This window comes from Solanum lycopersicum, chromosome 9 (genome assembly GCF_036512215.1).
Source record: "Solanum lycopersicum chromosome 9, SLM_r2.1".
In the NCBI taxonomy this organism is placed as follows: Eukaryota; Viridiplantae; Streptophyta; class Magnoliopsida; order Solanales; family Solanaceae; genus Solanum; species Solanum lycopersicum.
The window spans coordinates 626489-677534 of NC_090808.1; the positions used below are offsets into that span (position 1 = coordinate 626489).

Genomic DNA, 51046 nt, shown 5'->3' on the forward strand with positions numbered 1-51046 from the left:
TATAACAAAAATAAGATAGATATAAGATTTAAATTTCTATCATCACTTTGAGCCGTGTGTAATCATTGTTGTATTATTATATGCTACTTTTAACGTGAGTTCAAACCTCTATATTTAAATATTTTTTAAAAATACAACACTACTATTTATAATCTAGAGAGGAGAGTATGCATTCACTTGAACTCACGTAACCCCTCTAGATACGTCTCTATCCATTTGTTTATATTCAAAATATCTCAAGTATCGGTGTTTTCTTAGTTTTCTATCTGAATCGTCATGTTTAGTGTTTTGGCAAAATATATAAATATATCATTTAACATGGTTTTATCTAGGACATATGTCTTCTAATTTTGGAAATCTAGAGTCGAAACTATTTGGTAATAAATTTTTTAATTTTTAAGTAGGTTTTATAGTAAAAGTCAATTTTTAATAATGGTGAGATATTTTGAAGAATATTTTTGATTCCCAAAATGACAACTTTTTTTCTTTTACATATAAAGCACAATATAACTTTAGACATCTAAAGTATTCCTTGAGTGAATTATTTGTTCATCTTTGATTCCCTTATTGATATACTTTTCTTTTATTACTAACAAAAGTGTATGGCAATAGAATCATGAGTTCTTTATATTAGTTGCTTTTTGTCAAACTTAATTTATATTACTTGCTACAATTTTATACAAATAATTTTTTGCTCAATTTGGGATTAAATATTTCTATTAAAATATATTTAATTTAGATTCATACTATATGATATAATTTAGATTACGTAAATTGAGACCAAAAAAGTCGAAGTTAGACTCAAATAAATGTAAGTCACCTAACAAATGGAGAAAGAAGGAAAAAAAGGTTAGAGTGGACTTAGCAACATGTACGCTACGCGTTAATGAGAAAAGGGGAAAAAAGAAGAATCATTATATCTTTAGTGATTCACCATATATTAGTTATAATAAAGATAATTTTATATTTGAAAAAATATTAATTTAAATGTCATGATTAAGAATGAAAAAAATATTTACTGTAACCTGGTTGATTATCACATATTCCTTGTTTCTCTTTTTTTAGTGGACTAACTTTTTTTAACTCCAAAAACAAAAAGAATTTTCAAAATATAAAATTTATTACTTCTTTAATCTTTCATTAATAATTTGATCTAAAATTGTTCGTTTATCAAACGTTTAATACAAATATATCCATATGATTACTTAATTGGACAAAAACATCTTATTTCCTAATAAATAATACTATACTCATTTGCCCAAAAAAAAAAAGGAACTTTGATCTATTAAGTAATATGAAAGGGCATTGATAATGTGATATTTAAAGACTAAATTATATTTTTGTTCAATATAAATCTATTAAATTTGAATTCGCCTTGAAAAACTTCAAATTAAAAGAGTTTCTAACAAAAATGATTTCTACGACTCAAACTCAAAATCTTTAGATAAAAAATATTTACCACTCCACGAAACTTGGTTATTTATAGACTAGATCAGTTCTATTCATTGACTTGATGGTATAATAGACTAGATTAAATACTTTGTATGGTATAATAGACTAGATCAATTCTATTCATTGACTTGAAAGACAAGATTATTTATGCTATTAGTTTATATATTTCCACATACTTGGTTATTTCAACAAAATCTTATTCAATTTCTGTTTTTGTTTCATAAACAAACCAATCAAGAAACAGTCATGGCTGAAGTACTTGTCTCCATTGTGGTTGAACAATTGGGCAATTTCGTTGTGGAACAAGTTAAGGAACAAGTAGAGGAGCTAAAAATGGCTATTGGGATCAAGGAAGAGATTCAAAGTCTATCATTGAAGTTGAAAATGATAAGGGAAACATTGGATGATGCAGAGAGAAAAAGGGTCAAAGATGAAAATGTTAAACATTGGTTAGAAGTTCTTGAAATTTTTTCTTATGATGCAGACAATGTGTTAGATGAATGGCGCACAAGAATACTCCAGAAAGAAATTGAAAGACATGACTCTCTTCTTGTTGCTGGTGCTGGTGCTGGTGCTGCTGTTTCCATTCCTAAGAAGAAAGTTAGCTGCTTTTCACTGTCTTGTTGTTTTACTTTCAAGAAACTTGAGATTAATCGCGATATTGTTCGTAAAATAAAGGAATTAGATGTTAAGTTAGAAGAGATTGTGAGGGGAAAAGATCAGTTCAATTTTGTAGTTAATGCAACTGGTGGTGGTGTTTCTGATCAAGATGTGTTTAGGAGAGTTATGACTACGGGTATTGTTGATGAATCAGAAGTACATGGTAGGGATTCTGATAAAGAAGTTGTAATGAGGAAGTTGGTTGAGAGTAGTGATCTAGAAAATGTACCTGTTGTTGTTTCTGTTGTGGGTACAGGTGGGATTGGAAAAACAACACTTGCCCAACTAGCTTATGGTGATGAGGAATTGAAGGGTCATTTCGATAAAAGAATTTGGATTTGTGTTTCTAATCCTTTCGATGAAGTCAAAGTTGCAAAAGCTATTCTTGAAGGGCTAACTAAAAGCTCTCCGAATCTGTCTCAGTTTCATATGTTGTTAGAAAGAATTCAAGAATGTGTCTCTAAGATAAGGTTCTTTCTTGTGCTAGATGATGTGTGGTCAGAAGATTATTCTAGATGGGAACCATTAAAGAACTCCCTCAAGAATGGAGCTCCTGGAAGTAGAATCTTGGTTACATCCCGGAGTGAGAGGGTTGTGGGGATGATGGGAAGTTCTTACATGCATAGGTTGGGACAGATATCAGATTCAGATTGCTGGGCATTGTTTAGTCGGATAGCATTTTCAGGAAGGAGTAACGAGGATCGTGAGAATTTAGAAGATATTGGAAGGAGAGTTGTTCGAAAATGCAAAGGATTGCCACTTGCTGCAAAGACTATGGGAAGTCTCCTGCGTTTTAAAGTTACAGAACAAGAGTGGCAAACTGTTTTGGACAATCCAATATGGGAACAGAAAGAAGTGACAGTAGACCTTTTTCCTCATTTGTACTTGAGTTACGACGACTTGCCCCCAATCTTGAAGCGTTGTTTCTCATACTGTGCCATTTTTCCTAAAGATACTGTCATAAATGTAGACAAGTTGGTCAGAATTTGGATGGCACAAGGTTTTCTCAGCACAGTTGAAAATAACCAGCAGGAAGTTAGAGGACGCGAGTACTTCGTGAACTTAGCTATGCGCTCTTTCTTTCACGAGTTGGAGACAGATGATAAAAACACAAGTGTGATAATATCTTGCAAAATGCATGATGTAGTGCATGATTTTGCTCAGTTTCTTTCAAGAAATGACTGCTATAGCATCTCAGGGACCGAAAGCACAGAAAAAGTTCTTAATGTTCATCATTTATGCTGGGAGAGAACTGACACTGCAGTAACTCCTGTTTCTATCTGTGATGTTGGAAAGATCCGCAGTCTTTTTGCTGAACACTTGCTCGCGAAAGAGCTTACTCTCGATCTGGTCAAAGGTCTTAAATGTCTGAGAGTTCTAAATTTACATGGCTGTGGAATACAAGAACTCCCTCAAGAAATCGGCAATCTGTTCCATCTGAGGTACATTGATTTAAGCAGTAGCCGAGTACAGAACTTACCTGAAGCCATTTGCCGGTTGTGTAATCTGCAAACGTTAGATCTTCAAGGATGTAAGCGTCTTTCAGGACTTCCTCAACATATAGGAAAACTGATCAACTTGAGACACCTCATTACAACTGACACACCCAAGTTGGAATCTTTTCCTCAAGATATCGGAAATCTAACTCATCTCAGGACTTTGAGTGACTTTGCAGTTGGGAAAGGATCAAGCAAGCTAGGATATATCGGAAAATTGAACCAGCTTCAAGGGTATGTGTCTATCCATGTGATCGACAGTTTGAACTCTGCAGAAGACGTAGTTGAAGCACAAAATGCAGCATTAAGAATGAAGCCACACATTAAAGAACTACGTTTGAATTTCTACTGGGCAAGTGAGGTAAGTATGGATGTGATGGAAGCTCTAGTACCACCTCCAAACCTTAGATTCTTGACGATCAACGGATACAGAGGCACTCAATTCCCAACATGGATTACACTGTCCCTTAATAATCTTAGAGTTCTTACACTAAGTGAGTGCTTTAATTGCACCTTTTTGCCACCTTTAGGTAAGTTGCCATTTCTTGAAATTCTTTGGATAAGGCTTATGGATGAATTGAAACATGTAGGAAATGAATTCTTGGGCTTGCCAGGAACCATTAACACATTTCCAAAGTTAAAGAAATTGAGATTTTCATATTGTTCAGAGTGGGAAGAATGGACAGACATAAAACCAGAAGTTGGTTTTTCAGTAATGCCTAGTCTGAAGGAGTTGGAATTAAATTGTTGTGAAAAGCTAAATAGCCTTCCGTATTGTCTCCTGCAAAGAGTGTCATCACTAGAGTCTTTGAAGATCAAGATGTGCCCTTGTCTTGAGCTTGATTGGACTGAGATAACTCATATTCAGAGTATAGAAACTGATGATGGGATGTGAGGAATGTTGAGTTCTTTTGTGAGAAGCCTGAAGCCGGAATCACTGATAATCACCGGCCTTGTACAAACGGCTCATCACACTATGTGAGTTGGCCATGCACAAAGTCGTTACCTTAACTGCAAGGGACTTATTTATCTCCTACATGAGAATGAGAAAGATATGTATGATAATAAACTTTATTTAGTTTTCTTCATTTTTCTCTTTTGTTACCTGAATTATCCTTAACATAGAGTATGCATTTGTATCCACGTTTTGATGACATGTACATCAAGATTTTTGAATTTTAGATGTTGAACATATATAGCTTGAATATTCTTTGAACTAAAAGAGTTGTCTACTACCATACTGCTCAATCCTACTTTGTCTTTATATATAAATCTTGTATGGTTCAAAGTAACTTGGTGAGTCCCAAAAAATCAATCAATAAGTTGGTTCAATTGGAATTGTTGATGCAAGAACTTCGAAATGGAATACTAGATAAGTTTGCGAGAGGAAACTGCTCGGATGGTAAATATCCATCACTTCCAACTCAAAGGTTACGAGTTCGAGTAACCAAGGGACCAAAAAGGGTGGAAGCTCCTGGGTAAAAAAAAAAAGAACATAAGAATACCTGATAAGGTACACTCAACTGTGCTTTAACAGCATAAGTAAACAAACAACATATATTTGATCTTGACATCAGTCACTCAGTGTTCAATTGTCTTAGATCTCTAAAACATTTTTATCTTAATATCCCAGATTGATATTTTTGGCTATTTTCTCATTCTCACTATAAATATGTAATGGTACAGAGAGTTACATGGTAAGTTGCAAGTGGACAAACGACCATAGCACTGGTGACTAGTATCATTAGAACCAGCCACCTTTGCCCACATCAACTTTTTTATGTTGTAGTACAACAGTGAGTTGATGATGTAACAAATGATAAAGGCGAAAATTAGTCTTTGTTCTGCAAAATTGATTAGAAGCTGGATTTATCGACTTGAAGAGGGAACTGTGTTTATTGTTCCTCTTCATTTCAGATACTTCCTCATGTCCCATAACAGTCGTTTCGGCACTAAACTGCACCGTTAACATTCTCAATATCGTCTTTTGTCAATTGCATCTTGCCTTTGTCTCGTCTAGGGTTTCTTCGTGTTTGATCCGGTTGCCCTCGCTGCAAAATAAACAAGATTTCACCAAGATCACAATCACAAGAATCAATGCCATCATCCATGCAAAGGCCTGCTTTGCATAAGTAATTTTTGGACAAGGTTAAGGGAAGCATTCTATCAACAAAAAATATGCTGTCGGATGCTAGTCATGCCCCCCCCCCCCCCCCCCAAAGTTTGGGTCGTGGATTACTGTTTAACAATAACTGGTAATATTAAAACATGAATTAGGTACGTTCATACCTTCCTTAGAACAAATGCCAAATAAAGGTAGGCTACCTCCCATTCGTCTGGTGATAAAGTACCTGTAATTAGCAAAATATGTCATAACACAAGTTTTGGGTAGGCATATGTAACAAGCATCAAATTCAAAAATATTTGGATGAAAGAGCACAGCACTAATATTCAGCATCTAAGATGACCAAAACTTACTTTGGTCTTGGTTCCCATCACCTAATGCACCAAGCCTCCTCATTAGCTCAATAAACTCGGGTTTCTTCATGTATTCATCCACAAACTCATGGTTGTTCTTCACAAAAACTAGCTCGAAGTCATACTGCAATTAAAAAAAGAAAATAGCAACGCTGTCAGAACAAACGAGAAGGCAAGAAACAACTGCATTATATTCTTGAATGTTAATTATTATGCCTTCTGCAGTGTAATCCTTGAAATATCAGTAATTATGCCTCGTATACCATACAGAAATTATCTCTGACTACCTATAAGGATTTTGAATGATGTCTAAGACACTCCCTTATTTTGTCTCATAACTATTATTGGGGAGCACTCTCAATCAGTGTTATCAAGGCGCACTTAACACGTGCTTGAGCCCTGAAAAGAGGCTCAAATGTGTTGAGCGTTTCGCGTAGCTTAATGTGTGCTTTGGTGTCGTCATCGAGGTTCTAGGACATACTTTTCCTTGTCAATGAGCCACTTCTGAAGAGATGACACCAAACAATTGATATTTCACTTTATCGTGATTATTTTTCGATTTCTTTATTCATATATTTGTCATTCATGATTACAAATTATTGGTCTTGGACTAAACATGTATATTTTGTATTTTTTTTTCTCCCTTTTCGCCCTTTTCCATTAAAGTCCACACTTTATTTGCGCTTCACGCTAAAAGCCCCAGCAGACCTTAGAGCTTTTTTCCTTTTGATAACACTGCTCTCAATCAAGAAAACTGCCCTCTCTATATAAAAGAGAACCCACCACGGTCTTGATTTAAAATAAAAAATATTATAAGATCAAACAAGAGCACATATATACACCTACAATTTCTCGTATTCACAGAAAAGGGATATATAAAGTAAAAAAACAAATGACCAGCAGTACAGAACATGTCAACAACTAAAAATGGGAGGCACACATGATAATACCTCTTCAGCCATTGCCTTGAAAACAGGGAAAGGAACAATCCACTCAGGACAGTCAACAGCATCCTACAATCCCAATATTGACAGTCAATTTGTTTTGAAAAAAAAAGCAGATAAATCATATATATCCACACAGATGCAATCAAAGGATTTTCAATATCAGAACCGTAGATTGGTTTTCAAGATTTGATTGGAGGATAACCCTACGTTGATTTTCAAGATTTAATAAGAGGATAACCCTATGTTGATTTTCAGGATTTAATAAGAGGATAACCTATGTTGATTTTCAGGATTTAATAAGAGGATAACCCTATGTTGATTTTCAGGATTTAATAGGAGGAGGATAACATTCCAAGCATATAATACACAGATAATCTTTTGTAAGTCATGTTAAGATGGGAATTCTTCACCTGTTGATATATGTACATAAACTATGTCTGATCAAAAATTAATAAATGAGTTTTGAGCCCCAAAGTAGTGTTTGGTTTCATTCACAGCACATGCAAAATCCATAAATAATAGAGTAAGAACAGTTGTTCAGTCTGCTAGAACTTGCAAATCATGGAGGATAAAAGACAAATAAAAATCCTTCAATGTGCATTATTCTAAACAAGTAAAGCAAAAACTGAAAACCATACATGCCTACTAGCTATAAAACAAATAAATTATTCAAATGGAAGCTGAGATTTGTACTTTGAAACTAAAATCGACAAAGGAGCGCATACACACTTTAATCAATAACAATAATATTGAAGGACACAGATAAGATATATAGGAAGGCATAAATGTGTACAGACCTCCAGATGGAACTTGTATTTGATGCCAAAAGGATTTGAAGATTTGAATTTCTGCAACAATGGAAAATCTTAATATACATCTACTTATAGTAGTAAAAACAGAAATCAGAAAATTGCTAGAAAATGATAACACGAGTTACCTTCTCTGAAAATTCTTCATCAAAACGTATCCAATAGACACTATTACCAAAGGCTAGCCCCTCAGCTGCACTTCCAAAGACAAACAGGAACCATATATCAACAAATCTTTAATCTGGACTTGTACAGAAAGAGACTAGATAACACATTTCAAAAAATTGCAATGACACCATCACTCCACTAGTCTTGAGTGATGGCCACACGATCATAAAAATGAAGACAATATTAGAAATAATCAGAGGCCTTAAATAAAACACATAGAAGATAAAATGAGAAAAGGTAAACTAAGATAGTTTGGCTATATCCTACATAGACCTCTAAATGCACCATGCTTGTGGGTGTGATACTTTTATGATGATTAAAAAAACGGAACGAAGTAGACCTAAAACCACATGAAGGAAAATTGTCTCAAATGACTTAAAATCTCAAAATCGGAGCATGCTAAACAAAGTAATGAGTACAATAGAAGCAAAAGACCTATATGTACCACAAGGTTAGGGTTGAAGTTTTCTTGCAGATGTAACTTGCATAAGATCTCATGTTTGGTTAGAAGTCATTTTGTGTAGTTAGATACCTTTAGAAGTCATTTTGTGTAGTTAGATACCATCTAAGTTTAGAAGGAACTCTTACGTGCCTTACAAGCTATTATTAGTCATCACTGGAAGGAAAGAGATCCAAACAGAGGATATAAAGGATTCACATAGCCAACCTAACTAATTTAAATTTGATGCATAGTTTAATGGTTGATGAATCAGGCAAAAATCTAAGCATATGAGCACGAACCCCCCAAAATAAAAAAGGAGAAAAGATAAAACAAATGAAGAGCAATTTTCTAGTTGCAGTTCAGCTCCTTGACCTTTTAACTGAAAAGCTAGTGATGAGAGTAAGGACATAACAAAAAACATCAGTCTCATAACATTTATAGATTCAACAGGGACAAACAGGGCAGAATTGAGTAAAGTTGAACCTTCTCTATACTTCTTGACTATGACATTGGCATCTGGCATTGTTCCAATAAATATTCCTCCGGGTCGGAGTAAAACTGAGATGTTGGCCAGCGCACGTCGTGCACGTGCCTCAGTAGACCACGAATAATGCATAGCAAACTGCAAATTTCAAGTTTTCATAGCTCAGAATCTGTAAGAGGCCACCCAGGACAAACATAAATTCTGGATAAAGGGCTGTCGCATCTCCAGATACTAGGCAGAGGCATCCAATTAGGAGGACACTGTACAAACATCTTTCATCAACTTCTACTTCAGTTTTTACAGTTTTTTCAAAATTTAAGAAAGATGTGGATTATACTCCTTTTTCAGTGAGCTAGTTTGGAGAAGCTTCTGAACACACTAATGAATTTTCAAGTTTTCATCGGCAAAATAGAAAGTAAAAGCTGGACAAAAACTAAAATAGGACAAATGACACATTTAACATAGCCAGGAACCAAAAACACGAAAGCTTGAGATGAAATATTTTACGAGGGCATCAACATATCCAAAACACCTCATGATGCTCATAGAAAGAGATGCAGTTATATAAAAGTAATCCAATTCATATAAGCATGTACCTCTATAGGCTAAGAAATAGCAGAAAATAGTTCAATTAAGCCATAAATAACTACTCCTTTTGATAATGGAGTAGTTACTTTATGGCTTAATTGAACTACTTTTCTGATAGACACGAAATATTTTTGAAGGAGAATGATATATGGCTCATTGAGAACAAAGTCTTGGACTATTTTTTCACCTAACTCCCAAAAGAACAATGCTAGCTACACCATAGGAAATGTAGGAGACTGACATACCTGACAGCTACAAACATCAAAAGGTGCATCATCTGCTAATACCCTATCCAAGCGAACCTGAAATTCCCCACACAAGATATCAGTAGAATCATCCGCCTTGATGTTTCAATAAAAGCATGCAGCTGTTTGGATTATCAGTGGATTTAAGCATATATTGATCATCACTACACATCCAGCTAATGACATGATATCTAAGGTCATTGTATGTCTAGTAAATGATTCATCATACATCCATAATAATCTTTACAACACGGAAAAAAAAAGCAACAAAAAGATAAAAAATTTCAGTTCCATCTGAAAGAATGAGAAAACTTGATCAATCATGTGACTGATTTACCTCATAACAATCTCCACACAGGAGTCTGGCAGGAAATGAGAACTTTTTGCGCCGCTGATGGTGATCTGCCTCACCATTGTAACGAGTCCGGCAGTCTTCTATCTTTACATAATTTAAGAATAATATCAGAAGTCAGGGTAGCACTCAAATACAATAGAAAATAAAAATAGACCTCAAAAACTAGAATTTAACATAAATATAGAGAGGAATATAATTACTTTACTTGGTCAAAAGAAATATAGAGTAATATAACATTCTATGAGATGAATATTCATTCCCGCAAATAAAGGAAGAAACCTAGCATGTACATCTACAAAATAGAGGACTCAATTAAGAAATGCCAGCATCTCCTGTGCCTGAATCATTTAGTATTGATGTCAACAAGTTAGAATTCAAGAAAGCTTTTGCGGCCTTCTCTTTGAGTTAATATCCAGATTAACCTCCAATGAAAAGACAGACAAAAATTTGATCAACATTCCCCTGAAGTTAAATATCAACTCAATAACTTTGTTATAGTGTATTATACTTTTGTTATAAACTTCAACTTATCCAGTAAGATACTATAAAAAAAATTGGGGTAGTTCTGAAAGTTTTTTATGTTTATAACCACAACCAAGTTGCATGTCCAAACAAAACTTCAACTTCATCACATGATTTCATCTCACATGGCCAAACGGCCCCCTAGAATACTTGTTATAGTATACTTCACTGCAAGCACCACTCTAACAGCTGAATCGCATAGTAAACCTTCAGATGTTCGATTAATAACATTTAATAATGTTTAACTGCAAAATATCTGAAGTACTGATAAAAAGCATCTTCTAGAAAGCCATACAAATTGCTAAGCATGTAAATAGCTTGCTGAAAGGGAGATCTGACTTGCAGTGGCAAGCACAAAAACACCAAAAAATGTATTCATCCATCAGGAACTTACTGAACCATCGGCGATATCAATACCAACGTAATATCCAATCTTTGCTTTATCCCATTTGATGAGATCGCCACCCTGGTTTAAACAGAAAGTGAGAATAAGATGCATGGCTACTTGGTTAATTACCACCTAGAAATTCTAACACCTTGTTGCTGCCAGATAATTGGGGTGTAAAATAAGGAAAAAGTACCTTCCCACAAGCAAGATCAAGAACTGCATTCCCTCTTTTCGTATAAAGCTGAATCAAGACACTCTTGATCTAACAAGCCAGAAAGCCTCATTAGCAATGGACTATGCAGAATAACCCCGCCTATGAATAAAAAAGACATACCCAATTATTAAGTTTCTTTAAATGGATGATAGGACTTGCTTCGCGCTCTTCAAGAGTTTGATTGGTCCTCGCACTGTAATGATCAGCCACTTTCCTGGCAAAGATTTTTGTACTCTCATCTTCCAGAAAATGAGTGTCGCCTGACACCAGTTCAAACTTTTAATCAAACCGCAATAGAAAACCAACTTCTGGCTTCTTTATCCAAAAAGGTTACAACTTCCTAAAGTTTAGCATCAGAAGTTCAATTATTTATGGGATAATACATCGCCCCTAGCAGTTAAAAAACTACCCTGCATCGTAAATAAAATTCAGACATTACAATAATTGTAGCAGAACACTTAAGCAGCGAAAATAACAGTATCCTTCTTATTACTAACTAATGCAACAATGATCAAATATGTTATATCTATTTCTATACCGGTGACAGATAATGAAAATCAAAAGCAGTTACTATTAAATAAAAACATGAGAAAAATCTCTTCTAGGTTATGCTTTAAAAAAAGCAGTAGTTCTCTAACTTCACGGGCATCCGACAGTGTGGCCTAGTTGTCAATGAAGTGAAACTGAAAGGTCTCAATCTCATTACAGATAAAAAAAAAACACTAGGTGATTTCTTTCCATCTGTCCTAGCAACGGAGTCACCTGATACCTGTTACACGTTACTGGTAGCCGGTGGCTAGTATCACATGGAATTTCCCGATACCTATTACACGTGCTGGTAGCCAGTGACTAGTATCACGTCAATTTACGCCCAAGCTAACCCCGACACCACAGTTAATAAAACAAGAACAAACACAGCAATGAACAAATATGTTGTATTCATATCTATCTATACAAAGAAATGCGTGAATTTGTCTTACAAGTAAATATTACAAAATTCCCTTCTGGGTTGTGCTTATGCACAAGTAAAGTTTCTAATTTTACATGTACTCATTCAATAAACAAAACGAATATGCATATATCCATCTACACCAAATTAGGTAAATCCCAAATGGGGTCTTTTGAAAACAAAAAATTACCATCTGGATTTAGCTAAAATACAAGTAAAGTCTCTAACTTCATCATGCTCTATCCATATAATTCCAAGAAAAGATAATAAAAACAAAGAAGATGACAATATACCTTCTGGGTTATGCTTAAATTTGGATTGTGGAGGTCCATAAGAACTCGAAGATGGAGATCCTGAGTAACTTCTCTTCATAATTTGAAGCACAATCAGTATAGATTATGAACAAATCTGCAACACTAAGCTATAAAACAGTGAGAGAAGAAGAAGGAATTAGTGAAGGGAAAGTATTTGATTTGTCAAAGACACCTTTCTTCTCGACCTTAACCCTTATGGATTCGTTGTACGGAAAATATTTTTGGAAAAAAATTAAATATACTACTAATAATTTTTAACTTTTTATTATTATTTTATAGTAGTTAAGAATTTTTATGGAAGGAAAAGGTGTAAATATGGTAAACAAAAATTTAATAATTTATATAAAAATTGGAAAATTCATTAATTTAAACTATGAAAAATGTTTCAATTAATTGCAACCTATTTTAATTCTTTCAATGATTTACATCTTGTTATGAAATATATTATGTAAATGTCTATTAAATGTATTATCTTTATTACTATTTATGGTGATTATTGATTAGAAGTAAACTTCTTAATACAATGGGCATCCACATGATACTATTTTATAACACATAACTTTTTTTACATAAAATTTAAAAAATGAAATGTGAATGGTAATACTCTAATCCGAAATGATAAATATTTTAAAATAATATTTTGTGCTTATGAAATCATTGAAAAATATACCAAAACACACCCTTAAGCAAGTAGACAGTTGTAATCTAATCTTTTTGTGGATAGAGAGAATCATTTTTTATTTTTTTTTGAGTCTCATGCAGAAGTCATAATAGTGCTGTTTTGAAAGTTATGATTAGATTACTAATGAAAAGAAATGTTGTATTGAAAGTTATAATAATGGAAGAATTGTTATTGTGTAAATAAATTTTACCCTTCATGCTTTAATCTGCGTGCATAGATTCCTGGATAAGTTATTATTCATAAGAGTGCGCAAAATTGCTTATGATGAACTCATGAATTCAAGTAGCCGGTGCTCATGTGCGAGGAAGATTGCAATTCCTCTGAAGGTAACAATTCTATAATTGAGTTGCACTTGGTGAATACAAATTCCAATGTGGTTTCGCTCACAACAGCCTGCATAGGCAACCGTAATCTGTTGCTGCACTACCAGAGCCTCTCTCAGAAGTATTTGGGTAATCAACGCATGGTTTGTTGAATTTCTTATTGCTATACTAGTCTCATTACTGCACAGTAATGATCAAATGAATCCTGTTCAGATGCTTGTGCAAAGAGTTATAGAAAGCACGGATGATTGGTTGACTGCTTGCTTTACGTAAGTTTTTTTCTTTATACGAAATCACTTTTTGTGTGAAATTTGTGATACATCTTTTTTCCTTTTGGCTAGTAATCAACTAAAATGCTACCATATCTTCTCGGAAAGGACTGTATCGCTGTCAAAAAACTTGAGGGTTAGATACTACAGGTCCTAAGTATTGGGCTAGCAATCATCATGTCCTTTTGCTAATCACCATCTTCATGTATAACTTTCTTGATTTGTTTCCTGAAGAGATGGAATACATTTATCATGCGAAATTGTGATGAAGGAAATCTTCAAAGTTACAAAGAGGCAGACTGGGAACCCCCCAAAAGGGTTCCACAGCTATAAAAGTTTCACATATGGATTTTGAATGGCACTCTCATTCAAAACATTGGGTATATATTAATCAAGTATTTATGTTTTCTATATGTCACTATTTATCTATCACATTACAATCTTAGAACAATAAGTGGAAACAATACTATTTTTAAGAGGCAAAAACATTCTATTATTAAGAAAAAGGAAGGAAAGGGATCCTCAAAAGCGTTAAATGATTCTTAAAATATGTTTGTGAATGATTGGTAGAGACATGTGCAACAAAACATTATTATAAAACACATCTAAGAATGAAATAGTTGTTGTAAACACATAATTGACCTTACTAATTAGGAAGATGCAATTCACCGGAAAATGCTGAAAAAGATCGTCCACTGCATTCATATGTAACTCCAACCAGCTACATCAAATAATCTGAACGAAATCCAAGGAAAAGCCAACAAGAATCTCCTAGGCTCGAAACGTATATAAAAGAGTTCACAGTAAATATACAAGCATCCAAGAAATTTTGGTATATAATGACTATATGATACATCAAGGACAAATCTCAAACCAAGCATTTAGATGACGACATGCCCAAACAAATGATTAAACATTACCAAACAAATGATACATACAGAAGGTGGAATTAAGGAAAAAACTAAATTAACAGCAGCAGGAACAGTGGCAAGCAGCAGCAGCAGTAGTACAGAGTCGCCAACATCCAACTTCCACTGTAGAAATCAAATTTAGTGGTGTTGCCTCCTCCAATAATATGAAACAAAACTAGGCAACATACACCACAGTTCAAAGCCTCAACATTAGTGATAGACCAGAGTAAGTCTCAAATACGGTCAGATACGTGCACTGCTATCCAATCAAAACCTTTAACTGGAGAGCTGGAACCTCCCACTAGGCTTTTTCCTTCTCCACCCCTGCAAAGTTGAAAATTGTTTAATTTCTCCTCCATCTTAAAGGCAAGGATTTAAGATGTCAAGACAGTAACAGAGACTTACAAAGGCAGCATAGTAAACAAATGTCAGACCAGCTAAAACAATGAATCCAATTTGAAACACGTTGTACCTGCAAAGACATCTTTCCCCGTTCATAACATGATTCTTGCAGCCAGAAAATCAGTTCTTGGTGAATATCTAGAAACAACAGGAACTTACTTGTATAGATACTTAATTCCACGAAGAGATTGCAGATTGTGACCAAATATTTCTTGAGCTGCAGTGGCTTGAGCATAGTATGCAAAGGCCGTGGCGCAGAACTGAATGACACTGCAAGCGCAGAAAACAAAAGCTCATACTACCGAACTTTTACACCAGGTGGAAGCAGAAGAAAGGTGGTTATCAACCCAAATACTGCAGATTGGTCATCCTCGAATTTCATGTTCTATATACCACCTATCACCTCAGCAAAGTATTTAATACATGGAACCATTATCCAACAAAGTAGATGAAGCTATCTGTTTTTTATTTAGAAATAATAAGGGGGCAAGCACGTCCTTATAACAAATGCCTCATAAATTCAGCAAGGAAGTTCAGGATATCCTGTCGGCTGTCAGTGGAATCCTTGCTTTCCTTTCCGTAGTTGCCTACATATGGTTTAACTAGTAAATGGTCTAGAACCACAATACCCCCAAGTAAGATCAAAGCTACAACAATAATTGCCCAGTGAGATCAAGACCGTATAAGAAGCAGGCTGCTTCTTTTGTAGTATCAGGCCATAACCTGGAGGAACTGATTTAGCATGTTGCTTCATGCCTCACTTCAGCCAAACATCACCACTCAACTACCCAATAAATTGAATCCTAGCTGGTACATTAAATACTTCACTATTTGCATGGACAACCCAAAGTGTCCCAATATCAGTGGTCTAAGCATTTGTCCTTCAGATATTCATCATTAAGAAAAATAGAACAGTGTAGAGTTAATCCTACCTGATGGAGCAAAGAAGAATAAGGCCCACATTGAAAAGAAAGGAGTTCATGAGCGTAGCTCCCCACCTGTAAATAGTGGTGTAGCACAGCAGTGAGTCAGGGGAGACAGAGGAGCAAAGCAGGTGGCAAACAAATTCAATAAAGTATAATTTCAAACAGCAGAAGAAATTTACTTCATTGGGTGAATCGTAACAAAAACTAATCTCAAGCCAATCATCATAGCTCCGGCAATCACCGCAAGCAGAAGGTAGAAGCAAAAAAATGCAAAAGCTGCAGTGCCCAAGAGACCTGGAGAAAAAAAGGGAAAAAATACCATCACATTTCATGTATCAGTCACCATACATCGCAAATAAGGCAGGAGAGAGAGAGGTTGAAGGTACCCCAAATATCATCTAGTTTGATGAAAACCTCATTAAGGAAAGAAGAAAGTGGAGGATCAATCAGAAGATATATCACGATATGGGCAACCCAAGCTACAGAGACAATCAGCCTGTTTACATGAACCAAAAAAATACAGATTCACTATTTGCCATCTATTTATGTCAAATTATTCCAAAAAACTAGTGGAAATTAAAATATCTTCACATTCCCACATACCCTAAAACACCTAGGATGAGTTTTGCCAAATAACCTAGAACTGTCATTGCCCAAGCAGTCTCAGCCTGCCAAAAAGAGGCCATCAAACAAGTTTGCTCAACAAAATTACTTTGGCAAGGTGTGAAAAATAAGATTTTAGGCGGCCAAGTATAAAAGCACATCTCATTACCTTTTCACCTTGAGGATACATTTCCTCTAGCGCCTTGACATCGTCTTCAAGAAGAAGCACCTCCTGCAAGGTAAAACAAAAAATTATTTTATCACACTAACATAAAAACAAACCAGTACTTTTCAGTTTATTCATTTCTTGATATATTAATCTGACAAGAAAACAGAATCTTCATCCAACATCCTAAGATAAGAGAGATAAAATTGACATGAGGTCTGAGATAAAATCATCAATAACTTCAATGTAGAATTTCGAGGACAATGGATCATGCATATCAAGAGGAGTTTCACTTGCATACACAGGTTATGAACATCAATTGATCATATTAAAATAGCATAGCATGGTTTATTCATGCCTTTGCAGGAGAAGCATCAAGCTGAACTTATAAAAAGTTCTATTTATTTGTTTTTATTTTCAAATTTCATAAAATGTATAATGGCCACTTGAACAATGATTATCACCTTACATCCCACCTCTTTTTCCTACTTAACATAACAGATGATATTTATAGCATGTTTCATTTACTAAAAAAGACACAAGTATCTTTTTTGGACGACCATGGTGGTCTGGGCAACATGTGCACACCTCGACTAATTCTACGGGGTAGCAGGTACCTCTATTCATCAAGAGGACTTGGACAAATAGAAAAAATTGCCTAGTGATTTTGCCTCCGTTGGGATTTGAACATTGAACTCAGACCTCATGATTCTAACCAACTTCATTGACCACTAGGCCACATTGTTGGGTGCAAAGACAAATGTACCTTTACTTCTAGATATTCTACAATAATAATTATGCAATGAAATGCAATGATCAACATGACAGTGCGATTTGCTTATATATTTTTGTTTATTGTCTAAAACATTCCTTCTGTTGGGATGAAGATATCCCAGCCAACTTGCTTGCATGTTGACTATTCCACCAGGTACCTTTTACCTTCCACCAGCCTTGGTAATTCTATCCACCAAGGCTTACGCATAAGAGACAATTGCCTATTCTTTTGCCAAGAATTTAGACCTAAGACCTTAGGTTCTCCTCCACTTCATTGACCACTAACCACACCCTCGAGTGGCTCTAAAACATTCCATTTTTAAGTTCACCTTATATGTAACATAGTGCTAAAATGAAAAAAACATTCAAAGAAACCATGATGAGAAACAAGATATACCTTTTCGACTGCCTTCACATTCTTCCGCCATTTTCTTCCCTTACTCCCGCTCCTTTCTTCTTGATGAAGTGCATCAGTTGCTTTCTTCAATTCTTTCGCTCTTTTACCAAGCTCGGTAGCTTCCTATACAAAATCAAAGTTAAGCATCATGAGCCATGACACCAGCGTATATACCTTTATTTTATTTTAAACATCTGATCAGGATCATATGCAAAGAGCTTCTAACAGAAGAAAATACCTTGATATACTGTGACCGTGTAATAACAGCCTTTGGACGCCTGATGAACGAAAATATAAGTCCCAACGGGAGACAAGCAATGCCAACACCACCAAAAATCTGGAGATAATATGTGAAGCAGATAAGTCAGTACCAAACATGCATATTAGGGTGACGGGTTCTCTCTTTTGGCCTCCAATGCTGCTCCCCAACCTTAAAAGAACCGATCACCCTAACCCCCTCAACTATAATCAGAAGACACAACAAAACATTCATAGTCAAGTGGCCACCCTTACACAAATTTATTTTATTTTCAACTGCAAACCACAGAAAAATTACTCACATTGATTTCTAAAGTTCTACACTCAAAAACCAGAAAAGTGATATCTAAGAAGTTCTCCATATTAAGAGGCATTTTGCCAAGACAGAAATGACTGAAGAATTGAACATTAAGTCTCTTCATCACAACAATAACAATATTCAAGTGTCTAGAATTAGGAATTGTCATACCGTGAAAAGTACAGATCCAACAATAGTAGCCAGAGCAACGACATATTCAGGAAAAGTAGCACGCATAGTCCAGGTTGTCTCAGAGGAAGCACTAGCAGAGTATGCAGAACACTGGTAACAATTGAAGGCAAGGATTAGAATGGCGACTTTGGAATAAGACATTAAACTACTTATTGATGCTTATATAAGCTCAACTAACTAAGAAACAAGAAAGTTTAAATTTGCACCAACCTGACGGGCACCGTTTCCAATACATTGTTGACCATTGTTAAAATCAAATGAATTTGGAAATGAAGTGGTGGCTGATGACAGGTGTCTTACAGTGAAGTCTGCCTTTCCGGCGAGCCCTGAAATACCCAAAAGAGGGGTAGATAAAGATCAAAAAAGAAGTGTGATGAACAACAAAACCAAAACAACTTACCCGAACTTAAGCAATTCAATATAACTAGACACTTCAGTATACTTATCAGGGAAAAAAAGTGGTAAAATGTGCAAAGGAGATCCACAAAGTTAAAAGCAATGAAGGTAACAAATTGCAATTGAAAACTACATAAACCCTGAGGAAAGGGATGAATGTAACTATGTACATAAGTATGTTCCCCATTGCATAATTAATCGAAGAGCAAGGTGCCAGTTAGCAACAGTTTTGGGGTCCCAAAAGTTCATAACTACTTGCCATTGCAGTAAAATTCTTGATAACATGCGGCGGACAAGATCACCTCCCCTTCTCTTTTGGTTCTTCAGTATCCACACGTAAAAAATGCATAATGTTTTGAAATATGTCCCAATAATCACACATTCGTATCTGGTCAAAACTAGACCCAGGTAGCACTACAACAACTAGAGTAGCAAAGATGGGAAAATCTGTGGGAAGCTTGTAATTGAGCCACAAACCAGATGAGACATTCTTGACACCATCTTGGGTATAATCAAGAGTATTCAACTTATAATAAGAAATCTAGAAGGGCAAAATACAACTCCTAACACTAGGCATAATTTTCCCATAAACAGCATCCAGATATTCTTTTTTCTTATGACAAGGGTAACCCCCAGCCGCTACCCTTTGGGTGCCAATATCCAGATATTCTTCTTTTCGTAATTGTCCCATCATCTATGGGGGGGGGGGGGGGGAAATTCATGAGAAAAAACTACCAACCGAAGAAACTGTAATAACTTCCAAAGCTAGACACATAATAGTGAAGTCCAAATAAGAAACACAGCAACTACACATGATAGTGAAGTCCAAATAAGAAACACAACAACCACACATGATAGAGAATCTCAAATAAGAGAGACACGACAACTCCCTCAATAAGCTCGTAATTTGAACCATTAAGTATGTGATCTTTATACCAATTCACTCCATATCCAAGACTCAGGCTTTTAACTCTGCCTATGAAAACATCTCAATGCAATCCTCAGTTCAGACCACAATAAAGGTAGAGAATGTAGGTAAACTGCTTACAGTAGCCAAAAGATACTCTTAACTCTTGCATTTAATGGATACAGATAATTCATTGAATCAACCCAACTAATTTTGGTTGTGGCATAGTTGGCTGTCATCTAAATTACCCAACTCCGTACCCAGATTCTGACATTTCCTGATCGAAACTAACTAGTCCCGAAGCTCACCCTACATCACATTAGCATCCAAAGCTAGAAATGCACAGCATATTATACATGTCAACAAGTCTCATCAACACACAAAGTTACTCGAAGCTTACCATATAAAATTCCAAGCAACAAAGCACACACGATTGCTGTGACCAACACCCAACACATTGCACTTTTAAGCCTTTTGGCAATAGTCCTACAGAAAACAGAAAATAAAAACATCAGAACAGCAATACCATACCATACACATCACATCCAAAATTGTTCAAATTCACGTACTTATCCTGGTCGCCTTCGTAATAAAACATAGCAAAAGGAATGACGAAGAAAACGAGAATAGCATCAACAATGTAGATAGCAAGCCATAGTTGCTTCATTGGGAGCGTGAGATTACACGCTCCATTATAAATCGCGTGTTGACATGCCTGCCGATTAGCAACATCGGCCGGTAACATGAGAATAGAAATGGCAGCGACTGATAAGCCAAAAACGACAACAAATTTGGGGAAATAGGCTTGATTAGCATCATCAGGATGCTGATAATTGATGAGAAGATAGACATTGACTACGAAAACGAGAATACATACTACAATGGCTACAATAACCAAGGCGAGATTGAAATCCCCCATTGTTGTGTGAAGATTTCTCGATTCGGATCAATTTTGAAGGTTGATTCGAATCGGAATAACGTGTGAATGAGAAGAATTTAGGGTTTGGGTTTGAAATTTGATGAACAGAGACCCTTTTTCAGATCTGGGTTTTCGAAAAGAAAGGGGAAAAACAGGACGGGCGGATTTGCTCCGGTCGCGGTTTGATGTGCTGTTTCAGCTGGGGAGACATGAAATTACTAATTTACCCTATACCATTAAACAACATTGACTAAATTGTCCTTTTTCTTTAAATAGTATAGAAAACACTTTTAAACTTTGACGTAAATATTTGTTTCATCATCGAATTATTGACAATCTTAAAAGTACTCATTTACTTTACCAATTGAACCAAAATACGTCCTGATCTTGCAACATCAGTTAAATATATACCCCTAAATTTCTTTAAATCACTTTTAAACTTGACGCAAATATTCGTTTCACCATCGAACTATTGACAGTCTTAAATTTATTATGCAAATATTCGTTTCACCATCGAACTAATGACAGTCTTAAATTTATTACGCAAATATTCGTTTCACCATCGAACTATTGACAGTCTTAAATTTATTACCAACTGAACCAAAATACGCTCCGATCTTGCGACATTAGTTAAATATATACCCTCAAATTTCGTCAGGTTTAGGTGTGTTTTCAGCACTTTTCTCGATTTTTATTAAAAATTTCATGCTCATATAAGCGTTTGAGACCACTTGATTGGTATATCGGGAGTGTGGGTGTATTAAGTAGAGGGGTGTTTATAAATAGCTCGGAGATGAAACTAAAAAGTTTTATCAAATTCATGATTGTTTTTAATATCTTCTCTTAATATATAAAGCTAAATAAGTAGACATACTGATAATTATATACATCGAATTTGTATTTCATGAATATTGTAACACTCCTCCTATGTTTTGGTAAAAATTATGTAAATAGAAAATGATGATATAGACCATTTATAACATCTAAAATCATACTATAAAATTTAGTTTTTTGAATTTGGAACTTTTTATGATAAACAAATAGAGGGCTTAAACGTAATTTGAAATATTAGTAGAGGGAACAGGCTGGCAAAAGCAAGGAATTATTTGTTGTTTCCAACGGTTTTCGCTGGATTTTAAAATTTTAAAACATGCACTCTATGCCCTCCACTTAGACCAATCACCCACAATTTTCTATTTTTTTATTTTACGTCGAAATTATGTTTAAAAGGAAAAAGAATAATTTATTTTGTGTTTCGTTCAAATCTTTTTGGATTTAGTTACTTTTTGATTTATTTTAAAGTTATTTAACAATTATCATAATTGATAAAATTAAATTTTCATATGTTAATATTCTACGAACAATCAACAAAAGCAATATACTCATAGTGTTTATCATAATCATACAATGTATCACTCTTTTTATGAAGAGACGTGTGAAAAATAGGAGTTAATTTCGTAATATGAAATATAATCTATTAATGATTTTGTCAAATAATCAAGTTTGTATACTTTTAACACTTTATGTATTAGAGATAATGTGTTTTGATTGTACAAAGAGTCTATTAAAAAGGATTTAACACTTTTTGAAATATAAATAATGTGTTTTAGTTGTACATGATTCTATTAAAAAGGATTTTGTTCTATGTAGTTGACCATAAAAGATTAAAAAATATTTATATTTTCTAAAGATCTATGAATATACAAAATAAACATTATGAACACCTCGAAGTCCAGTACCTAGAACTAACAAATATATTTTTATCTAATGCTGGGTATTAATATATTTTTTTGAAAAATTAAGGACTAGAATATTATTTTTTAAAATATGGATTATAATATTGCTTGGATTATAATTTATTTTTAAAAATAAAGATGTGTTTTGAATTCTAAAACGTGAATTTAATCATTTTTTAAGATATAATTTTTTTGTCACTTTTAAAATTTCTACCCGTCCGACTTAAATAAATAGTTACTTTAGCTCAGAAATAATTATCATCTTAAAAAATTAAGACTCAAATTTACAATTATTTTCAACTATAATTTTAATATTAAAGAGTGATCATCATAAATTATTAATGTGTGCATTCCATGATGAATAATATTTATAAGGAACTAATCAAATCTGCTTTCATTAAATAGAGATAATTTAGTATATTGTATCTTGTATATTTATTTTAATTGGAGTAAAAAAATTAACACTACAATTAAAATAGAATGGAGGGAGTGTAGACATTGATTTATTTATTTTTTGAATAAGTTCATATTGAATTTTAGATAAATGATAAGTTAATAACATGTCAATCAAGTTAATTGTTTGATTAAAAAATTGGATCAATGTTTAACTTACAATTATATGAATTAATGAAGTCTAATTAATCGACAAGACAAGTCCAAATCATACTTTTTAAAATCAAAATCCACGAGAATTACTTGAAGATGAAACACTTCAAACCTTAACTCATGCTTATATCTAGAGATTTTTAATAGGGCAGACTAAAAAAGAAATACAAAGAGAAACTATGCTCCTGAGTGGTGTTATGCGATTCTCGTGTATACAAAGAAGTTTTATTTTCAAGTGACGAGCTCCGAATTTTCATATTTTATCAAAGTTTGATTTTGTATTCGTACTGAAATTTCAACAAGTATTCCATCGATTTAAGAACAAAACAAAGTTTTGAATTGATAACCATAAAATAAATTAAGAGGATTACATTTTTTTTTATAAAGATTGTAACCCTCATAAGTTATTGAAAATAATAAAATAGTATTATTTTACTTGTTTGAAATGAGCCTATGAATTGTCTTGCATCGAAGGATATGTGGATTATCGTGATATTTGAATATGAAAATTTAAGTTCACTCACCTTCATATATTTAAAGTTGAATTATGATGGCATTTTGTGATACTAATTATTTGAACTGACACAAAATTTTTGTGCAATTGAAACATTGAAATGAGTTGATTAACTTATCTACATTATGTACAACATGGATATGTATATGTATATGTTTCTGAAATCGATGTTACAAGATTACGCAGCATACATTCACATACATAAAAAAAAACAAATATATATACAAATAAGTCAATATAATCTATTAAATTAAGAGTCCTAATTATTCAATAAAGAAAGGAGGTGTATATACAACATATAGATAATATTCATATCATTATTTTTATATATTAATTGTTGAAATATGTGAAAGTGAATGATATGTAAATCCTCTATGAAAATGAGCTTGGAAGTAATTAAATAAAGAAGAAGTAGAAGGATAGAACATAGATTTTTGTCTCTATATTTTTTTATAATCATAATATTTAAATTAACTTACACGTATCTCAATTAATTCTATAAAATATTTATCATCTCTAACCAACATAGTTACAAGGTACCACATATAACTATGTTTAAACATTAATACACTTCCATTTTCCAATGGAAAGACTATGTGGGACTTAATTATCTCTTCCCACGTACAATAAACTTTAATAACAAATTAAAAGAAGACTAAAAGAAAAATCTAACAATAATGAAGGAAGAAATATTTATACCCTTATGAAAGACTCCATCAAATTTTAGCCAATAATAATTATAATATGTCCCACTTTAGAAGTTAAACATTTTTTCTTCATTAAATTCATACGAATTAAGCTTGCTTTCTATCTTATTTTTTTCGATCGAAAGTCCAGCGTATCAAATTATCTAAAAAAATCTAAACTTAAAAAAAATATTCCTTTTTTGTTACTAATTTAGATATTAAAACGACGACGAAAATTATACCAATTTTTCTTGCAAATCCCAACTATTTTCCAAGTGTTTTTCTCAAAGCTAATTGTCTCTTGTGGTCTCCCCTTCATCATCTTCTTCTCTTTATTTACTTTCTCTCAAGACTCTCAATGTCTTTTGTAATAAGAAAATAATTATATATTTTTTTTTCTCCAATTTTTGGATCCATTTTAAAATGTAGAATTTCAATTTGTTAATATAATTTAGTTTTGTTGTTAAATATAGTAAGTTGAGTTTTTTCCGGTTATATAGTTTATTCCTCACCATTAGTATATTTAGCATGGAATTATATTTGATTGGACAAAACTTTTTATAAATTCTAATGGATTTCATTAGCTTGTATTAAAAAGAAAATTAAAAAACAAAGGGTTGGTAATTATTTATTTGCTTATCCATTTCTTTTTTAAAATGTGTGATTGTGCATTATTTTAGCATTTTTTTTCCTTTGTCACACACAAAAACCTTCTTTTGTTTATTTTTGGCTATATATTATTCTTAAAGCCTATTCATTTCATAATTCATTTGCAAACTGAACCAATAATTAACACAAGAGAGGGTTGGGGGTGGGGTGGGGGTGAATGCTTGATCACTTGTGAATTTATTTAAGGTATTAAATATTGAATAGTATTTTATTATTCCGTTCATAATAATTGATTTTTAAGATTTTGATACGATTATTAAAAAAATTTTTAACAATATTTAAAGTACTATTTGACTAAGTTACCGTAATATACTAAGAGGAAAATGTAAAGAAAGATCGAGAATTTTTTTTTTTGACATTTTGACTCTTGAATTTACAAGGATTAGACAACAAAAATGCATGTCACTCTAGAACAACGAAAGGAAGGTATTTTCATTTCTATATATGCAAAAAATTAGATAAAAATTGACAAGATGTAGACATTTATCGTTCTAATAATTTGTGATAATAGTGTCACGATTAAAGATAAGTCAGTTTCAATTTAGCGAAATAAAAAGAAATGTGAAATTAAAACAAAAAATGAGATAAGAGCGGAAAACTTATTCATTTTAGTATAATTCCAAATTTTAATTGTCACATGTACAAACAACTAATATAAAAGTATGGAATTTAAAGATAATTTCAAGTCTTAGTGTCTTTGTTTCTTAAAAAGAACAAAGCATAAAATAAGGAACAAGAAGGACTGTCGAGATAACAAACATATACCTCTCAAAAGTCTTTTGACAAGCCCTGTAGGAGAACGAAAAGAGCAATCACACGCTACCGAGCTCGCAATTTATACAAGTGTAGATGTAAGAAGCGAGTGTCAACCAACACGGTACCCAACAAGTAACCAATTAAACAAGACAAAACTAACTAAAAAATGAGTACTCCTTTTATCCTATCTGAATCTCCTTAAATTACAACCTGCATAGGAATCAGCGTAACCTAACAATTTCACAAAACACCATTCAGAAGGCTTAAACAATCACAGTTCAATAGTCGGCAGTTCAACAACCAACAAGCACCAAGTATGTCAATCACAAGTTTCAAATATGTCTAGATCTCTCTCTCAAGTGTCATATGCACCAAATCACAAAAGCTGGAGCCGCTTTCATTCGAATTTACATCACATCACTAGTCGAAATCATATATATAAAAATGCACAATTCATATTATTTTAATCACCTAACTGTCACACTTTTTTAAATTTAACTCTAATCGAAATCTGAATACGTATATCCCAAAAAATAATGAAAAAAAAAACAAAAAAATTAAAATGATGACTGATTGGTGAAGCCACGTTCAGTTCAATCACGGACTCTTCGCATCACTTTAAAATTTTAAATTTATTTCTTTCCACAATTTTCTCCAAAATCACAATTTTTACATCTTCTTCAGAATGGAGGAATCAGATTGGAATCAGTCATTTCCGTCGGAGATTAGGGATGAGCAATTTACCGGTGATGTATCGATATCGCGACACGAGGAGGAGGTACCAGTGATTGACGATGATGATCGGCGGCCTCCGTTGCCGTTTCCTGAGAGGAATAATGTTTTTCACAATGCACCTTATTTTCCGGCGACTGACAATGAGGAAGTTGTGCGGTTAGATAGAGATGATACATGTTCTTACATTGTAGTTATTCTCACTTTCTGGCTCTTCGGTAATTTTTTTTCTCCCAAAATCTGTGGATGTTGTTTGCCTTTCTTTTTCATTTTTATTTGATTATCGTTGCAGCTCTGAAAACTGAAAATAAGATAAAATGATGATATTTGGATATGTTCACTTGTGCTTTTTTTTTTCTTTCCATCATACAGTTGCGTCTCAACCATTCATTGTTCCGCTTTAGCTCCCTAAGTTATGACTACCTTTTTATTAAAATATATCTCAGTGATTAGTCAGCGAAATGTTTAATTCCAATGGACAATAGATGTGTGGAGGCCAACTTAGCATCGGAGTATGTTTTAATACAAATATACGAAACGATGTATAGTTGAGGTATGATACTTTTATTCCTATACTCAGGCATTGAAGTGTGTTTTTAATACTAATGGAATGATGGTTAGGTAGTTAAATGAAACAATGGACTGTTGAGGTATGAAACTCACAAAGAAAGTGATAGTATAAGTGTATTTAACAACAACTATTATGGCTCAATCTCAACTGAAACATGGTAGCTGTATGAAGTTTGCACTATCCGTTTCGCTTCATTATTTTATTCCGTGAAGTCTGACCTGTTTCATTCCGACATTTGATTATTTGGGGTTCTCTAAGACTAATTTACATAAATTTTCTACTATTATATAAATCTATATACAGTCTAAAAAAGTTCTTGCAAAAACAGCTTCTCCTGTAAGTGTAGCTATATGACTAAGCTTTAATACCTACCAGTCAGTGTTTTCTTTTTGCATTCTGTTTTTTGTTAAGTCTCATGGATTCGAGAATATTTTATTTGATTTTAGGTCTATCTCTTTCCTGTTAGAACTTTCAATTATTATGGTTTCACACCTATAAACTTGCACATTTAGAGATCTTAGTAGGACACAACCAAACCATCTCAGATGATCTTTCTCGTCATGGATACACAACTTGATGAGTACACATCAAGTATTTATTCTCGTATGAGATCATTTTTTGTTTTGTTTATTCTCGTATGACTACATATCCATCTTGCTATTTGCATTTATGTGATGCTCATCTTGCGCAAGTGTTGAGGCTTATATGTAACAAATTTACGGATGTCTTTTGAAAGAAGGGGAATCAAGATAACAACTACAATTGTCATACTAATTTGCTGGAGAGTGTAAATTTTATGCACATGTGAAGTTGACTGGGATTAGGTCAGTGTGTAGGTTGATGTGGAGTTTGGGGGGAAGAATGTTGGCTGCTAATGGTAGTGTGTTTCTCCAAATGATAATGCATATCGTAGCTTTTGATGACTTCACTCGTTGGGTTTACATTGTGGGATACTAAAATTTTATGAATCACTCAACTACCGTAATTGATCACTTAGCATGCTCATATTATTAGTATTTACTTAAAAGGTTTAATTCCTACGCAAATAGATCGTAAGAATCATTCGTATTTAAAATTTTTTTCTCTCTTACATTTTTCCTGGTGAACACAATATTTAACACTTCAGAGCTTCCTTTGTGGAAATAATTTCTCTTTACTCCAGTATCTATGACTTTTATAGAAAATATTCACGTTAATATGCTTGTGCATTTCTGTTTTCTTGCTTATTTTCTTTCACTAAAGGCGTTTGATACTTGAGAGCTTGCCTTGATTAATGCTTTCTCTTTTCTTCAGTCTATATGACTTTGATACTCGGAGTTTATGGGCCAGGTAATTTGCAGCTTGGACCAAATTCCTCAATCCTGATAAAACCTAATTCCTTATTTGTGAAAAATATAAAGGTAAAATGTGTAATGTCTTAGCTTGTTTTTTTTTTTGTATATTCTCTAAGCTCGTAGTTTGACAAAACAATGTGTCCCTTCTACAAGGTGGAAGAGATGGATGATGCTAACAATAGACCAACGGTGTATGGGTTCTATGAAAATCCATCTCTTGATGTTCTTGCAACTTCTTCTGAAGCTTACATAACCTCTCTTCCTGCAAACACTAATAAGGCACGACGTGACTTTAAATTTCTTTCGAGTCTCTAATGCCTATAGAGGATTGTTTAATGAATTATCTTGTGTTTGATTTTACAGCAATGGATATATTACTTGAATCAAGGGTCTCAAATAAACATATCATATAGTGTCAAGTCCTCTAGTTCGTTTGGTTTAGTCCTTATTATTGCTCAAGGTAAGTTTATTTTCATCAAGCCTATTCCAATTTTTGTTTCCCAGTATTGCATTTCTTGTTTAAGGGTCAATTCGAATATATACTAGATTGTTACTTTGTAAGGTAGCATCAAAACTTTGCAAATCAATCTAAATTAATGGGCCTTTCAACCTCATGTTAACAATATGTATTATATGATAGTCCATGTAGAGGACTGTAGAGTACTCAACATGGTAGAAGTCTGGTCCACCTCGCTATTACAGTATATCTTCTATGGTTTTTGGGTTCATTGTTATCTTTGGTTTTTATATGCCGATCCAGATAAACAAATAATATTTTTGTACTATCATTTAACTTATAGTTGACATATTATTTTGGGAAAATTGTATTTAATGACAAACTAATAAGTCAAATTAATTGCTATAACCACCCTTTGATTTAATTTTGTCCCGTAGCAAACTGTTTGTCAGTCACCTCTCCCCCTCAAACTCTCTCGCTCCATCTCTCGCTCGCTTCCTCTCACTTTTATACAAACACAAGTGTATAAAATCTGTTTCTATTTGTATAAAGCAGAGGAAATTGTATAAATACATATATTTTTGTTCCCCTCTCTCCCCTTTCCTAGATATCGCTCACCACTATCCCTAATCTCGTCACCACCGTCGCCTCTCTCGCTTATACAAACAGAAGCAAAGTGTATAAATTGCGTTTCTGTTTGTATAAAGCGAGAGAAAATTGAATATACACATGCAAATACATATATATTCGTCATATACACTTATAATTATACAACAAAAATATTCCCCTGCCCAGTTTCTTTTGCCTTTCTCTCTTTCTCGTTTTATACAAATTCAAATTGTATATAATTTCTCTCTTTCTCGTTTTATACAATCCGATTTAATTGTATATTCCCTGCCCAAGTCTCTTTTGCCTTTCTCTCTTTCTGATTTTATACAAATTCAAATTGTATATAATCGTTCTATACACTTATAATTGTACAATTCGTTTTATACACTTCGTTTTTATGCAATTCTCTGCCCAAGTCTCTTTCTCTTTCTTGTTTTATACACTTCGTTTTATACAATTCGCTTCAAATTGTTTATGTATAACGAATTATACATATATAAATTTGCTGTGGAGTGCAATTATGCAAACTTTGCTACAATATACAAATATGAATTTTATGTTTGTTGTATGTAAAATTTGCCCTATTATTTTTGACTAAGCTAGTCTCTTGACTCTCTTCTGAGTCCCATTTTCCGCCTTTCAGGCAAACGGTAAAAAAGAAGTGTTCCCTGAAACTATCCCTCTCCTCATTTTCCTCTTTAAGTGGTCCATCAGAGCGTGTATTCTGGGCTCAACCCTTCAGTGGGGAATTGTCTTTGTGGCTCACTCCCTTGGAAAGAGGTTACATGTCTTGTTGATCAGGTCTTCTTGGATATAGCCAGCCAAGTTCTGACATACTAGCTCTATTTCAATTTTCTAACACAGATATTTTTCTCTAAAAGTCAATGAACTGCAGGAAGCGAAGGTCTAGCTCAGTGGCTTGAAGACCCATCTTATCCAAATACAACACTATCATGGAATGTCATTCATGGTAAGAAAGAAGTCTAGCTTAATTATTTATGATCCCTGTATAAAGGTCTTGCACAAAACAATATATAAAAGTAAGCTTATCACACCAGCTTCCTTTCTGCAGGGAATGGCACAATCAGCCAAGACATAGGGAAGTCGTCTAGTTATTACGTGGCAGTAGGAAACTTGAACTCTGGAGTTGTACAGGTCAAATAAGTATTACCATGTCAAATTTTCACTTAAGATAGTACTATTAAGAGAAAATATGGGTATAACCTTTCTTCCCCAGGTGAACAATTATCTAATCACATTAGAAGAAAGAAATAGTAATTTCCCTTATTTTTCATTTTTTGGGGATAGGGGGATATTTTCCTGCTTTGCACTAGAATTGCATCTTCTTTTTATTATGTATCATGTTTAGTTGTTTTGAAAAACAGGTTCAGTTGAATATTAGAAGTAAGGTGTTACTCTATAATACAACTGATGCTTATTACGAGTGCAACCTCAGACAAAAACCGTGTGGAATTAGCTTCTTTCTGGACGGAGGAAATGTTGCTCTTTTGACTTCTCCTCCTCAAAGGCCAGTAAGTCTCTAGATTTTTCTAGATCCCCTTGTTTAATTCTCCCAACAGAGAATATGCCCAATATAATTGCTTTAATTTCGCTCTATGCGTTTGCAATTTTTAACAGTCTTTTTATCATTTCTATTAACAAATGTTTCTTTAATCGGTGAATCTTTGACCACACATGGACACAAGATCTTGATAATCTTTCTTCTAAATATCTCTGTTGGAATATTATGTTCTAGTTTCCCATTATATAACTTGTCGAATGGAGACAACTTGAATGTGTTAACACCAAGCAGTAGCTTTTCAGCTTCTGTCTTCACAAACAAACAGTCATTTGAAGGCTGGAACTAGATTTTTGAGATGCACTAAACTAGTTAGTATAGTCATTGACACTACTATGTTCTAGGATTTTACATGCATTTGGTCATGCATCTCCGTCCTTACTAGTTTTTGTTATAAATTGGCTTGTTAATGGAGATCCTTTTTTGTATATGTTCATTCTCCAAGTCATTTGGCATCATGACTACTGTTAATCTTAATGGAACCTATACAGGTGTGGACTGGAATATGGAATATCTTTTTTGTCTCACAAATTAAAAAGGACTTGTGTAAATATTCTTAGACACGCATATCAAATTTGAACAACAACATACCCGGTGTAATTCCATAGGTGGGGTCTGTGGAGGATAAAGTGTTCCCAGACCTTATACCACGAGGTGGAGAGGCAAACATTCAAGTTTGATAGAGTAGATTTGATATGAATGAAGTCAGATTTTCTTCCAATTCATGTAGGGTATAGCTGCTGGTGTGTGGAGCGTCAAACTTTCCTATGGACCTCGGTGGATCACATATCTTCTTGGAGTAGGTATATTTCTCTTTTCTACTTAACCCCTGATGTTCCAATTGAAAAATCTTTAGTTTTTCATCTTCATCATTCTTTCTAAATACAGGTGGGATGAGTTTTCTCATTTGGTTGGTATTCAGGTACTTGAATAATATGCAATCCATTCATCAGGAAGGTAGTAGAGATCCGGTGGGGCTGATGGAATCTGACCAGACCCCTCTTCTTTCACGCAAAGATAATGATATTGGAAGTTGGGGTTCTTCTTACGATGGTCTTTCACAAAATGATGAGTATAATGAAGATGTACTGGACCTCACTGCAGCTCAAGGGAGACAACTTAAAGATGGTGAATGCAACGACAATATTTGTCGACTCTGCGCAATTTGTTTTGATACGCCAAGGGACTGCTTCTTTCTTCCATGTGGACACCATGCATCCTGTTTTGAATGTGGAACTAGGTATGTCACTTCTCTCTTTAAAAAATAAAAATATTTCCTTTATGAGTTTATACTCCAGAGGAATGACTAAGTACTTGCAAAAGAATATGCTTATATTTATTTATGCATATGAGAGAAACCAGCAAGCCATGATATTGAGAGTTGGTGTTGTTGTTCTTTTTCATTAAGAAAATGTGGTTGGGAGACTATTCTAGTCACATGGATGGGCAGTATGATCATATATATGAGACACAACTTAGGACTAGTCACAGTTTTTCCCTCATAGTAAATTTTCACCTATCTGCCTGTTTCCCCACAACCAAGAGATCTTGTTATGGTGTTCTTCCTCCTTACCCTTTCTTCTATTTAATCTACTATGCTCCAACCTCTTTAGCCGGGGGCTCGTTCTTTCAAGATTCATTATTTCCCCTTCCCGAGTTCCTCTTATAGTTAATAGTAGGAGGTTTTTACTATGTCCCACCTATACTTTCTTTTATGGTGATCCTGTTTCACCCATCCCCCTCTTTTTGTTCTCTATGTTACCAACACAACCATATTTATAGATCATTTATTGAACCGTCTTTCATGCAAGTCTTTAAAGGGCAAAATTATGATCAATCAAATTCGATTGAAGAACTATAGACTAAAGAAAAGGAATCACATTTCAATGATTTTATTGTGTGATCTAAGTTCACTGTTTTTGCAAAGGCATTTCCAACCCTTTCAGTATCAGTCGTAGCTAGTATCTAAAATGGACACTGGTAAAGAAAAAATGAACAAAACAAGAGGAAAAAATCCATGTATAACAATTAACACCATGAAATTGACATTTACAGGATAGCAGAAGTTGCTGGTACTTGCCCAATTTGTCGCAGGCCTATAAAGAAAGTGAAAAAGATATATACAGTTTGAGTAGTCGAGAGTAGATAAAATGTAAATCATGGATACACCGAGTTCTTCTTCCAATTTATTATCCTTTGAGAATTGATGTTGTAAATGAAATAGTTCGCGGTATTGTCAGGCCAATGCATATATTTCTGTTTCCATCTCTTCTGGTATAGAGGACATCACATGTATTCTATGGAAGTTTGGTTCTTTACATTGGTTTACTCTACCAAACAGCAACCATAATGCCATGTACTTGAAACATATAGCTAGTGAAGTTCACACATTTGAGGTGATTGTTTTGATAAATAAACAAAATAATGATCTCCGTATTATTTTTATTTCATGACTGAAAAATTATTCATCTACTATTATTTTATTTACCTGAATACAACCGTTCAGAGAAAGAAGACAACTTTCACATTTATCATCCAAAAAAAAATGCTATAAATTTTTAACATCGTTAAATTATCGAAATACTAGAATATGATGTAATTTTCAAATATTTTACGATATAATAGAAATTCAATTTATGCCCCTAATTTTAATGTTTATTCTTTAAAATTTGAAAAATAATAAACTTATCAAAAACTTGATCAGTTTAAATATTTATACATTTTCATAAATCAATTTTTAGAACTAGAAATTTATCTTTATCATTATGTTTGAAAAAAAGAGAGAGGAAAAAGAAGTAACAAAGAAATTTAAATGTCAGACTTATTTAATTTTATATAAATTTAAATATCTATTTTATTTAAAATTTAAAAACCATTTAAAAATAAGTTTAATAACACATTTATATTTATGCTTTTAAGATTTGCTTATAACTTATTATTTCTTTGGACTACTATACCATGTTATTTTTTAAATTAATTGAGTCGGACGAGTTAAACTAAAGTTAAACATTTTAAATTGGCAATGAATTTTTTTCCAAAGCATAATAAAAGATAATATTAAATTCAAAAATATAATAATGAACATATTTAAACTATTTCTTTTGATAATAATTTATATATTTGGCCCTTTTTTTCTTTCATAAAAAATCTAGAGGTTAAAAATGAATTTTTCTAATTTATGTATTTCTGTAAATTATTAAAATCCTGCGCGGCTTTGAATACACTTCGTATCAGTTGCCGGCACAAATCTCCCGGTAGAGGAAAATCCCGGTGAGTGCCATACAAATTACAGAAGCATCCGTTTCTCCGGCAACACTCGCTTTTTCAATTTCATTGCTTTTCACAAGCATATGATAAAGCACAGCAAGTTGAAGCTCAGAGAAAACTAGGGTTCCACTTTTGCCTACAGCAATGGTGGGAATGATGTCTCCGATTTCCAGAGAAAGGATAGCGAGTCTACTCAATGCTGCGAAGTTCGCTTCCGATGTTCCATCGAAGCTTCATAGCTTGCGACGGCTCAAAGATGAGCTATCCGGCGCTGGCGGTCCTTTGCTCAAAGAATTCCTCCCTACTCTCATCGACCTCGTTTCTGATCGGTTCAGTCCAGTTCGTAAATTAACCATTCAGTACGTTTCCATTACTCGCTGTCTTTCTCTGCAATTCAATACATGTGACTCTGATTTGATGTCCATTTTACAGTCCTGCAACTATTAGATAATGCGAATAATTAGAAAACTGCAAGTTATTGAATAAATAAATGAGCACAAATAGAGTGAGGATTTATATGCAGACCACAGCTAGTTTCGTTAGTTCATGGAGATTGGAGCAATTGTTGAGTATGTGAAAAATATATGACCTTGTTGATTCTTTTTTTTTTTTTTTTAAAATCAAACCCTTTGGATTATAAAATGTGAAAAACCTAGGAATATGCCACAGTGGAATGCTCAAATAAAAGCTTTATTACTTGATGAATAAGAAGAAGCTCCAACAAAAGCAATCAAAGTAGAAATGTTTTACTTTGCTGCTAGGGGATTCAAATGAAGGTGTCATTCTTTAGCTGTTAGTTATTGAGGCAAAGCAACACTCAGTGGAATCTCTATTGTCTTTTACTTGCTGCATCGGGATTTTGCTAAATTCCGAGTCGAGTAACTTGTCGCATTGGTGGCTTACCTACTGTAGAATTTTAAATTAAATTTTGGTTATTGGTCATGTCTGTTAAGCCTTTTAAGACATCAAGAGATGTCTTTTATACTGCCAGCATAATTGTTTCATGAGCTTACCTTTAAATCATATAAACACTCTTCCATAGCATGAAATCCTGCCAATTTGGTTCTTATATTTCAACTGCACTCCTTTTCATTCTATGTGTGGCATGCTCTCTTGGATGCTGTCCTACCCATTACAGTTTCAGAACTGAATACTGAAATCATCTGCCCTACAAGCATAAGCAGGCTTCTATCTTTAAAGCATGTTTTGCGATCCACTAGATTTCTCAACTCCATATTATGAGGAGGAAAATTAAAAAGACGCGTTATTTGTTCAGGATGGTTGGTTGTATTGGATTCGAACATGGAGAATTGTTACCTGATATCATACCCGTGTTGATCTCTGCCTTGAAGGATGATACCCCAGCTGTTGCTCGACAAGCAATCACTTGTGGAATTGGTATATTTCGGTGTACACTAGTCAAAGTTGCAATTCAGGTAGTTGACTATTTCAGATATGAAATTTGAACATCAAATATGAGTCATTTTCTTTTGACCAGGTTTCAGATAGTTATAGATCAATTATCTGCAACTTTAGCTTATTGTATCCGCCATTATCATGCTCACATAAGCAATTTATCGTGTACTTCCACAGTTACATCTCTAACCAAAGAACTTGATTGTTAATTGTCTGTCTTTCTGTTGGAATAACAATGGGACCTTATCTTCCGTCCTGGAATTCAAATATGCCATGATTGCTATTACCCACTGTCTCAAAAGAATGACATGGTTGATGTACAAACGTCGAGCTAATCAAATTTACACATTTATCAATGCACTGACTTTTTCAGGAATTAAGTTTGTATATTCAAGGAGTACTGCATATTATTCTTTAGAATCTATCAAAACGAACCTTGACAATCTGCTATAGATCTCACTTTATACAAATTAGAAATATTAAGTTGTAATACTTACCCTTTCAAAAAAAAAAAAAGTTATATAAAAGAAATTTAGTCCACCAAAAGCTGTTCATTTTATGAATAGGAATAATGTTCATTTAGAATAAAATTTGGGGAGTACATCATGTGTTAGAATTTGTAATGAAGCAGCAGGCTACATTATGATCATTATGGCATTATCTTGACTAAAAATGCAGTTTTGACATTGTGATTGCATATGCTTTTATTTTTCTATAGATCAAACTTAGTTCTGTCCACTATTTTTCTTCTTTTTTCATTTATAAAATATCTTATCCATATAAATATTTATAACATTCATCTTTATAAAAATGATCTATGAATAGTTCTTTCAATTGCAAACTGCATCATGAGAATGAAACCATTTCCCAATGTTCTTCCAAGGAGTATTGCTGTTATATTATTACTGCATACTTCATTACATTTTTGATGATTTTGATATTTTTTGGTTAACTGGAGTAGTAAAAATGCATATTTTCTCTAGTCTCATATCTTGTGCTTCACTGATATATTCTTGAACACTTGAATTGCTATCTCAATAATAGGGCTTGTTTTCAAGTCAATTGGATGGTTCTCTTGAATCAGCATGGGCCTTGATGCTGAAATTTAGGGAGGAGATATACACAATGGCCTTTCTGGTATGTAGTTTTGTTGAAACCATTTCATACATTCATCTACCTTCTCTTTGGAATCTAACTCTCCAAACACGGCGATAAGCCTGCAAGTGATGGAAGAAAATTACTTGCGCTGAAGTTTGTGGAATCTGTCGTGCTACTTTACACACCTGATCCTAATGTCGGTTCGGAGCCACCACCTGCTTTGGACATTAAAGGTATCAATTGCTTTTTGAAAGTGAAGCGAGTAAATAACCTGTGATGTATTCTAAAGTAAATTGTTTGTGCTTTATGATTGTTGTTTCTCCAAATTGGTATCTTATTGTTTTTTAGGGAAGTTTGAACAATTCAATGTATCGTGGCTTCGTGGAGGTCATCCAGTTCTAGATATTGGGGATTTGTCTGTTAAAGCAAGTCAAAGTTTGGGTTTATTGCTTGATCAGCTTAGATCTCCTGCAGTGAAGTCAATTACTAACTTGATGATCATTGTGGTGATTAAGTGGTGATGATCTATCTTTCTTTCTAATGGGCTTGCATTGTGGAGACCCATTATTAATTATACTACAACTTCTATATAATTTGTTGCTTTTACCTATTCTGATGAAGAATCTTGTTCCATTTATCCACAGTCTTTCAGAAATTGCGACTAAAAGGCCGGCTTTTTACGGTCGTATTCTGCCAGTTCTACTTAGCCTGAGTCCTGCAAGATCCGACGGCAATAAGCTGCATGTTTCTGGGGTATACCGTGCTCTGAAGACAGCCTTCATTTCTTGCTTGCATTGTAAACACCCAGGAGCTGCACCGGTAATTAGTTTCATTTTTCCTAATTAGAATCCAATATTCTTTCTGTACTTATTTTGATTGGCCAAATAGTGTGGCCCTTGCTGGGTTTGATCACAGTGACTCTGTATCACAGAAATGTTCCTTTGGCTCAAACTTTGAATACGAACTTTTCTCTCTCTCTTTTTTTTTGGGGTTTTGAAGTGGCGGGATCGACTAGAAGTTGCACTCCGAGAAAAGAGAGCAGGAGTTCAGGCAGGACCAGTTGTAAGCCAAGATTCCCAGAATAATGGGGATACAGAGTTGAAGGATGTTTCCTCGATCTTAGAGGTTCCTATTTTTTCAGTTTACCTCTTGTTTTATCATCAATGGAAAGCAATGCATCATACCAATGCTTTTGAGCTCGTAGTCCTCAAATATAAGTTTTTTTTTTCTGGTGGAAGCTTTGAAGTTCATAATCCTCAAAACTGCTTAATTTTTTTTAGGATTCAAAGCCTTCAATTAAATCATCTTCTGGGACAAAGAGATCAGGGGTGGAGCACAATGCTGAACTGATAGATGATAATCTCTCTAAGAAGCGCATGCGATCGACACCTATTGTCTCCAAGGCACCAAAGCAAGAGCCGAGTGGGATCCAGGAGAGAGTTTCGGCTGGGGGTTCCACAACAACCAGATCTGATGGAGATAATGTTAATTTGCAACCACTTGTTGCAATGTTTGGTACTTTAGTTGCCCAGGGTGAAAAGGCTGCAGCGTCTTTAGATATTTTAATCTCTAGTATATCAGCTGACTTGCTAGCAGATGTTGTGATGGCTAATATGAGAAATCTACCTTCAAATCAGCCAAAAGCTGTTGATGATGAAGAGCCACCTCTGAAGCCAGAGAATGTCTCTGATTTTAGACGATTATTATTACTGTTGATAGATGCTATTTCCCAGTCCACTATGTTAGCAGAACAAGATGAGAGAGCTGATCAAAATTTGGTCTCGATCGAGCCGGAGGTCTATAATGCATTTTCTAATTCCTCAATATATTTTCCTTATCTTTTCCACTTTCAAGGGAGCACATAAGTAAAAGCCCTTGTCGGACTTCTAATTGGTTTATGTAGCTCTCTGCTTAAGCTCTTAATTTTGTTACTTATGGGCTTCTTTTTTAAACATTTTTCAGCTGCAAAAAACTAAAGTGGCAGAAGAGCACCTTGATCCTGCCACTACTAATGGTACATTTGATGCCCTAAATTGTGCAAGTGAAGAAGCACCAGAGTATGTAACTGAGCCTCTTTCTTCTACAAAGGGTACCCCTCAACTAATCGAAAATGATGTCTCATCCTTGCAATGTGATGTCGCTGACATTGAGAAAACTGAGGATTCCATACCTGGTCTAGATTCTGTAGCTCTCAAAGATGAAGAATCAGATCTTGTAGCTGTTTCAGCATTTGGTACAACTGAAGTTGAAGATGGTACTCAAGATCAAGGGTCTAGTGTAGTTAGGTCATCTTTGGAAGTAGTTCCATCAAATTCAACTGATAGGTCGGAGGAGCTTAGTCCAAAAGCAGCTGTAGCAGATGTAACCAGCATGAACTCATCAACAGCTACTTCTATTGGGCTTTCTCCGCAGTTGCTTCTACCCAAGATATCTGCTCCAGTTATCAACCTCTCTGAAGAAGAGAAGGACAATTTACAGAAGTCAGCTTTCACTCGTGTCATTGATGCTTACAAGCAAATCGCGATTGCTGGAGGTTCTCAAGTCCGGTTTTCTCTTCTTGCCTATTTAGGTGTTGAGGTATTTGCTCAGGGATTATTACCAACGCCTATATATATATATATATTATGAATGCAAAAGACATATTTTAACTGTACTATAATTTTCTGTTCTTTTCTGAACTGCAGTTTCCTTCGGAGCTAAACCCTTGGAAATTTCTACAAACACATATATTGTCCGATTATATGAGTCATGAGGTAATTGACTATCATGTTATTTACTTTTTGATAAGGAATATCCTGATATTTGCTTTGCATAGTATAGTGTTAATTTGTAAAATTAATGTGGGAGTCAATAGAAAGTTGAAAAGCATGGTGAAATTCTCCAGAGATTAATGACTTATTGTAAGTTCGAATTTCTAGGTACAATGATGCAGGAGAATGAGATATAATATATGCAGATGTAACATAGATCTAAACTATGACGATTGAAATGAAGGAATATGAGTGTTATACGGCAGAAAGACACCTAATATAAATAGCATGTTGATTGTTGTCTCAGTACATGTGTGTCTCTAGGCATAGCATGTTGATTGTTGTATCCTGCGTAACCTTCTAATTGTCTCTCTTTTGTGGATCCTCTTCTGATATTTCATGGCAAAAATATTCCAGCAGCATAAGTTGAAAGTAATTGTAGTATTTTTCTTAGTTCAGTTCTGTACCTTTTGATTAAGTCATATTTATACCTTTTAATTGTGTTATTGTTGACTAATCATTGGATGTCTTTAGGGGCACGAGTTGACATTGCGTGTCCTCTACAGGTTGTATGGGCATGCAGAAGAAGACCAGGATTTCTTTTCTTCAACAGCTGCAGCATCCGTATATGAAACATTTTTACTTGCAGTGGTATGTATATGTTCCTCCTTCCTGGTGCACTTTTTTTGGATTAGGGAAATGCTTTGCATTCTTTTGATTTCCTCTATATTTTGTAGGCAGAAACACTTAGAGATTCTTTTCCAGCTTCTGACAAATCTCTAAGTAGATTGCTGTGTGAAGCTCCTCACTTACCAAATTCTACTCTCAAGTTGTTAGAGAGCTTCTGTTGTCCTGGTAGTTGTGAAAAGGATGAGAAGGAGTTGCATAGTGGAGATCGAGTCACTCAAGGCCTCAGTACTGTGTGGAACCTGATTATGCTGAGACCTCTAATGAGAGAAGCTTGTCTCAAAATTGCTTTACAGGTTTGCCGTCAGTGTACTGTGTTTGATCTGTATCTTTTATTTGACAAAAGTCATACTCATTTCTTTTCAATACTGTGACGTAGATTGTCTTGACACAAAGAGGTCTTTGGTAGGGTGTATAAGAATAGTACTGAATAAGGTGTATTAGTAGGGTTAGGATTAGTAATGCGGACATTATTTTTCATAGACTATTTGATTTGTTATATAAAATGAATAGGGTGCATTGGAATAGGTTGTTTGGTAGGGTGTATAAGCATAGTACTGAATAATGTGTATTAGGAGGGGTGGGATTAGTAATTGCTGGCATTATTTTTCATAGACTATTTGATTTGTTGTATTAAATGAATAGTGTGTATTTGAATAGGAATAGTACTCCGTATTGTTAATGCCATCTTTTACTATGTTTGTATAAGAATAATACGGAATAGGGTGTAAATCTAACACATAAGTTGAAAACACTACCAAACAAGGGATTAAATAATACCAAGCTAATACATGTACCATTTTCTCTAATACTTCCTACCAAACGACCCCAAGTTTTAAGAAAGAAGGAAGACTTTTGAAACTTATAGTCTTAAACATGTCATAACATTTTTGTGATTATATAAACTTCGTTAAGGGTAAAAATGGGAAATTCAAAGTTAATTGTTTTCAAATATAGAAACGTTCATTGTTTTTGGGACTAATCTAGAATGGTGGGAGTGCCTGTCCTATTCCGAAATGCTGCATATCTGTACCTTCTCGTATATTTCTTGGTCAACCATCAGAACAGAGAATCAATTAGTTGTTGATAGGTTAAAAGAATATAACTCTTGAGATTTACAGAGCCCCGCAATACAATTTTGCAGTTTGGCACTTTGTGTGATCTGCTATTTGTCAAGGAAGACACTCCTCCTCTGATTAGCGGGTCTTTCGTAGGCATAGACAAACATAAACTGTGTAATTTAAATTGCTTTCTTGCCTGTGCAACTTCTTCCTTCAATGTGGTGAGGAACATGAATTTCCTTTACAAGATGGGTGAGCAGGTTAAGTTATCTTGATAGCATAACTCCTTCATGATCAGCATTTGATAGTCCTTGAAGGAAGTGCTAGTTTAAACTAGGATCTTCGTTCACTGGGAAGAATTTGAAATTAGTTCTTTCTTTTCTGCATTGTTGACATGATCATCAATCAATTTTTTTCTCTTTCCATTGTTATAGTCTCTCAAAAGATTCTCTGCCGTCAAACTCACTCCTTTTGATGGAAGTAACGCGCGCGCACACATACACAAGCGCACAAACACAAGCAACTGAATTCAGTTGACGCCTTACAATGATGAAGAGGGTGCATCCAAATTGTCTAAACGAGTGTGAATATTGGTTTTACTGGGAATTAGTAAAGCTTTAATCATTTATACCTTAAGTTCGGGAGGTGGAAATAGGAGGAAATAACGTAAGCTGGCACAACAGTGAAATAGGGTAAAGTCTCGAACGTAGTTAATTTATCAAAAACAATTCTATCAAGTTTTGACAAGAGATAGCACGATGAATGAGAAATGGAGATACTACATTGATTAACTAATTAACATCAGTCACAAGGATAGGTACCTTAGCTACTCTAGAATAAGGTGCACTAAGGACTGACCGATTAAGGACCCAAGGTGTGGCCTTGTGGTCAATGAAATGAAAGAAAATCATTGAGACATGAGTTCAAATCGCAGCAAAGACAAAAACCACTAGGCTATTTCTTCGATCTGTTTAAGCCTTGGTGTGTACTGTATACTGACGTTGGAGGGAGGTAGCAGGTATCTGGTGAAATATTCGAGGAACACGCAAGTTGGTCGGTCAGACAGCTGCTGTTTGTGTGAAAAAAAGAATAAGGCCTGCTGAAGTAACAGATTCTCTGAAGATTATGAAAATTAAAAGCTTGTGGTCCAGATGATACTTCCTAAGATTTGGAAGTTCTCTAAAGAGGTTGAATTAGTATGACTTACCATGCTATTCAATGTTTAAGGAATGAAAAGAATGCCAAACAAGTAGAGATAATGTATCTTGGTTCTGATATATATGATCAAACAAGGTAATCAAAGCTGTGCGTAACTTGTGTTCATAGAACGAAATGAGTAGTTAACTCTGTAATCCCCATATGAGCTGTCCCACCTTTAGAATTTTTTTTAAAGTTGGTGTTGCTTAGTATGGAGCGAGAGACGATGCCCGCTAGCTGATCTCTGGAAGATTGGCTCCGATGTTGTGGAACCTTGTGTATACGTCCATCACATGCTAATAAGGACATTAGGACAATAGGGTCATCAATCACAAGACACAGATTATAGATTGCAGAAGATAGACCACAACATGAAGGCAAGGGAACATTACTGTTGTGTCTTTACCGGATACTATGGAATGAAAGAATATGAGATCACTTTATTTTGCTTCAGTTTCCAAAAAAGGAAAGAATAGGAGATGGCTTCAGAAGAAAATAGGAGATTGCTTCAGAAGAAAATAGGAGTCAGGAGATTGCTTCAGAAGAAAATAGGGGATTGCTTCAATCTCGGCAGAGACAAAACGCTAGGTGATTTCTTCACTGCAACAGCAGGGGCGAGGTGCACACAAGCTGGCCCAGACACCACATTTATCCAAAAAAAAGAAAGAAAGTAAATAGGTGATCATTTCAGATGGAGAAAGAAGGAAATATCTTGTTTATTTAGAGGGAGGATTCCTTTTTTGTGTGTAGGTAATTGCACGAATTTGATTGATGATCATGGAGGAGGTCATTTCTCTTTTTCATTTTTGGTGTAAAGAACTGTTAGTAGATGATGCAGAATCAATACTAGACTTTGTTGCCCCTTTGTAAATTTTTCGGGGGTCGTATTTGTCGATATGATATACCAGGCCTCTTTTGGGTGCTGATGAATATAACCAAGTTACCAATTTCAAAAAGAGTAAAAGAAAAAGAAAAGTTAGTGTGCTTTTAGCAATGAGTGATGACTGCTGTGAGTGCAACAATTCTTTGCAGCATCATGGTTACTGCCTTTGTGGTCAGTTCATATAAATTTCAATGGAGGATTCTATGTGTCATCATTTTCTCGATTGAGAAATCCATTTCATTAAGGTGATGGGGTCAGATGAAATCCTTTCTTTGTTCTGTTGGTAAATGGAAAATCTTCTGCAGATAGAATTCGAATTCACATCACCATATTCTGACATCTTTATCTTCTTTTGATTGCAAAGAGTGCTGTTCATCACTTGGAAGAGGTGCGCATGAAGGCAATACGGCTGGTATCTCATACATAACTTGGCTGTCTAATGAATCAGATTAGTTTTATGATTCTTGCAGTTCTTTCAACAGCTATTTGATGTTACTTTTGCAGGTTGCCAACAAGCTTTATCCTCTGACATCCATCTCTCAACAAATAGAACTCTTTGCCAATGAAATGTTGATGTCAGTTTCAACTGTTGATCATAAAGCAGACTCAAATGGTGATGAATCTGATCCCATATTGCAGAAGGTGCTAATTCTCATTATGAAAACTGAGTCTTGTCAATTTTAATTTCAATTTCTATTTCTTTTGGTGTCTGTTGCTTTTGTGCACCTTGGTCACTTTGTGGTGGGTTTTGGTGGGGGCACAACAATCACTTCTTGTATGTTAATAATCATCACCTGAGCTTATAGTGTTAGATTGTTAGTGCACCTTTCTGACTTTCAGAATATTCTCAGAAAATATGTCAAAATATTATTACCTGAAAGCAATTCTCTCATTATATTTGTATTGCTACACCCTGCACATGCTTTAGTCTCTGCTTTAAAGATGCTATTCAAGGATTCTGATAAACTGATTTATTTTGCAAAATATTAACTGCCTTCTGCTTAATAGACTGACTACTCTATAGTCTATCCAAAAGAAAAAGAAAAAGAAAAGAGGGGATGAAATATCCGCAGATGTGTGCACAAACAAGGAGGCAGAAGCTTAATTTTTTAGATTCTACTTATTGGAGAATCGGCAAGTTCCCTTACAATTCCTGAAGGTGATTTGGTGCAGTAACCTTTTTTCCCGTCAAAAATTTAATATAGCAAGCCGTACCAAGTGACTATGATAATTGCACATTAGACTTGCTGTCTAACTGTGTGCTTTACTTTGTTTTTTTGGGTGGGAATTCGGTTGGTTGCTTCTGTACTCATTGTTAATTGATTGCTGCTATATTTTTTTGTTTGTATAAGAAAAGAAATGAGCAAGGAAACTCATCTGAATATGTGAACCCCAACCCTGGGAAATTGAGGGAGATAACCAGGAAGAAAGCAAAAAAGTGAGAGAATAAAAATGAAGAGATAGAAAAGATACTCATGTATGCCCGTCGAGCATGTCTTCTCGAGTTCATAACTTGCACACTGGTGTCAAAATAATTGTTTCCTCTAGCTCTCTTTCATACAGCTACCTAATGCTCTTTTTCCTTTTTCAGGATTCTGCTTCTGAAAAGCCCTCGGAAGAAGTACCATCATTTTCTGCCTCCTCTAACCCTCTTCAGTCATCCACTTCTGGAAGCAAATCACCATTTTCTATTGCTGAGGGTCAGCGACGCATATCGCTCTATTTTGCACTGTGTACTAAGGTTCCTTACACTTAGTTTGACTATTCTTTCTTGTTATTGAACACTAATTTCCTTTTTAATTAGACTTTGTTCATACATCTATAACCTAATAAATACGTGTCTATGTTGCTGAGCAGAAGCACTCACTCTTTGGTCAAATATTTGTTGTATATAGTGGTGCATCCGAGGCTGTACAGCAGGTTTGCTTTAAAACCTGGACTTTCTGTTAGGATTGTGTTCAGCTTCATTCGTTAGTCCTTACACTGTTTCACCTTAATTTTATTTTTAACATACTGAGAGCTGGTAAGTGTTATGCAGGCAATACATCAACAGATCCACATGCTAGTTCGGACAATTGGTTCTTCATCTGAGTTACTTGATATAATATCAGATCCGCATAATGGAAGTGAAAAACTATTGATACAGGTATTGATCCACTTTATTGTTCAATTAATGCTAGCTTGGAAACAAAAATACTCTCTTAACATACTTAATTTTGGTCATGACTCAAGGTTTTGCAAACGTTGACTGAGGGGATAGTTCCTTCCTTACAGTTGATAACTACCATCAGGAAGCTATATGAGACTAAAGTAAAGGTATCAAATATGATCATTTTGTTATTGATAATGACTTCTATTGTTGGACAGCTAAATGAGTTATCTATAACAAACCCTTGAACTTGATCTCCTCCAAGCTTTTCTTAAAATCATGGAGTTGAGTCAACATGCCCTTCACCTTGCGTTCAAGGGTGAACCTGTGCTCCTTGTGGCCCTCTTCAACGTTCATGTTCCTTTAATATTATATAAAAGTTGTAGGATGGTATGTTGAGTGGTGTCAATGCTGCTTCTTGGTAAATCTGTACTAGTAAAATTTCCAAGTTTAGTATTAGCAGTTCACCGTGTATCTTAAGGGCTGTTTGGTTGGAGGGACTAATATTAACAGCATTTCTCATGTACCTTAGAAGATTTCTATTTCTGTCCAAAAGGGTTAGGTTATGATATGGTTGATTATTTTGATTTGCTTTCGTGCTTCACAGGATGTTCAGCTCCTTATTATGATACTTCCTTTCCTGTCAAAAGATGAGGTACTCATCTTTTCTTCTCTATTGCCTATTTTGTATAATTTTCTTCTCTTGTTACTTGCATCCTCCATGCATTCGCTGCTATGTCACTTCTCCCTTTTGCTTAGTTTTTGCTCAAGGAGGTGATTATACATGCACAGACTGGGAAGTAATGACTGTAAATAAGTAAAATAATTCAAGTGGTTTGTGCACAGGGACCACCAAAGGTTGTGATGGGGTGGTAAGTTCCCCTCCATCCTTAATCAAAGTGGTCTCTGCACAAGAGTAGTTATTTCAATAGGGATGTTCTGTGTTTGTTGAAGTGCAAAGAAGCTCCTTGAAAAAACTATGGGAGTGTTAGAACTTAGAATGTTCTTCTTTGCTTCAGCTTCTTTTTGTTTTCCATTTGTCTTGGCTTTATTTTCTTGGCTCTATGTCATTCTCTACTTCTTGTTGTTATGCCTTACTTGAGCTGAGGGCTATCCGAAACCATCTCTCAACCTTCATAGATAGGGCCCAGACCCTGCTTGTGGGATTACACTGTTTATGTATGTCATTCACGTGTTTCTATTTTTTTGTTTCACTTTCATCTTTCTTTGTGTTAAGTTTCTTGCATCCCTTCTTCCTCAGGTTTTGCTTCTTTTTCCACATGTTGTGAATGCTCCATTGGATAAATTCCAAGGCGCTCTCCTTCGTACTCTACAGGTATTTTACATGCTTCTATGGACAATGTTTCTTTCAGGGCTGTTATTTTGTGGTCTTTATACTTCCCATCTTTTAGTGTGTCAGTTTCTTCCTTCGAGGGAAAGGAGGCAATATATCTGCATTATTCTTCTCTGTTAAAAATATGAATCTCTATTCTTTGTAAAAGAGTTAGAAACAAAAACTGAAGTTCCGAAGCAACTTCATTTGATCCTTTGACCTGGGTTTGAAAATGTTTGTTACGCAGGGATCATCTCACTCAGGTCCAGTGCTAACTCCTACTGAAGCATTAATTGCTATCCATAGGATAGATCCTGAAAGAGAAGGCATTCCTCTAAAGAGGGTAGACTTTCTTTACCATCTTTGATTCCGTACTCTTCCAAATTTTGTTGAACTTTTGCCGCTTGGAGGTAATATTGACTTTTGCAGGTTACAGATGCATGCAATGCTTGTTTTGAGCAGAGAGAGATATTCACGCAACAAGTTCTTGCAAAGGTCTTGAACCAATTGGTATAGCTCCTTCCATACTCGTTACTAATTCATGTCCAGCTTCAGCCCTTCTTTAAATCTGAAATCCAGATTAACCTGAAAGAAAAAATATTTAATTTTTCTGGGGACAGGTTGAACAGATTCCTCTTCCTTTGTTGTTCATGCGGACAGTATTACAAGCTATTGGTGCTTTTCCATCTCTGGTAAGATAGATGTTTCACTCATATTATCTTTCATTACAGTGATAAGTGCATGCATACTGAGTCAAATAATGATTAGCTGCATCAAGTGATTAAACCAGCTTTTGAACCTCGTTATAGCCCCTAAACCAGAACAATCCTCATTATAGGCCTGTGTCTCCTTATGTACCAATTTTCTTATCTCGCTTTTACATCTTTCAGGCTAGTAATATTTCTTTCTGCTAGCACTAGAGCATCATAAAGTCTTTTGCGCATAAGTTGAACATGGAGATTGAACAAATGCAGCCTCCTTCCTGATAATCTCTTTCTTCCTTATGTTTCATTACTTGTATGTGTCTGAGTTCCCTTATTATTGTTGTCCCAGGTGGATTTCATCATGGAGATCCTCTCTCGTCTTGTTAGCAAGCAGGTATGTATTATCTGTACTTTGCTAGCTATATTAATGCATACTCAACTCTGACATATTTGTTGTCCAGATATGGAAATATCCAAAGCAGTGGGTAGGATTTGTGAAGTGTGCCCTTTTGACCCGGCCACAATCTTTTGGAGTGCTTCTTCAGGTATGCCTTTGATGTTAGAAGCTAACTAGGTTTATCCTTCAGCTATCCTACCATCATCCAATTTACGTTACAAGTGTTGGAATGATTAGGAACTTAGAAATTATGTTCTGCTTCATCTGTAAGTGCTGCATGCTTCTGAAAATAGTAATAATCATAATATAATGACACTCACCAGGTTTAATTATTCAAATGCTCGTACCTACCTGCTATAAACAAAAAAACATGTTGTTCCACAATAAACAGACGTGTTGCACCCAAAGGATAGCGACTGTGGGTTTCCCTTGTCATAAAAAAAAGAAGAAGGATATCCACTAGTGCATTTGTTTGTTTATTCTGGCATAACGAATATGGGTGCGTAATTTAAACGCACTCTTTTATCATCATACTCAATCAGACAGTTTCAAGTAAAATTGAGTCAGCAAATACCGAGCCCTCAAAAATTAAGGTCTAAATAGATGCTGTATGTTAGAACTGACTCTATTCTAGACATGTATGCAGGCTAGCCACTAATTGCTCAGGTAGTTTTGAGACAGTTTTAAGTTTTAACAATACATATATGAAGGTTGCAACTACTGAGATTCTGTTCTAACACAAACTTTTAGCAGATGTATTATGTTCTGAAATGCAACTTGGTGCCTTTTCAGTTGTTTTCACTTCCAACCTTTCTAACTTCAGTACTCTTCATAAATATTGTTTTCTTAGATGCTCCAGCACTTAAGAATTTGTAAATTTTTAATATAAAATTGCGGCAAGCTAGTAACCATGTTGCTGATTTGTCTTTGTAATTCCATATGAAATGGGTCGTTCCTCATCGTTTCTGTTGGTTGAAGAAAACATGGGCAAACGTTGCTCTGACTTGTCAGGTGGTTGTAGAGTGGGTGGTGGATGGGCTCAAGGTCGATTTGGTTTTCAGCATTAATTTGTTGAAATTTGTTTGTTTTGCTTTGAATTGAGTCATCACTTTTTGCTATTGCTGCTGTTCTGAGTATGTATTAATATTCTAGGTTCTTTGTTAGATGAAGTAGGATCAGTTTAGATTTGTTGAGTATAGTCAACAGTATGTAGCTCCATGATGTAAGTTTGGGATCCAGCCTTTAGTGCTGAAGATTCATACACACACACAACTGTTACATTTCTCAAAAAAAAGTTGTTTTGCTTACTAGGCTGGTAGGACCATAAAGAAGTCAAAACTTAACCTTTTTTTTACCTTCATGACCTTGATGTGTCTTTCAGCTACCTCCAGCTCAGCTTGAAAATGCATTGGGTAGAACACCTGCTCTTAGAGCTCCTTTAGTTGCACATGCAAGCCAAGCACACATAAAATCTTCACTTCCAAGGTAAGTCTCACATGTATATGTTAAGAGGATTAGTACTCATCTCTATTGATGATATATATTTTTGTTTTGTTTTAGGTCTGTCTTAATGGTTCTTGGAATTGAATCGGATGCTCAAGTTTCAAGTCAGGCACCTCCCAACCAGTCTCAGACAGGTGATATTGACAATTCTGATAAAGAAGAAGGCACTGAAAAATCCAAGGACTCGTCAGTTGTCAGTTGATTTGATGTGTGAGGTATGGGCTTCTCAGGGATGGTACTTATCATTTCCTACCCTTTGTGCTCCTATTTGCTTTGATACGCCCACTGAAGATCATCTCTTATCTGATTTGATGTGCAGCTTGGTGCTTCACTTGTAGATTGCTGGCGTACAGTTTGTATTGCATCCTGAACTCTAGGGAGTCTTGTTCCCCACTCTAGACAAAGCTCTCGATTCTATTCCTTCAAGTATCTGGCAGGCTGATGCTAGAGCAGGGTCCTTAATGGGAATCAGTTTTGTGGTTCTTTTCTGGCCTTGGAATGAGGTTATCAGAATACCTCTGCCTTGCTGTGGATGCTCGGCTGTGTTGCAATTGCTTTTTCATGTAGAGGGCAGTCTTGGACTCTCCCAACCGCAGGTATTGTTGTCGGTAATGAGTAATAGTTGTATTTAAGGAGTATCCTGATCTCTTCCAGAGGGTGCTCAGCTCGACCTTTTGTATTATAGCTTATTTAGGAACTAGGAAGTCACAGGGTGTCTTGATAACCAAATAAGTAGGTGCTTGCTATGTTGTATGTTGCCTGTATTCTTCAATAGTCAAAGCATTTCAGCAAATTTTAGGAATTTGAGTGACCGCCTAAAGAAGTTGTTTGTGCGAGATTTTGACGTAAAATGCATATTTAGCTGAATGGAACCTTTCAATATTTTTGTTACATTGCAACTTTCTGGAAGATTTAGTTTCTATTCTAAATTTGACATTATATTCATTGTTTTCTGTAAGCATTCGATTAGTTAATGATTCATTCATCATTCAACTAGTTTACATTACTCTTACTGTAGATCGAATAAAACACTCGGGTTCCTTTTTACTCTATTCATCAGTTCTCGATTCCCTTATTATTAACTTTCTCCTCTACCTCTTTTAATTTGTACTCTTTCCGTTTTAATTTATGCGACATTTTTTCAATTTCGAGATTCAAATAAACGTAAATTTTTCATATATCATTTAGTTATTTTGAATTGCGAATTATTGTGACATATGTTATAAATATATTAAAAAATAATTAATAATTAAAGATTTCATGCTAAAAAAATGAAAAGTGACACAAATTGGGGCTATTATTTATTACATCAAACCTTAAATCAAAGATTTAGTGAATAATTGAATTAATTTTGTTGCTAAATCCCTTTTCAAAAAGGAAAAAAACTAATATTCTTAATAAACAAATTTCAGGCTAAA

The 51046-nt window shown here is 34.6% G+C and overlaps 5 protein-coding genes across 7 annotated transcripts; 3 read left to right on the forward strand and 2 right to left on the reverse strand.

Annotated features, from left to right (window-relative positions):
* Positions 1–1512: 1512 nt before the first annotated feature.
* Positions 1513–4830, forward strand: LOC109118707 (putative disease resistance protein RGA3). The gene has a single exon (XM_019215452.3). The coding sequence runs from the start codon at positions 1600–1602 to the stop codon at positions 4501–4503; it is 2904 nt and encodes a 967-aa protein (XP_019070997.2). The 5' UTR covers positions 1513–1599; the 3' UTR covers positions 4504–4830.
* A 321-nt stretch (positions 4831–5151) lies between these two features.
* Positions 5152–12743, reverse strand: LOC101253413 (mRNA cap guanine-N7 methyltransferase 1). The gene is made up of 13 exons (XM_004246719.5): positions 12491–12743; positions 11369–11508; positions 11228–11296; positions 11041–11112; positions 10107–10208; positions 9770–9826; positions 8936–9074; positions 7971–8035; positions 7831–7881; positions 7037–7099; positions 6087–6210; positions 5898–5959; positions 5152–5659 (listed from the first exon to the last, which is right to left on the reverse strand). The coding sequence occupies exons 1-13, from the start codon at positions 12567–12569 to the stop codon at positions 5561–5563; spliced, it is 1122 nt and encodes a 373-aa protein (XP_004246767.2). The 5' UTR covers positions 12570–12743; the 3' UTR covers positions 5152–5560.
* Positions 12744–14595: 1852 nt separating this feature from the next.
* LOC101253118 (LIMR family protein At5g01460) lies at positions 14596–21143 on the reverse strand. Its single transcript, XM_004246718.5, has 14 exons — positions 20585–21143; positions 20416–20501; positions 18923–19038; positions 18692–18802; positions 18203–18301; positions 17965–18087; positions 16797–16859; positions 16628–16692; positions 16411–16520; positions 16204–16318; positions 16031–16096; positions 15258–15368; positions 15102–15168; positions 14596–15020 (listed from the first exon to the last, which is right to left on the reverse strand). Exons 1-14 carry the CDS (start codon positions 20932–20934, stop codon positions 14973–14975), a joined length of 1530 nt encoding a protein of 509 aa, XP_004246766.1. The 5' UTR covers positions 20935–21143; the 3' UTR covers positions 14596–14972.
* A 5306-nt stretch (positions 21144–26449) lies between these two features.
* Positions 26450–33628, forward strand: LOC101252808 (E3 ubiquitin-protein ligase APD2). 3 transcript variants are annotated; one of them, XM_004246717.5, is made up of 10 exons: positions 26450–26851; positions 28498–28604; positions 28692–28817; positions 28902–28998; positions 30500–30574; positions 30677–30759; positions 30990–31136; positions 31914–31986; positions 32072–32423; positions 33239–33628. In XM_004246717.5, exons 1-10 carry the CDS (start codon positions 26587–26589, stop codon positions 33312–33314), a joined length of 1401 nt encoding a protein of 466 aa, XP_004246765.2. In that variant the 5' UTR covers positions 26450–26586; the 3' UTR covers positions 33315–33628. The 3 variants fall into 3 exon arrangements, with proteins under 3 accessions (XP_004246765.2, XP_010326076.2, XP_010326077.2); XM_010327774.4 differs by having other exon boundaries at positions 28534–28604; XM_010327775.4 differs by lacking the exon at positions 33239–33628 and having other exon boundaries at positions 32106–32244.
* Positions 33629–34329: 701 nt separating this feature from the next.
* LOC101252517 (uncharacterized) lies at positions 34330–50519 on the forward strand. Its single transcript, XM_004246716.5, has 28 exons — positions 34330–34809; positions 35727–35886; positions 36911–37003; positions 37083–37197; positions 37313–37481; positions 37609–37783; positions 37964–38089; positions 38245–38760; positions 38927–39541; positions 39649–39717; positions 40249–40365; positions 40452–40697; positions 43907–43954; positions 44047–44184; positions 45134–45283; positions 45400–45462; positions 45581–45688; positions 45775–45858; positions 46299–46346; positions 46953–47027; positions 47272–47367; positions 47454–47534; positions 47645–47716; positions 48078–48122; positions 48190–48273; positions 49507–49610; positions 49686–49843; positions 49948–50519. Exons 1-27 carry the CDS (start codon positions 34595–34597, stop codon positions 49828–49830), a joined length of 3957 nt encoding a protein of 1318 aa, XP_004246764.2. The 5' UTR covers positions 34330–34594; the 3' UTR covers positions 49831–49843; positions 49948–50519.
* Positions 50520–51046: the final 527 nt, after the last annotated feature.

Coding starts and splice junctions, on each gene's coding strand:
- LOC109118707 (XM_019215452.3), top strand. CDS start 1,600: ATGCTATTAGTTTATATATTTCCACATACTTGGTTATTTCAACAAAAT.
- LOC101253413 (XM_004246719.5), bottom strand. CDS start 12,569: ATGAAGAGAAGTTACTCAGGATCTCCATCTTCGAGTTCTTATGGACCT. Junction 11,297..11,368: donor TAAAGAAACTTAATAATTGG/GTATGTCTTTTT, acceptor CTGGCTTGTTAG/ATCAAGAGTGTCTTGATTCA. Junction 9,075..9,769: donor TTGATGTTTGTAGCTGTCAG/GTATGTCAGTCT, acceptor TGAAATTTGCAG/TTTGCTATGCATTATTCGTG.
- LOC101253118 (XM_004246718.5), bottom strand. CDS start 20,934: ATGGGGGATTTCAATCTCGCCTTGGTTATTGTAGCCATTGTAGTATGT. Junction 18,803..18,922: donor TTGGAAACGGTGCCCGTCAG/GTTGGTGCAAAT, acceptor AATTGTTACCAG/TGTTCTGCATACTCTGCTAG. Junction 16,860..17,964: donor ATGTGAAGGCAGTCGAAAAG/GTATATCTTGTT, acceptor TTTACCTTGCAG/GAGGTGCTTCTTCTTGAAGA.
- LOC101252808 (XM_004246717.5), top strand. CDS start 26,587: ATGGAGGAATCAGATTGGAATCAGTCATTTCCGTCGGAGATTAGGGAT. Junction 30,575..30,676: donor ATCATGGAATGTCATTCATG/GTAAGAAAGAAG, acceptor TCCTTTCTGCAG/GGAATGGCACAATCAGCCAA. Junction 32,424..33,238: donor TGTTTTGAATGTGGAACTAG/GTATGTCACTTC, acceptor TGACATTTACAG/GATAGCAGAAGTTGCTGGTA.
- LOC101252517 (XM_004246716.5), top strand. CDS start 34,595: ATGGTGGGAATGATGTCTCCGATTTCCAGAGAAAGGATAGCGAGTCTA. Junction 44,185..45,133: donor CTGATCCCATATTGCAGAAG/GTGCTAATTCTC, acceptor TTCCTTTTTCAG/GATTCTGCTTCTGAAAAGCC. Junction 45,859..46,298: donor TATATGAGACTAAAGTAAAG/GTATCAAATATG, acceptor CGTGCTTCACAG/GATGTTCAGCTCCTTATTAT.